The sequence below is a fragment of the Schistocerca piceifrons genome, chromosome 7, assembly GCF_021461385.2.
Source record: "Schistocerca piceifrons isolate TAMUIC-IGC-003096 chromosome 7, iqSchPice1.1, whole genome shotgun sequence".
Taxonomy (NCBI): Eukaryota; Metazoa; Arthropoda; class Insecta; order Orthoptera; family Acrididae; genus Schistocerca; species Schistocerca piceifrons.
Window position 1 is genome coordinate 78,202,470 of NC_060144.1, and position 72,089 is coordinate 78,274,558.

Sequence of the window (72,089 nt, forward strand, 5' to 3'; positions counted from 1 at the left end):
TCTTCAGCGATGAGAGTCGCTTCTGCCTTGGTGCCAATGATGGTCGTATGCGTGTTTGGCGCCGTGCAGGTGAGCGCCACAATCAGGACTGCATACGACCAAGGCACACAGGGCCAACACCCGGCATCATGGTGTGGGGAGCGATCTCCTACACTGGCCGCACACCACTGGTGATCGTCGAGGGGACACTGAATAGTGCACGGTACATCCAAACCGTCATCGAACCCATCGTTCTACCATTCCTAGACCGGCAAGGGAACTTGCTGTTCCAATACGACAATGCACGTCCGCATGTATCCCGTGCCACCCAACGTGCTCTAGAAGGTGTAAGTCAACTACCCTGGCCAGCAAGATCTCCGGATCTGCCCCCCCCCCCCCCCCCCCCCTGAGCGTGTTTGGGACTGGATGAAGCGTCGTCTCACGCGGTCTGCACGTCCAGCACGAATGCTGGTCCAACTGAGGCGCCAGGTGGAAATGGCATGGCAAGCCGTTCCACAGGACTACATCCAGTATCTCTACGATCGTCTCCATGGGAGAATAGCAGCCTGCATTGCTGCGAAAGGTGGATATACACTGTACTAGTGCCGACATTGTGCATGCTCTGTTGCCTGTGTCTATGTGCCTGTGGTTCTGTCAGTGTGATCATGTGATGTATCTGACCCCAGGAATGTGTCAATAAAGTTTCCCCTTCCTGGGACAATGAATTCACGGTGTTCTTATTTCAATTTCCAGGAGTGTATCTTTTCGTCGGAGGAAAACGCCTTATGGGGTACAATAACCTAACAGAGTTGAGTCACAACACTTCTATATCCCATCTCATTGACGATAAGATGGAATATCATGGCAGACCATAATCTTCCTGCTTCTGCAGCTTATTTTCCTTCTCTTTCTGCTATTCCTCCCACCAGTCAAATGAGCTCGCAGATATTATTCTGTCAGAGCACAAGCGTGCTCTCAAGCTTCGTAAAAGGCTTAACATACGACACCCGGCGCTCAAAGCTACTGTACAACGTTTGCTAATCTGACGTGGCCGAAAGGGAAACGGCGTTCTATAAAAGGAAATTAGGATAGGGTGTAACGTTCCGTAAACACAAACACAGTACTGAGAAATGGTCTCAACTTGTTCAAGGAGAACAATAAGCAGCTGAATCACGACGACTGCACAAGGATTCGAAGTTCACTTCTCAAGTAGTATTGACGAGATGTTACATCGTAGCAGACATATTACTTATCGAAGTCTTTACCCATTGTGAAATTGTCTGATGCCTACCATTTAGTAACAGTTTTTACCAACCGCACTACTGCTGCTCAAACGTACTAGTATTTTTCCTCTTTCACTTACTGATAACCTGCTATACCAACCGGAAATCGTTGTTGCACAAGAACCAAGTAGTAATCATAGTCCCACGGTAATAATCAGCGATAGCCGAGGTTTATCGCTTTGTCTCTTTCGCGATGAGTAATATTATGAAGTGGTTTACAGCATATATATAAGACACCGACCGCAAACGCTTTGTGGCGACACTGACCTCTCAAAATGCTGAAACCGGCACTGTTGGCAGCCGTGTTAGCTGTTGCTGCGGCACAGACAGCAGTCAACCAGTTTCCGGAAGGTTTCCTTCTAGGGGCCGCCACAGCTGCTTACCAGATCGAAGGAGGCTGGAATGAAGATGGTGAGTGTATCACAGACATCAATGAATTCTCTACCGTCAGGCTGCCAACATCGATGTACCGCTGCTATTAGCATAATATCTGCAAACAGTCTTTTCCATTTGGAACTTGATAATAGCTTAAAAGAGTAACCTGCATAGACCTTTCACTACACATATGCTCACTTCCAGTATTATAAACCTGCCAATTGCTAATATTTAAACAGGCTCAAAATGATGGGATGTAGTAATTCTGTGTAACTTTGAATGGCATACATTTTAGATTATCCTTTACAGTGGTTTGTTTTACGAATATCGATGGAGATAAAATATGCCAACAATTGATCACTTCATTTGTAACTGCACGACATGTTTTAGAGTACTGTATCTACATTATTATCGAGATTCTGTAAAAATTAATGGTCTATAAATCTTAATTGTGTGTAAAAGCTTTTGTGTTGATCTTGTAACAATGGAGGTATATAGCTAAGAGAAAATCGCAACAGTACGTAAATCCGAAAATTTATAGCAAAGTTGTTACTTGAATTTTGTGGATAACCTATACTTATTATAAAAATGGATTTATGTATTTATATGTGTGAATGCGTGTACATTGAGGTGACATAAGTCACAGGACAGCGATATAAACATATGCATATGGTGTCAGTATCGAGTACACAGCGTTTAGAAGAGCAGTGCATTGGCGCAGCTGTTATTTGTTCTCTCATCATTGATGTGAAAGGGTTTCCGAGAGATTATGGCCGCACGGTGGGGACTAACAGACTTCGAAAGCGGATTAGCAGTTACTGCTAGACACAAGGGACATTAAATTTCAGAAATCGTTAATAAATTCAATATTCCTCGATGCACAGTGCCAAGAGTGAGCCGTGACTATCATATTTTAGGTATTACTTTTCACAATGGACAATGCAGTGGCCGAAGAAGTTCACTTGACGACACAGAGTAGCGACATTTGCATAGAGTTGTCAGTGCTAACAGATAAACAAAACTGCGTGAAATAACCATAGAGCCACGAGGGATTAGCCGAGCGGTCTGAGGCGCTGCAGTCATGGACTGTGCGGCTGGTACCGACGGAGGTTCAAGTCCTCCCTCGGCCACGGGTGTGTGTGTTTGTCCTTAGGATAATTTAGGTTAAGTAGTGTGTAAGCTTAGGGACTGATGGCCTTAGTAGTTAAGTCCCATAAGATTTCACACACATTATTTCATTAAATAACCATAGAAATCAATGTGCGGCGTACGACGTACGTATCTGTTACAACAGTGCGGCGAAATTGGGCGTTAATGAACTGTGGCAGCAGACGCCCGACGCGAGTACCTTTGCTAATAACACGACACCGCCTGCAGCGCCTCTCTAGGGCTGGTGACCATATCAGATGGACCCTAGCCAATTGAAAAACAGTGGCCTCGTCAGATACGCCTCCATTTCAGTAGCGAGGACCTGATAGGGTTCGAGTGGTGCGCAGACCCCAGGAAGCCATGGACCCAAGTTGTCAACAAACCACTGTGCAAGCTGCTGGTGGCTCCATAACGGTGTGGGATGTGTTTACTGGAACGGTCGGGGAGCCTCTGAAACAACTGAACCGGTCTTTCACTGGAAATGCTTATGTTCGGCTACTTGGAAAGGATTTGCATCCATTCGTGCACTTCATGTCCACAAATGATGGTGGAATTTTTGTGGATGGCAATGTGCCATGTCTCAGGCCCATAATTGTTTGCGATTGGTCTGAAGAACATTGCGGATAATTCGAGTGAATGGTTTGGCCACGCAGATTGCCCGACAACAAACCCATCGAAAATTTATAGAACCTAATCGAGAGGTCCGTTTGTGCACAAAATCATACATCGGCAACACTTTCACAATTATGGACGGCTTTAGAGGCCACGTGGCTCAGTATTTCTGCAGGGAACTTCCATCGACTTGTTGAGCCTGTGCCACATGGAGTTGTTGCACTGCTCGGGGCAAAAGGAGGTCCAGCACGATATTAGGTCTCCCACGACGTTTGTCACCTCAGTTATGTACGTATGTTTGCCCTAAACCACTCGACCGATTTCAACCAAACTTGGTACACATATCACCTATTGTCAGAAGTTAATCTCTAAAAAGATAAGAGCCACCTGCCTATCAGATGGGAGGGGATGGGGGTCAAAAAGCAGTGTAGGCCACCGACGTGCGAATTCCATACTTCATTCATCCTGTATTTGAGATAGCGCTTAGCGACTTGCAGAAAACATTACACATAATGTCAAACCATTAAGAAACATTTCCTAGATATCAACCCCCAGAAAAATGACGAAAGGAAAAAGGTTTGACGCATGCAGCGTTAAGCATGACGTTTTCATTTAGTACTTCTTTACTAATAACTGCATTCGCGACAAATTTTCCAGACAGTATTCGCATATACCACTGAACGTACCAACCAATTTATGGCTTTGCATAACGCTTAGTTCAGGAAATATGACGTCATAAACACTGAGATGCGTGAAAAACTGCCGCATCGTGGATGACGTTTAACTTTATTACTTCTTTGTTACTAAATCTATTCGTAAAATATTTCGCAGCAGTATCCACATATTTCGCTGAATGTACCTACAAAGATATGTCATTCTTCGACACATAGTTCAGGAGATACGACACCATAAACATTGAGCTGCCTCAAAATGTCATTGCAATGCGAAATTAATTAGAGATAGGGGGGAAATATGTACACAAATACTTGTGAATGTGTTAAATATGCTCGAAATGTATTTGGCATGTAAGTACGGGATCAAAGTCACGTGTCTGTAGCTCATGTTAAATGCCTGGTACGACTTCAGCGAAATTTCGTGCACATATTAGTTCCGAACTGGAATAAAATGTGAGAACCACCAGAAGCCGACTGGGGTAGGTGTGATAACGTGAAGAAAGAAGAAGAGAGGGGGTGGACGAGCAAAGACGGGAGAAAAGGAGATGGGCATAGATAGGAAATGGTTTGCGGAGTATCTATGTAGATGCAGACGTAGATGGACAGAGTAACGGTGAAGTGGACAGAGAGCGAGGGGTGTAAGAAGTAGACAAAGAAAGAAAAGAGAAATAGGGGATAGGAAGAGATGGGCACTGAGAAGGAGAAGAAGGAAGTAGATAGCGATAGGGAGAGGAGGAAACGGACAGAGAAAGGGAAGAGGACTTGACTGACAAAAAGAGGGGAGAGTAGAGTACTGAGGAGATGAACAGCGAGAGGTGGAGGCAGTGGACAGGGAGAGAGGAAGGGATGGGCAGAGTGGGGGAGAACGAAGTGAATGAAAAGAGGGGAGGAGAAGTTTGATTATGAGGGGATAGGAGGAGATTGACAGACGGAGAAGAGCACATGAACAGAGGAACACGGACAGAGGGAGGGGTTAAGAGCCGATAGACACAGGGAAGTGTAGCAGGAGATGTCCGGAGGGGGGAACAGAAGGAGAGCGAGAGTGAGTGTAGTGTGGAAGAGGTGGACAGAGAGATGGAGTGTAGTGGGTGGAATAGAGAGGGATCATATAATACAAGACTGGCATAAACACACACCTGGGCAACACCGGATACTGAGCTTGCTGTAACGGCGACCGGAACAGTCGCGGGGTTGATGTGATGGAAAGCGCGGCGGGACCCGCGGAGCGGCCCGCGAACAACAACACAACGGGAGAGGACGGACACGACCAACGAAGGACAGAACGAACAACGACAAGTTCGAAACAACGGAGTGACAAGAAAACTTAACAACAACGTCCACTCGTACGCGGGACAGGAAAATAAATAAGCTGCCTAAGGCTAGGTGATATCTCCAGAGACGTACGCAAGGTTAGACTCGCTGACTGAGCTTTTCTTGGCGATAAAACAGGCGATAAAACAGGCGATAAAACGGTGACGTCAAGTGTAAAATGGCGGAAAAATGCGGAAAGCTAAAACAGAAAGCAAAAGGGGTTGGCAACGTTAATAAAAGACACAGGAATCAGACAAGTAACATAGTACACACACAATTAAAAAACACGGCGACAATCTGGTTTCTGTTCACAAGAGATAAAAAACACCCAGCGACAGTATGATGGCCGTTCGCAACACTTACCAAAAAACACAACACGGAACACTCACTGTAAAACACTCACTGTAGAACACTCACTGTAGAACACTGCACGAAAGTGGCGGCACAAAGATGACACTCCTGAGCCAAAGGCAGAAGGGGGAGGGGGGGGACCTGGAGGAAGGGGAAGAACAAGGAGGGAGGAAGGAAAAAAATGAAAAAGAGGGGGGGAACCAAGGAGGGAGAGGACTAAGAGGAAAGGAGGGGGAGTGAGGATCAGAGCTGATAGGAGGGATAAATGGAGGGAGAGAGGGTATCATCCTGGAGGGGGAGTTGATGGAAGCCACCTTGGGAAAGGAGATGTAGGGTGTGGAGGGGACATAACAATGAAGACATGGCAGGGGGCGGGTATGGGAGAGGAGAGGAGAAACCAGGGGGTGAGGGGGTTCAAGGCGGTGGGAGGTGTAGAGGATGTGGATATGTTCGAGGAATAGGAGCAGATGGGGGAAAGGAATGAGATCACAGAGGATCCGCGTGGGGGACGGGAGGCGTATACGGAAGGTGAGGCGGAGTGCATGACGCTCAAGGATCCGGAGGGGGGGGGCAGATATCCAGGCAGGACTGGCATAACGGAGGATGGGACGGATTAAGGATTTGTAGGTGTGGAGGATGGTAGAGGGGTGCAACCCCCATGTCCGGCCAGAGAGGAGGAGTCGGAGGCGGTTGTGGGCTTTGGATTGGATGGAGCGAAGATGAGGGATCCAGGTGAGGTGACGGTCAATGGTGAGGCCAAGGTAGGTGAGGGTGGGGGTGAGGTGGACAGGACGGGCGCAGACAGTAAGGGAGAAATCCAGGAGCCGGAAGGAGCGATGGTACGACCTACGATGATTGCCTGGGTCTTGGAAGGATTGATTTTCAGGAGCCACTGGTTACACCATGCAGCAAAAAGGTCAATGTGATCCTGGAGAAGGCGTTGGGACCGTTGGAGGGTAGGAGCGAGGGCGAGGAATGCGGTGTCATCAGCATATTGCAAGAGGTGTACTGGAGGGGGAGGGGGGGTTGGGGCATATCTGCCGTGTACAGGAGGTAGAGGAGAAGGGAGAGGACAGAGCCCTTGGGCACACCTGCAGAGGGGTAGAAGGTGTGGGAATTGGCATTATGGATGGTAATATAGGAGGGGCGGTGGGAGAGGAAGGAGGCCATCAGACGGATGTAGTTGATAGGAAGGGGGTAGGTTTGGAGTTTAAAGAGGAGACCGGGACTGGCTGAGCGAGAGGCAGGCGCTTAAGTACTCTATCGGGGGCGCCGCTATTGGCCGCTAGAACCACGTGTTCCACTGTGGCGCCCTCACACTAAAAGCCAGCCAATAGGCGCGCGCCGCCACAGCTTACGGTGCGATGGTGCAGAGACCTCTAGGGGTCTCCAACGTCCATGACGTCTAGCGGGGATTCAAATTCCACGACGCGCGGTACCAGACAGCTGTTAATAGAAATATCTTACAGTGGTCACGAATTGTTTTTCAGAGTCGTATACAAGTTACACGCTTCACTCTTCATACAGACGATATACTCTAGTATGCCATCTTATAAATATCCATTTACATGTGAGCAGCAGTCTGTGACATCATTGTACGAGCAATTAATATTTTTTAAACACGTTTTCGTAGATTAAGATTAATCTGGTACCTATCTGGGTCTGCTGAAATCTGTGCAGTGATTTGCCTTGAGATACACATGAAATCATTCCAAGAGTGTCCTTCCTGTCGTCCTTCTTGTTTTCCGAATGTGTCAGCGCAGTATGGCGGACGATACTTTCCTTGCAACTGACGGTAAGCGCCTTCCTCTCCAAATTGTGCAAACACTGAAGGTGTCTTACATTCTGTATTTCTATGTTCACTCCTGGCATCTATTTGTCAGGTAGTGTACTGATTTGTGAATAATCGACTGCAGAGTCGCAGCATCTGCTGACATGGATATGTTCTTTTTTTTTTTTTTTTTTTTTTTCACCATCGTTCGGCTACCAGTTTGTTCAAATGATTTTTACTCTGGTACATTAGCTTACAGGTCTATGCATGAGAGAAATATAATTCAGTGTGACAAAAAATTCCCAAAGATTTTATTTGAAAAACCCTCGTATGTACAATATAATAAGAAAATATTTTTCTTCTCAGTTTTAATGTAACACTGAGCAGCTGAGCTGGCTGCTGTGGCCGAGCGGATCTAGGCGCTTCAGTCCTGAATCGCGTTTCAGCTACGGTCGCAGGTTCGAATCCTACTTCGGGCATGGATGTGTGTGATGTAGTTAGGTTAGTTAGGTTTAAGTAGTTCTAAGTCTAGGGGACTGATGATCTCAGATGTTAAGTCCCATAGTGCTCAGAGCCATTTTAACCATTTTTGGGCAGCTGAACGTAGTACCCATTCTTGATTGTACAGAGTACTTGTGTAGCTGTAATCGCGTAGGATTTGTGCACTGTCGATGCGCTGGGAGAAACTGTGAAGTCATGCGCTTATCGATCGCTATCTCTGCTGCCAAAAATGTCGCTCAACTGAAAATAATCGCATCTAAAGTGAATACGAAGAATGCTCTGACGTGATGAACACTACACACACTCACGAATGGAACTGTGTTGTGGCCGGAGTCCAGACGCAGTTTTACTGCCGATACATGAATCATCAGAGCGACGACCTGCATCAGAGAGTGGGAATTAGCGACTTGGACAGTTGTAAATAGACTACCTCGTCGTTCCTTCTTTAACAATGTCTGCAGTTTTCAGTATAATTTGCGTACTTCAGCGTTCTCCCCCACGGGCATGAACTTTTTTTCTTTTTTTAAACGTTTGCCCCTCCTTTCTCAGATGCCATTGCTTGGTCGAGCAGTTATTTCATCTTTCATACTGCCAAATTGTATAGAATATTTCATATATTTCCCTGCTCTCATGCAGCTCTTGTACATTTAGGCTCTGCCTTACCACTGTAGCCAGTCACTTTCCCGCGGAGAAACGATAGTGAGGGTTACAGATTGGTAGCAGACGCTGGTTTCTTTTCATGGCCAACACAGGACATCGTCTCTGTGAAGCGACATTCAGACCAAGACTGCCTGTTTTGCCTGTGTATGGTTCCTGGTACATGCAGTTCTACATCTACATCGATACTCTGCAAATCACATGTAAGTACCTGGCAGAGGATTCATCGAACCACCTTCACAATTCTCTGTTATTGCAGGCTCGTATAGCGCGCCAAAAAAACGAACACGTATTTCTTTAAGTGCTAGATCTGATTTCCCTTATTTTATTATGGTGATCGTTTCTCCCTATGTAGGTCGGTGTCAACAAAATATTTTCGCATTCGGGGAGAAAGATGGTGTGCACAAGATTCTGCCACAACGATAAACGCCTTTGTTTTAATGATGTCCACCCCCAGTCCTGTATCATTTCAGAGACACCGCCCTCCCTATTTCGCGATAATAAAAAAACGTGCTGCCCTTCTTTGAACTCCCTCTGGACTGCACAAGATTCTGCCACAACGATAAACGCCTTTGTTTTAATGATGTCCACCCCCAGTCCTGTATCATTTCAGTGACACCGTCCTCCCTATTTAGCGATAATAAAAAACGTGCTGCCCTTCTTTGAACTCTTTCGATGTACCCCGTCGATCCAATCTGGTAAGGGTCCCACACGCGCAGCAGAAAAGGACGGACAAGCATCCGTTTGCTATGTGACACTATTTCGACAAGCCCATATTCAGCTGCTTAAAAATGCTATATCTGTGATTTCAAAATTCAGTACTGAACTTAAGAAGATTTGTAGCCTCACAGGTCATCGTGTAGCCTGTGTTGAAGAATCGTAACCACCTTGGCAGCTGATAATGACAATAAACCAATAGATCAGTTGTATGCGACTGTTCGCAGGGCAATTCATTACAGTATGGATTTATGTTTGATTGAAAGATGATTGAAACCGGTATTGAGAGCGTCCTGCTGATAATCTCTTGGTACTCGTAAAATAATTGTTTCATACTAGCTACTTCTCGGAAATGTCATGTATTATGTATAGCTCCTGTCATTCGATAGAAATATGAACCACTCTGCAACGATACCTGTTCGTGTATGCAGGCAAGGGAGAGAACATCTGGGACTACATGCTCCACGAACACCCGGAGTACGGCACGAATGGCGACAACGGTGACGTGGCCTGCGACTCGTACCACAAGTACCAGGAGGACGTGCAGATGCTGAAGGCTCTCAACGTGAGTAATAGCTGGCGTTACGCAGGTGTGGTACTCGGTGAATCTACACTGTTTTGATGCGTTTCAATTGCAGCAAAGAGACCCTATCTACACATTAATATATTTTCCCAGATTTCTAGCAATCTATACTGTCAACAGTATCTGATTCAACTGTTTTCGTCTTTTGTTGTACTCAGACAAAAATTAATGTAACACTGTTTCATCGACGTGTATTATAGCATTTTATAAACCATGGGTAACAGAAGAAATACTTCAGTTGATTGATGAAAGGAGGAAGTACAAACACGTTCCGGGAAAATCAGGAATACAGAAATACAAGTCGCTGAGGAATGAAATAAATAGGAAGTGCAGGGAAGCTAAGACGAAATGGCTGCGGGAAAAATGTGAAGACATCGAAAAAGATATTATTGTCGGAAGGACAGACTCAGCATACAGGAAAGTCAAAACAACCTTTGGTGACATTAAAAGCAACGGTGGTAACATTAAGAGTGCAACGGGAATTCCACTGTTAAATGCAGAGGAGAGAGCAGATAGGTGGAAAGAATACAATGAAAGCCTCTATGAGGGTGAAGATTTGTCTGATGTGATAGAAGAAGAAACAGGAGTCGATTTAGAAGAGATAGGGGATCCAGTATTAGAATCGGAATTTAAAAGAGCTTCGGAGGACTTACGGTCAAATAAGGCAGACGGGATAGATAACATTCCATCAGAATTTCTAAAATCATTGTGGGAAGTGGCAACAAACGACTATTCACGTTGCTGTGTAGAATATATGCGTCTGGCGATATACCATCTGACTTTCAGAAAAGCATCATCCACACAATTCCGAAGACGGCAAGAGCTGACAAGTGCGAGAATTATCGCACAATCAGCTTAACAGCTCAGGCATCGAAGCTGCTTACAAGAATAATATACAGAAGAATGGAAAAGAAAATTGAGAATGCGCTAGGTGACGATCAGTTTGGCTTTAGAAAAAGTAAAGGGACGAGAGAGGCAATTCTGACGTTACGGCTAATAACGGAAGCAAGGCTAAAGAAAAATCAAGACACTTTCATAGGATTTGTCGACCTGGAAAAAGCGTTCGACAATATAAAATGGTGCAAGCTGTTCGAGATTCTGAAAAAAGTAGGGGTAAGCTATAGGGAGAGACGGGTCATATACAATATGTACAACAACCAAGAGGGAATAATAAGAGTGGACGATCAAGAACGAAGTGCTCGTATTAAGAAGGGTGTAAGACAAGGCTGTAGCCTTTCGCCCCTACTCTTCAATCTGTACATCGAGGAAGCAATGATGGAAATAAAAGAAAGGTTCAGGAGTGGAGTTAAAATACAAGGTGAAAGGATATCAACGATACGATTCGCTGATGACATTGCTATCCTGAGTGAAAGTGAAGAAGAATTAAATGATCTGCTGAACGGAATGAACAGTCTAATGAGTGCACAGTATGGTTTGAGAGTAAATCGGAGAAAGACGAAGGTAATGAGAAGTAGTAGAAATGAGAACAGCGAGAAACTTAACATCAGGATTGATGGTCACGAAGTCAATGAAGTTAAGGATTTCTGCTACCTAGGCAGTAAAATAACCAATGGCGGACGGAGCAAAGAGGACATCAAAAGCAGACTCGCTATGGCAAAAAAGGCATTTCTGGCCAAGAGAAGTCTACTAATATCAAATACCGGCCTTAATTTGAGGAAGAAATTTCTGAGGATATACGTCTGGAGTACAGCATTGTATGGTAGTGAAACATGGACTGTGGGAAAACCGGAACAGAAGAGAATCGAAGCAATTGAGATGTGGTGTTATAGACGAATGTTGAAACTTAAGTGGACTGATAAGGTAAGGAATGAGGAGGTCCTACGCAGAATCGGAGAGGAAAGGAATATGTGGAAAACACTGATAAGGAGAAGGGTTAGGATGATTGATAGGACATCTGCTAAGACATAGGGGAATGACTTCCATGGTACTAGAGGGAGCTGTAGAGGGCCAAAACTGTAGAGGAAGACAGAGATTGGAATACAAGCAAATAATTGAGGACGTAGGTTGCAAGTGCTACTCTGAGATGAAGAGGTTAGCACAGGAAAGAAATTCGTGGCGGGCCGCATCAAACCAGTCATTAGACTGACGACAAAAAAAAAATTAAAAAAGCACTACTGGCCATTAAAATTGCTACACCAAGAGGAAATGCAGATGATAAACGAGTATCCATTGGACAAATATATTATACTAGAACTGACGCCTGGGCATTGAGTCAAACAGAGCTTGGATGGCGTGTACAGGTAAGCTGCCCATGCAGCTTCAACACGATACCACAGTTCATCAAGAGTAGTGACTGGCGTATTCTGACGAGCCAGTTGCTCGGCCACCATTGACCAGACGCTTTCAGTTGGTGTGAGAGTTGGAGAATGTGCTGGCCAGGGCAGCAGTCGAACATTTTCTGTATCCAGAAAGGCCCGTGCAGGACGTGAAACATGCCGACGTGCGTTATCCTGCTGAAATGTAGGGTTTCGCAGGGATCGAATGAAGGGTAGAGCCACGGGTCGTTAACACATCTGAAATGTAACGTCCACTGTTCAGAGTGCCGTCAATGCGAGGCATCACAACAACGTTTCACCAGGCAACGCCGGTCAACTGCTGTTTGTGTATGAGAAATCGGTTGGAAACTTTCCTCATGTCAGCACGTTGTGGGTGTCGCCACGCCACTGGCGCCAACCTTATGTGATTGCTCTGAAAAGCTAATCATTTGTATATCACAGCATCTTCTTCCTGTCGGTTAAACTTCGCGTCTGTAGCACGTCATCTTCGTGGTGTAGCAATTTTAATGGCCAGTAGTGTATTTTGTATCAGGTAGTGTAAGTAGGCCCACAAGTATCCTTTCCTCAATTCATTGTTTATACCCGGTTTAATTTTTTCTGGCGTTTCTTTTAAAACTTTGACACTTTCTGTTCATGGGTACGTCTCGCGTTGTCACCCAAAGTGTCGTGGCTTGAATGTATCCCCTTTACGTTTACCACATCTGCGAATGTAGGTTTATATCATTTCGATAGCTGTGCCTAAATGATGTAGATAATGCGGTAAATAAAGTATCATTAAACAAAGCTGGGTGGAAAATTAGTATGGGAGAGGCCTTTGTGCTTCGTAACAAAATCCTCCTGAGGAATCTCTTCCTGTCGAATAAGAAATTACAAAACGTACCTTCAGCTGAAATCTTACATTTACAAAAGTGTACCATCAATTCCTGTTCAATTGTATGTGTCATCTGTCGTTTGTAATTTAAACAATCCTAATGATATTCGTCTCACATTCTTACAGTGTTGTCTTCCACACGAACAGACTTACTAGTTTCATAAAGTATCTCATGTTATTCTCCTCATTTATGAACAGGCGGAAGTGTACCGCTTCTCCATCTCCTGGGCGCGCATCCTGCCCACTGGAGACCTTGACGTCATCAACCAGCCAGGCATCGACTACTACAACAACCTCATCGACGAGCTGCTAGCAAACGGCATCCAGCCCATGGTAAGAGTGACACATACATATACCTGTTCGTCATCATCAGTTCCGGCATAGATCCTCAGGAATATGTGAGAGTTAGGAGGGGAAAGAATACCTCGACCCAGTTGGTGGCTGGGCTCAGTGAATAGTTGTAGGACGAGCCGGCAGGCAGCAGCACGTTACGGTGTTCTGCAAGTAGCGCTATAGTCGGCCTCTTGCATAGAGACAATAATACTGGCTGCAGCCACGCCTGTGGGCCACTCGCTAGTCTGTTTACTTCGTCGTTGCCCCCGTACGTTGTTCTCTCAGCTTCCATTGGTAATTCACTGGTCATACATACAGGGGATAGCCAAAACGCTACAGTCTGGAACCGCGCGACCGCTACGGTTGCAGGTTCGAATCCTGCCTCGGGCATGATGTGTGTGATGTCCTTAGGTTAGTTAGGTTTAAGTACTTCTAAGGGACTGATGACCTCAGAAGTTAAGTCCCATAGTGCTCAGAGCCATTTGATAGCCAAAATAATGTGAACAGTGATAGTAATGAGATGGTTGTGTTTGACAGTCAACAATGCAGATAAGTCTTTGTCGCTCTGGACTGCTCGTGTTCGGTATGAACTTGGCATCAGTAAGGTTGTTTACGAGTAGTGCACACTTTGTATTTGCATTCAGAGGCCGAGGTCTACGTGCAATGGAAAACCTAACAGAGTTCCAAAGAGGGTAGATTGTCGGTGCCCGATTAGCTAGAGCATCAGTGACCAAGGAAGCCAACTTATTGAATGTTTCAAGAGTCATAACAGCCCACACAAAACATGGAAACACATCAGCGTGTAAATGTAATAGTGGGCGCAAATCAAAACTAACTGACGAGATCATCGTACGCTAACATGAATTGTGTCAAAACAACACGAAACTACGGCGACGAAAGTGACTGCAGAGCTCAATAACCACCTTCGACACCTCGTATCTATCGACACTGTGCGCCAAGAACTCCATAAAGCGAATATTCGTGTACAAGCTGCTAACCGAAACCATTAGTGACGACAACCAACGCAAAGAAGCGTAAAACATGGTGTCAGGAGCATAACTCCTGGACGGTTGATCAGTGGAAACACGTCATATGGTCCGACGCGACAACGTCGGGCCGGGATTACGTCTGGAGAACGCAAAAGAAGCCTACAATCCTGATTGCTTCATTCGAACAGTTGAGCATGGAGGTGGAAGTGTGATGGTGTGGGCAGCCATATCATCGTATTTTACTGCTCCCCCTATGATTCAAATGTTGCTCCCCAACAATGATACCATATTTCCGGACGATAATGTACCCATCCACACTGCCAGAACAGCATAATTGTGATATGACGAACATGCAACACAACTGCAGCGTCTTCCATGGCCAGCACAGTCCCCGGACTTGAACTTTATAGAACCTTTGTGGGTAGTATCAGAGCGCAGACTCCGGAGCAGATTTCCGTCTCCCTCGTCACAACAGCAGTTAGAAGAGGTTCTGATCGAAGAGTGGCATAACATTCCACTAGAGGCTATACGATCATTATATGCCAATACTCCAAGAAGAATCGCAGCTGTATTATGGGCAAATGAGGGCCCAACCCGTTATTAGTAAGCCATTCCGAAGTAAGTACAGGTGTTTACATTATTTTGCCTATCCTTTGTATCTAGCAAATTAAAACAATCTACCTCTTCTAGCAAATGTGAACTTACGTCTAGAGCAAGTATTTAGGTCTCGTTTTTACAATTCCCCAACATTTCCTGCACAACATCGTCTGGATGGTATGGTCTATCGATATTCGAGTAGTATGCTTTCACATATTCTGGGAACGATGCCTAAATGTTATTGGAAGGGAGAGGAAGAAGCCTTGTGAAAACCTGAGGCTAGCTAGTCATTGACTGATACTCAGATCACAAAATCTCTACTTAGGCTTCAATGCATCAACATACATATCACATAGTAGACCCGTTACAATTGTTTAGAGTCAAGAAAAAAAGAAAAATGTTACAGAAACTATCTTCGAAATCTGTCAATGTTCGGACTAAATGTAGCCAATTTACACATCAAAGAGGAGACTTGCTAGTATTGTTTACCGTCAATAAACAAAAATCTATTCAGACGGTAAAATATAGTTGACGAAATTTATCGCAGTTCTCATGTTGATCATATTCTTGTGTAGGTGTATGTTTACCACATTCGGTTCAACAATACATACTTCATATAATGGTGAGGGGTTCAATTTACTTATGTACGCTTTAGCAAGGTTTGGGTAGTTCCTGTTATGACGTTTAACCAAACAGCTCTAGTGTTAGGGGTAAAATCTTCACCTAGATAAATCTTGGCACTTGTGACTAATATGTGTGACGACATTTGACAGTGCTAGGAAATTTAGGAGCGCATTGCATTAAAAGTTGACGGTCTCTTGCGGACTGCCTTAATGTGTCCTCTGTTATGTGGCAGGCATATATGTAACTTTTATATACTCGCCTGATGTAAATTGGCTGCCGTAAGTCCGAACGTTGATACATTTGGAAGATCGTTTCTGTAACATTCGTTGACCTTTCCATGAATATATTGCTAGGCTGTTTGATGAATATCATTATCCAGTGCTGGCATACTATTCAGATATAGGTAGGACAACATCTGTATGATTTGGCTTCGAAAATATGTGTATTTGTCGTCTATCTATGCCTCGAAATTCTGACCGTTTAACGCCTTTTTGAAGGATCTTCTCCTATCAATTGAGCTATAAAATGTGCGTGGGACGCGCCGTGAAGATCTGGCCAAATGGTGATTTTTTTTTATCGAATGTTTGGAGCCATGGGTGTCGCCCAGATTAAAATTTCGGCCTGGGTCAAGTTAAACTGATTTATCGAAGCAAAATGTGCCTCACCTCGATCTTCGATAGTCGATGAGCACGTTGTTCGCGCTGTCCTCATCATGCTCATAGTTTAAAGTGAGTCTAAGATCACCTTTGTGAGTATTTCCTTTGACCCTCACCCTATAGAGACAGCATGCCGTCAGTGCAGACAGTAATCTTAGTAGTGGAGCTTCTAATACCATCACCTACAGACAAGCCGACAAAAGAGATCCCAGAGTAAGTAACTCTACCTGCTCTCAAGGAATATCATTAATCTTTATTCGAATACGTACATATCGTCCACATAATTTGATAAGTCAACGAATTTCCTACCAGGTGAGCACTGCCGAAAAGTAAAGTTAAAACCGCTATGGGAAAAGTGGTCAATTTTCAAATAATGCTCTATTGCAGTGTGGTTTGATTACTGGGAACAATCGGACAGAAGTATTTTTATAGAAGTACTATACTTGCAAACGAGTGGAAAGTATTGTTTTCACACAGTGTTTATATACATCTGAACGTGATATTAAAATATTTGTGTACGTATCACTGCGAAACTTCTGTATCGTTAGGTAACCTACCTGTGGTTCTTGTGTATCAATGCTTTTACCGATGGTAAGAAGCCGCAAAAATATCCTTAACTTGTTATTGTTGTTTCGATTTTCAGTCTGAAGCGTGGTTTGATGCAGCTCTCCACACTACTCCATCCTGTGCAAGGTTCTTCCTCTCCGAACAACTGCTGCAACCCACATACATTTGAATATCTGCTTGCTGTACTCCTCTCTTTGACTCTCTCTGAAATAGTTTTCTCATGCTCTCCCCTCCAATACTAAACTGACGATTTCGTGGTCTACTAGAATGTGCCCTGCCAACTGATCCCATCGTTTAGTTGCCATATACCACAAATTCCTTAGTTCTTCAATTCTATTCAGTATCTCTTCATTAGTTACCTGACTTAAGCCCCCCCCCCTCTCCCCATCCCCAAACCACAGCATTCTTCTGTATCACTATACATTTCATAATCTTCCATTCTCCTCTTGTATGAAATGCTTATCATCGATGTTTCAGTTTTGTACAAGGCTACACTCCAGCCTTCAGAAATGATTTGCTGAAACTGAAATTTATTTTTGATGTTAAAAAGTTTCTCTTCTTTAGAAACGTTTTCTTTTCCATTACCATTCTACATTTTATATGTTCTCTACTTCGGCCAACATCAGTCATTTTACTGCACATGCTGCAGAGCTCATATACTAGTTTTAGTGTTTCATTTCCTAATCAAATTCCCCAGCGCACCTGATTTAATTTGATTAAATTTCATTACCATTATTTTGCTTTTACTAATTTTCATCTTGTAGCCACGTTTGAAGACACTGTCCATTCCGTTCAACTGCTCTTCCAGTTCCTCTGCTGACTCTGACAGAATTACATCGTCAACGGTAAACCTCGAAGATTTTATTTATTCTCCCAGAACTATACTTTCTCCTCCTGATTTTTCTTTGGTATCCTTTACTTTTTGTTCAATATACTGAATGAATAACATCCAGGACAGGCGACAGCCCCTCCTTCTCCAACACTGATTCCCATTCATGTACTTTGACTCTTATAATTGCTATCTGGTTTCTGTGCAAGTTGTATATAACCTTCTGCTTTCTATATCTTAGCCCTGTTACTTTCAGAATTACGAACAAGAATTCTAGCCAACATTGTCAAAAGCTTTCTCTAAGTACACAAAATGTCTAGACATATTTCTGCTTTTCTTTAACCTATCTCCTAAGAAAAGTCGTAGGCTCTTTCGCGTTGAGTATTTCCCTGGCACCCAAACTGATCTTCCTTGAGGTGGCTTTTAACAGTTTTTCCGTTCTTATGTACATAACTTGTGTCAGTGTTTTGCCACGATGACTTATTAAACTGATAGTTCAGTAACATTCACATCTGACAACACCTGCTGTGTTGGGGCCTGGAATTATTAAATTCCAAAGAATGTAATCTGAACGTCATCGTACAATAATTAACAACAGTAAATACCTTTGGCCACACACGTGTGATTAACTATTAACAAATGTAAAATGTAACTGGTTATTTCCATTCGGGTATTTTCAAATAATACGTGAGTGTGTTTTCGCGTTTGGGCTATGTTATTCGGAACTCGCTCTGCTACCTAACTTTCAGGTAGCATCTGTTACAGTGTTGACAGTGAACGTTTTCAGTCTATGTGTTGTGGAAAGTGAGTGACTGGAATAAACTGTCTCGTCCTCTTGTTGCACAATAGTGAATATACAAGTGTACCACGCAAGCTTCATTTCGTAATGCACCATCTACTGGTATAGGCAACGTATCAGATATCGCAATAAAATCATTACCGATACTCCCAAACAATGCAAGAAGCGCTCATACACTTATAGCATACGATAAACATGGTACGCTTGACTTGGTCCAGAAATGAACAATATCGTCAGAAAGTTAAGCATAATCACGAAAAGAGGACATATTGCATTTTATTGTATTAGTTGAAAACAGTCTCGGTAAAACCGAGGTTAACGAAGGCAATGTTGGCCTGATGTATTCGACGATGCCCTTTAGCTACACTGTCTAATGGATCGTCCTAAGAAATATCAAATTAAGGTCTGCCTGAAGATGCCCAAATAAGGTAAAACGCGTAGTTGATAAATAAAAAAACAAGACTGTTTTCAGCTAGTACTATTTAACACTGGTTTGCTGATTCATACCATAGATGGATTGGAAGAATTTCTACATATTGCGTTATCAAGATGTCTGAAGGATTATTGAACAAGCTACAGTTTAATTACAAGATATGTGGCGTACAATAGTGCCCGAAACACGATGTTAGAAAAGATCTGAATGTTAAGATACGCATTTGTAAGGAAATGACACAAATGGGAAATCTCTTCCACGACAATAGAAGCTGTTAATAGGGGACCTGCTTACCCCTAGACACTGCACAGTGACGTGGCATGCTCTGTACGAGATGGTTCAAAAGTTACCTCGGTAGTCGATCCCATTCCCCAGCAAGAGCGGTGTGGGGGTCTGAAAGCGTCCTTGGTGGAGACTGATAGGATGCAGTCCGCCTGCCGAATGCATCCCAGGCATCTTCTATAGTATTCGGATCCAGGGATGTCGCTGGCCAGCAGCAACTCAGTGTGGGCGGGCATTAACGTCCATAAATAGGAAATCTGGACCTACTGTCAAAAGGCAAACATGTCGTAGCTGCACTTCATTTTTGTACCTCTGAACGTGTACAGCAGGGCTTCACAACATACGTGCTCGCGGAGCAAGCTGAGAGCAGCAAGGTGCGAGCACGGAGCAGCGCGAGCACGCTACCCCCACTACCACACCAGAGCGGAGAGTGGGGAGAGTCACGTGGGGCACACAACAGCTGCCGCCAGTCAATGTAAATCCGCGGCCACCTGCAGGGATATCACTCACGAATTACTACTGCGACAAATGAAACAAATAAAGGAGAATGTACACATGCCACATCATTTTATTAGCTTAGTGTATGCCTCTACATTCGCATTAATTTGTGAACTGTTACACAATAAAAGGTGTCACTGAAGTGTGGGATTCTCGGTTATCTTGTACTTTTTGCTCTTTACAATTGCGTCTATGTTCGGAGTAATTGTTCTTGTGCATTTTAGGCGCAGCGTGCAGTTTAAATTTCGATCAGACAATGCGTTTCTCAGGCGCGGCTTGTTACATTTCATTGCAGAGACCAGTTGTTCACAAACATACGTGGAACCGAACATTGATATTATTGTAGCCGCCAGTTTGTGCAAACGAGGAAATCTATCCTGAGGGAAGTGTCTGTAGAATTCCAAAATGTTTTTCTTGTTCTGAAATTTATCTCTGTATTCTCTGTCACACTGCAGGTCAATAATTTCTTGTTGCAGCTCAGGACGAAACTCTTAAATATTCGCTGAACATGGAGAGAACAGATCAAAATCACTGTCTAGTGCTGTCAGATCTTGAAAGCGCTGATCAACTAAACTACGTGAATAACGTTCACAGTCTTTGTGAACATCTTGCATGGATGATAATTTAGGAAAATGAGCTAGGTTTCCTGTTTCCAGCTGACTCACCCAAAGTGTCAATTTCATTTTAAAAGCTCGTATTCGATCTATGAAATGAGTGATTAGCAGATCTTTACCTTGTAGTAAAATGTTCAAAGCATTCAGATGGCTAGTTAAATCTGCTAAGAACGCGAGATCACATTCAAACGTGCGCGCGCATTTCCCCTCCCTCCCCTCCCTCCCTACTCCTCCACCTTGCACCTGCTCGCGAGCACGTGCCTGAGCAGACGCGAGTACTCGCGCTCAAAACCGGCCAGTTGTTAAGCCCTGGTGTACAGTATTCCTCCGACCACGAGCGAAGTTGTACATCTCAGTATGCCCATTCAACACGATGCCTCCCCACACCATGATGCCATCACCACCAAACCGTTCTCTTTTCACTATGTTCCTAAAGCTGTATCGCCTATCAGGTGGTCTCCAGACATACGTGCGACGAGACTCATATTGCAAACTGAAGCGGGAGTCATCTGCGAATAGCGCTGTCCTCCATCCATTCACGGTCCAATTTTGACGTTGCGACTCCACAATACACGGGCCCGTCTCTGTGTTGGAGTGAGCCAAATGCACACGACCGGACGTCTGGCAAACAGCCCTGCTGTTCTGAGCCTTCGGTACCGAGTTCGTCGGGAAACAGCAAGTCCTGAGGCAGCTACAAGCACTGCAGCCATTTGTGTTGCAAGTGTGCTCCAATTCTGCCGGGCAATTACGGCCAGATATCGGTCCTGCTGGAGGGTGGTTGTTCTTGCTCGACATTGCGCAAGCGTACAACGAATATCTCCTGCGTCTCGAAATCGTCGCCAAAGCCTCGAAATGACACTGTGCGGAATATCCAAGAATACTGAACTTCGGACTGCGTCTGCACTGCTTTCAGGCAGCCGAGTATTCTACCCTGTCAGCTTCACGAAGAGACTACACTCTCCTCACTGCGGCATGAGTGGTATCATGCACTGTCTGTGCCTAAATTTCGGTTACGTCGCTGTTCACAGCACGATGTATTCCTTACCTACACTGAACGATCAAGTAAACAAATACTAATATTTACTGCGATGTTGGATGATAGCTTACTTTTTTCTTTTCATTTTCGTGATTTCATGATTATACTTAACTTTGGGACACCAGCGTATGTGAGGCCAAAGGGCTTTTAGAATTTGGAAAAAAGTTGCAGCGGAGTGGAACTCCTGTTACTAGTGAAGAACAGATGTAGGTTCACCTCGACCATTGCGAATGGTGTTGATCTTTGCAATAGAGGCTAGCCTTTGTTTGTGTCATAGATCTGTGACACCACAACTTAAGTACATATAAACCAGATAAACGACCAAGGGCGCATCCTAGTTCTCAAACGCTCTACGAATGAAGTTCAGAGGCGTGCCACAGGGGACCGTTATGGCTTTTCAAAAATGGCTCTGAGCACTATGGGACTTAACATCTGTGGTCAACAGTCCCCTAGAACTTAGAACTACTTAAACCTAACTAACCTAAGGACATCACACACATCCATGCCCGAGGCAGGATTCGAACCTGCGACCGTAGCAGTCGCGCGGTTCCGGACTGAGCGCATTGCTTTTCACAATATATATAAATGACCTATTAGATAGTGTCGGAAGCTCCATACAGCTTTTCGCGGATGATGCTGTAGTATACAGAGAAGTTGCAGCATTAGAAAATTGCAGCGAAATGCAGGAAGATCTGCCGCAGATAGGCACTTGGAGCAGGGATTGGCAACTGACCCTTAACATAGACAAATGTAATGTATTGCGAATACATAGAAAGAAGGGTCCTTTATTGTATGATTATATGATAGCGGAACGAAGAATGGTAGCAATTACTTCTGTAAAATATCTGGTAGTATGCGTACGGAACGATTTGAAGTGGAATGATCATATAAAATTAATTGTAGGTAAGGTGGGTGCCAGGTTGAGATTCATTGGGAGAGTCCTTAGAAAATGTAGCCCATCAACAAAGGAGGTGGCTTACAAATAACTCGTTCGACGTATATTTGAGTATTGCTCATCAGTGTGGGATCCGTACCAGGTCGGATTGACAGAGGAGATAGAGAAGATCCAAAGAAGAGCGGCGCGTTTCGTCACAGGGTTATTTGGTAAGCGTGATAGCGTTACGGAGATGTTTAGCAAACTCAAGTGGCAGACTCTGCAAGAGAGGCGCTCTGCATCGCGGTGTAGCTTGCTGTCCAGGTTTCGATAGGGTGCGTTTCTGGATGAGGTATCGAATATATTGCTTCCCCCTACTTATACCTCCAGAGGGCATCACGAATATAAAATTAGAGAGATTCGAGCACGCACGGACGCTTTCAGACAGTCGTTCTTCCCGCGAACCATACACGACTGGAACAGAAAGGGAGGTAATGACAGTGGCACGTAGAGTGCTCTCTGCACACACCGATGGGTGGCTTGCGGAGTATAAATGTAGATGTAGATGTAGAAGCACAACACAGGCGTTTAAACGCAGCAATCCACTCAGTAGGATTGGATTGTTTGGGGGAAGAGATCAAACAGCGAGGTCATCGGTCTCATCGGATTAGGGAAGGATGGGGAAGGAAGTCGGCCGTGCCCAATCCACTCAGTCCATAGTAGATAATTATATGCGAATTCTATTTTCACGATAAGTTCTCAGTAATTCCGTAGAATTTTGTAGGCGAATATGTGGCAGGTAATGAAGTGAGGCAAATGCGAAGAGATGGCCCATTTTCGCGTCTCTGCAGCAGCCCACATGACTGATTTCTCTGGGAGCGTCCAGTTGAAGGGACTGTCTACACAGTGCTGGTGCAATACATTTTTTAGTCAATCCTAAAGGAGACAAAAATTACTATCATTTGAACAACAATAAGTCTTGAAACACGATTAATTTGGAAATTTCCATTGAATGTATTTTTCATGTCTGTCAATATAATATATGTAGAGAAAGAAACTGATTTCAGATTTAACAAGAACCTCTAAACATAAAACTGAGGAAGGTAGTCAGAATACGATATGGAGTGGGTTTCGAAATACAAATTTAATGATAAAGTGTATGCTGTACAGGTGACGATGTACCACTGGGACCTGCCGCAAGCACTGCAGTACATCGGTGGATGGCCAAACCCGCTCCTCGCCGACTACTTCGTGGAGTACGCCAGAGTGCTGTTTGAAAACTTTGGAGACAGAGTGAGTACCGACAGTTACACTGTTTCCTACGCGGTTCTCTGCCTGTTGTGACACACCTCTGACAGCCGTTGTTCTTCAGGTGAAGTGGTGGATCACATTCAACGAGCCGGAGGTCTTCACCGGTGGCTACGCTTCTTCTGGCGGTCAGGCGCCCTCGCAGAATGCGTCAGGCATCGGCGACTACCTGGCCTCCCACACTGTGATCAGGGCCCACGGACTCGTGTATCGACTCTACGACGAACAGTACAGGGCAACGCAGAACGGTGCGTTAAACGTCCCTAGTACTGAGTTTCCAATTGATCGGTATTATTTTAATATTATTATACATTTAGTAATTGTACATAAAGAACCCAACCATTTTCGTCACAAGTATACGGTATGCCACAGAGGACGGAGCAAATACACTACTAGCCATTAAAATTGCTACACCAAGAAGAAATGAAGATGATGAACGGGTATTCATTGGATTAATATATTATACTAGAACTGACATGTGATTACATTTTCACGCAATTTGGGTGCATAGATCCTGACAAATCAGTACCCAGAACAACCACCTCTGGCCGTAATAACGGCCTTGATACGTCTGGCCATTGAGTCAAACACAGCTTGGATGGCGTGTACAGGTACAGCTGTCCATGCATCCTCAACACGATACCACAGTTCATCAAGAGTAGTGACTGGCGTATTGTGACGAGCCAGTTGCTCGTCCACCATTGACCAGACGTTTTCAATTGGTGAAAGATCTGGAGAATGTGCTGACCAGGGCAGCAGTCGAACCATTTCTGTGTCCAGAAAGGCCCGTGCAGGACCTGCAAGATGCGGTCGTGCATTATCCTGCAGAAATGTAGGATTTCGCAGGCATCGAATGAAGGGTAGAGCCACGGGTCGTAACACATCTGAAATGTAGCGTTCACTGTTTAAAGTGCCGTCAATGCGAGCAAGAGGTGACCGAGACGTGTAACCAATGGCACCCCATACCATCACGGGTGATAAGCCAGTGTGGCGATGACGAATACACGCTTCCAACGTGCGTTCACCGGGATGTCGCCAAACACGGAAGCGACCGTCATGATGCTGTAAACAGAAGCTGGATTCATTCGAAAACATGACGTTTTGCCATTCGTGCACCCAGGTTCATCGTTGAGTACACCATCGCAGGCGCTCCTGTCTGTAATGCAGCGTCAAGGGTAATCTCAGCCATGGTCTCCGAGCTGATAGTCCATGCTGCTACAAATGTCGTCGAACTGTTAGTGCAGATAGTTGTTGTCTTGCAAACGTCCCCATCTGTTGACTCAGGGATCGAGACGTGGCTGCACGATCCGTTACAGCCATGTCGATAAGATGCCTGTCATCTCGACTGCTAGCGATACGGGGCCACTGGGATCCAGCACGGCGTTCCGTATTACCCTCTTGAACCCACAGATTCCATATTCTAACAGTCATTGGATCTTGACCAACACGAGGAGCGATGTCGCGATACGATATGCCGCAATCGCGATAGTCTACAATCTGACCTTTATCGAAGTCGGAAACGTGATGGTACGCATTTCTCCTCCTTATACGAGTCATCACAACAACGTTTCACCAGACAACGCCGGTGAACTGCAGTTTGTGTATGAGAAATCGGTTGGAAACTTCCCTCATGTCAGCACGTTGTAGGTGTCGCCACCGGCGGCAACCTTGTGTGAATGCTCTGAAAAGCTAATCAATTGCATATCACAGCATCATCTTCATGTCGGTTAAATTTTACGTCTGTAGCACGTCATCTTCGTTGTGTAGCAATTTTAATGGCCAGTAGTGTATATCTTCCATATGCATAAATTAATAAGAAAATTTACATCTCTGATAAACCTACCACTTACCTCATCTTTTCTACAATCATATGCAGGGTAGAGAAAAATTGTGTCACGAAATTTTAACCCTGGATAGAGGATGGCAGTAGGAACCAAAATTACTAATGTTGTGTAGGTCCACACCGCAAAATTTGTAAACTACGGAAACTTGGCGCCACGCGCTTCAATTGGCCCCGAGATTGCCCTGTTGTCGGTTGCACTGGACAACGCTCGAGAACAGTGTCTTCAAACGCAGCATCCCGTCGTGTTCGAGGTCTTCCAACATCACCATGATACCCCGCCAACGAGCCTGTGTAGCCAAGTCGCCGATGAATTTCTGTAAACGTTTGTGGGTGTGGGTGGCGTCTTGCTGGGTACCGTTCCTCATACAACCGTCGAGCTTCATGCACATTTCCCTCGGCAAGTTCGTAAACAAAAACCGTATCTCGTTGTCCTTGAAACAAGTACTGTGCCGCCATGCTTACTGTATGACTAAATCGCAGGTGACGTGTGTACGCTCTGAAGCGACGCTTATGTGTGAATGCCTCTGACGTGAGGTGGAGACAAACAGCAGGACCTATAAGATACTTGTGCGTCTCACATTGGGGCAGTGACGGCACGATTGACGTTTGTATGTGTGAACCGACAACCATAGCGCTGCCCATCAACCGACGAACGGCAACAGGACAATCCCACGGCCAATCGGAGCTCGTGGTGGCAAGTTTACGTAGTTTGAAAATGGTGCGTTGTCGACCTACACAAGATCAGTAATTTTGATTCCTACTGGCATCAGTTATCCAGGGTTAAAATTTCGTGACACAGTTTTTCTCTACCCTGTATATTCGGACACCACTGCATTCAGACCACTCTGTACACTTCACTCTTCTCCGATAAATATTTAGGTACCCTACCGCACTGAAAAAGTCCAAATACGGAGAACCACCAAAGGAAATTTTCTTTGCAAGAATCATCAGAAAGTGATAGTTAACACAGTCCACAAATCCCTAACAAAAACGAAGATCTGTTTCGCTGTGAATAATTCATTTTTTCTTCGATCATACGAAAACTATACGGTATTATCATGTTTTACGTCTCTTTCTTCCCCTAGACTATAGTTTAGTTTCAGTTACTGTTTACTTGTGAGGAGATCATGAAGTGTTTGGAAGACGTAAGGAAAAAACATATTTCCAAAAGATCTAATATGCTGGCGTTCATCCCTCTCATCCTCTGTATCATACTCTCAAGGACGTAAAAAAGTTTAGAAAAACTAGTTTACCTTGTTTTATGGGGCTCTGGAAACCCCTGTCTTTCCAATAGCGCTTATAAACTACATGTTTTCTCAGAAAGTATTTGAGTTAGGAAGTTGAAATTTTTGTAGGTTATTTATTAGTGTTGGCTACTGTGTAAAACAGGCATTTTTAAAAATTTGAATTCACTTGTTAGAGATTAATTTTTTCTATTGTAATGAATATTCACTACTTTTCGTGCCATTTTTTTGTTGAAATTCAACAATATAGAGGTTTTTGGGAAAAGGCTGTGTTAAGTGACTCAGATGGGACTGCGTAACATTTCCCGATAATTTGAAGCAAATTGTTCGGTAGATCCTGAGAAAACACTTAATTTTTATGAAAAAATAAAACTATTGGGAATCGGGCGACAAAGTTTGGAATACTTTTATAGTGCATTCCAGGTCCATAGGATGGATTATTTTCTGCAGCCTCCACCTCCAGCTTAATCTTTGTCCTCCTCCTGTTTACCCTGGCTTGTATTTATAGGCTCCTTAAAACCCTGTTAGCAGCCCGAAGTCGTTGCTTGTCTAAAGCAAGCATCGTTCATTCCCATATTTCGAAATACTTTGCACCTTACAACGCTGCCGCCATTGACAGTAGCAACAGCATCATAAGCACCACAGTGAAGTGTCTCTGTTCCAACAAACAAGGTCTTGACCATGTGACACTATTTACACTTTAATTGGGGTTTTGCGTTTTTCCGTGACCACACTTTTTCCACAGTTTAGGTGCTGTTCAGTCTCTGAAAATAGGTTTTATCACTTCTACTACAGCATGAGGCATACTATGTTTATGAGTGTACACTTCACCAGTTAACAATCCCTTTTTGTACTTGCACCAACTGTTTTCCCCTTTGAGACACAAGTAATGACGGGGATTTTCATCGGTTGAAAAAGTATGAAAAAAAAGAGCCCAAACAGCCTTGTTTATTTCATCGACACCGTGTGTGTTTTGCCTAATAGCCATCTCATAATCGTTGTGTATTTTGCCAAGTACCTTCCCTTCCCATCCAACCCTTTACCATCACCGAGTTTTTGTTTTTTGTACGACGCTTTGTCGCCGAAGTCTTGATCTCATTCGTTTCTGTACATGTCCAGTACACTCACATTTCTACACACGAAGGTACTTCACATATCGCACCATATCACACGCAACAGAACGTTGAAATATACTAGCAACACCAGCCACTTCCATTCCTCCACTACTGCCACTATAGTTAGCTGTGCAATTATTTTCATGTTTACCTTTATTTTTTTGTGGGTACCTACAATATTTAGATATTACTGCTATATCTACAACTTCCTCTTAATACATACTGGTGGCAGATACTACATTATGAAGAGATGTGTGTCCCATTTATGCCAGGTACTATCGAAATCTGCAGTCAAGTCTGTATAAATGTATTTTAGTTCGTAAACTTGGTTGGGGGATTTGGAAGATACATAGTGCCACAAAAAATTGCACCTGCAGTAGCACCCTTACCAATTGTACGCAAGGCAAAACAAACCTAATGTTGTGTTCATGGATTTTGCTGTCATTATCTTCATTTGGAGGTACTGCAACACTGTTCAAAAGGTGGTCATGTATGAACTTTTACCACACTTCACTTCCATGTCACCAGCAAGTCCTACGTGATTTTTACAAGGAGTTCCAGACCGACTTCACTACACTGACTATGTCTCACGCAGTTTGCAAAACTTCCATTGAGAGCTGAGATCAAATATTTGATCCACTGGTTTCGCTTATAAAAGATTCATACTGAACCAAATTTCCTCTGCGAAGTACTTTCTTACTCACTTTCATTGCAGTGGGCAGGTGTACCAGCAAAGTTAGGTTCACACACTTGGTTATCATCTTTACTGTTTACAGAAATAGCATCTACCTTTGGATTTCCAACATTTCTCATTTTCTTAAAAGCCTTGATAGGATTTCTAGGCACTTTACGTACAACCATGGTTATTCTTCAATAAAACAGAGATTCAATGAACAGAATTCACTATGAATATTTGCAGGACTACAAAAGAGTAAATAAACATTAAGCACACAACACTCGAGCGAGCGATATATATCGAACTATCACAGGTTGGTCGCAACACTTATTTTGTAACACTGATTCTCTCTCACATCACTAAAATGTGCGTGATGAGTGTGTAAATTCATGAGCACAACATTTGCCAGCAGTTTAACAGTACCACAATGGGTCACGCCCATGCGGAATATATTTCTAAAATACTTTTAAAAAAGCTGCAGTGTTCTGAACTGAATAAATTAATATCTGTTGAAAGGGAAAGTCTCTACAGTTTTAAAATGCATAAAAATAAAAATTGAACATTTTGTGATTTTGAACCTTTCCAGTGCCCCTTATGACAAATATTTAATTCTAGTTTATACCAACTAAAGTTCATAATATAATTACTGGACCGTTGTAGACAAGCATCACAAAGAATAACTGTTTACGATGCTTCCTTAAATTAATCGCAGTATTGTACTGGACCTGTCCCAGCATCAGGCATTACGTCGCATGTGTGTTGTAGGACATAGATAATAAGACATACAGTATTCTGTTCTGCTAAAAAATTCATCAGTGGAATATGAGATGTTGATCAACACTGTATCCCTTATGCACCTACTAGATTTTATTGTATCTCAGTTACAATTTGTATGGTGTCTGACAAATTCTTGATATTTTGTATTCTTGAATAACTGACACTTTTCTCTCCCAAAGAGAGTGACTTTAGGAACGAATAAATAAATGTGTGTGTGTGTGTGTGTGTGTGTGTGTGTGTGTGTGTGTGTGTGTGTCCCTCGCTTCTGTAACTATTGTCTTCCTAACAGTCATTTGATGACGCGATTTTCAAAGTGACTGCACATTTCACAAAACATGAAATACTGCATATACAGCAACAAGATTTTTTGATTGATTGCCATTTATTAACAAGAGAGTACAGCATTTAAATTTTTCACGTATTTCCAGAACATATTTATGTAACTTTGCAGTACAGAAACTTCAAATGCGGTGAGTACATAACTCCATGCTAGCAAAAACAATAATAAAAGCAATTCATTTACAAGGCTCTCATGTAATGTTGAAAAACAATATAAGTAATATGTTGACAAGAGTGCAATTCTCTTCCAGTAACGTCACCTTCCAGTTTGATTGGAGTGTAGAATATATTAACTACAACTGTCATCGCCACAATTGTGTATTCAGTAGGTTGCTAGTGAATATCAATGTCCTCTTTTCTTTTGCCTCGAACAGGTTTCCACGTTAAATCATTTTTCCATTTATTTAGCAGGAGTGATCTTTCCTGTCTGACAGTACAATGCTTTTAGAAGTTACTGATAACTGATAACTAGCTATTTCATCAGCTTTCATCCCTCACTAATTTATGGTAGTAAACTAACCCTCTTTCTCTTCTTGTGATATTAGAGGCATTTGCCAGTATGCTTCAGTAGATGATCATGGAGTTATTGGCTACGACGAAGAAACAATGCACACTAAACTCCTGTGTAACTAAATAATGCCTAACATTACTAGTGTATTTTATTAATTTTCCGAATGAAAATCTGTTACAGGCAGCGTAGGAATCACGCTGAATATTTCGGGAAGAGAGCCAGCTTCAAATTCGACTGAAGACTTGGAAGCTGCAGAGAGAAGGCTTCAGTTCGATGTAAGTACTGTAACTGCCACATAGTTCAGTTCATGTCATTCAGTTGCTGTGATGCTGGAGTGAATACTAGAGGAAGGTACTGGTACGGTTTAGACCTTGTGGGAGGAAGTATAAATCCCTGTCTCCAGTGTACATGCATTATTTGTGAAAAACTGAGCTATACATCCTTCAAAGTTCTTATAGTCGTTGAGGATTAGAGTCTACAGTTATGCAAAGATTTTATTTACTGGTTACTTTTAATGGATTACATTGTTTTCACTCTGAACCTAGAAACCTATAAGTGAATCATATTAATGTCCAGATGAGCAATACGTGAAAGAACATTTTTTACGCACACGGACGACCGTTTATTATTGAGAAATAATTTTGCTAATTGATATTAGTCGCGTGAATTTCGAGAGGTATCGGTCACATTATTTGTTGCTTACAAGACTAAATGCAGTACTAAGAGGGATCACTACATTGGTACATTGTCCTATTGTACACAAGCATTACAGGTATGTTTTCCTACTTCTCTTCATTTCCCCACCTTTAGAGCAAGCTGCAGGCACTCAGCTTTTAGACACTTTCCCATACACTGCAGTGTCATTAGCAAACAGTTGCAGAATGCTCTCACCCAATCCCTGATTTAGTTAATGTATTTAAAGGACGAGAGCAGTCCTGTCACATTTCCCAAGGGCACTCCTGGCAATTCCTTTGTCTCTGATCAACACTCATCGTCTAGGGCAACGCACTGGGGTGTATGACTTAAACAGTCTTGGAGCCACTCACTTATCTAGGAGCCGATGCAATACACTCGGACCTTCGTTAAACAGTCTACAATATGGCACTGTGTCTATGTCTGATATCTCTAGATATATTTAAAATCCAGTTTGCATACTTTTCGATTATACAGTCACCAGTTTTCTGGTCAAAATGTCGCCGCGAACATCGATAAACTGATTATGAGGGAAAAGTACTGATTATTTTTATCTGTTGTTGATTAGGCTGGACTCTACGCACACCCTATCTTCAGCCAAGATGGGGATTACCCGACCATAGTGCGTCAGAGGGTAGATGCCAACAGTGCAGCTGAGGGACGACCCCGCTCACGGTTGCCAACTTTCACTGAGGAAGAGATAGCATACCTCAGAGGTAAGCTTATGTCGTCCTACCGCCTTTACATTCATCAGTGCAGAGTACATGCCATGATATTTCCAACATAATGCCAGATTTAACAAGTTTAAAATAATCTTTTATTTGTACATTTTGTCTTCTTGTTCAAATTGTTGTTCCTTGCTTCTTCTTCACGTACTTCAACAGCAGTGCCAAAATAACCAGCTGCTTTCACTTCCAGAGCATGCACTCTTCCAATTAGTCTATATTTGTATGCTAAATTCGAACGCCCCCTTTCTTCATTCTTGTTCATGAGACATGTGCTTCGTTTAAGTTTCTTAAAATGTCACTCACCGACCACACTAGGATATGATTTCTAGTTTTCTGTTCTCTAACGATCCAAGTATGGGGTAAAATACTCCTAAATAATACCTCAAATGTAAAATACATTTCGATCTGCTAACTTGTAAGCCATATTGTAATGTGTCACTACTGGCACGACCACTGTCATTCAGAGACTTAATTCATGTGATGCTATGTGTCTGCCTGTACACGCTTCACGTTGTAGCAAACATAACTTGAATGCTCCTAAGGTGATTTGCCACATCTGCACTGCTGTCCTACCTTATATACTACCTGTCTCTGTATTTGTTGTTGCTATCTGTACTTGCCCATGTCAGTCCATGGGTCAAGGAGGGACACATCCTCATCCAAGGGTTACCTAAATCACCCTAATTGAAGATAGATATATCATCGGAAAAGACATTTCCATCCCTATCCCTTTGCTCCATTTCCAATCAACTAATTATTGATGGGATAAACATTAATCTGCATTTCGAGGTGTGAGACTTATCAATGGAAGAAAACTCACCCCCTCCCCCACCCTAGAATTTGGTTGGAAAATATAGGAAAGTGGGGTAAAAAAATGAAAATGCCGTGTGACTAGGGCCTCCCGTTCGCCTGGTGCAAGTCTTTCTAGTTGACGCCACTTCGGCTACTTGGGTGTCGATGGGGATGAAATGATGATGATAAGGAGAACATAACACCCAGTCCCTGAGCGGAGAAAATCTGCCGCCCACGCCGGGGATCGAACCCAAGTCATTAGGTATGACATTCCATCACGCTGACCACTCAGCTACCAGCTGCGGACGGAAAGTGGGGTAAGCGCAAATAGTTCCCGATTACATGCCGGCACATTATCACACGGTAATTTTCAAACTTTTTCATTGTCTTATGGAATATTACGAGTAATATTCAGAAAAATTGTGATTTACGAGCAGTATATACCCCTGTTAGTCCAAACGGGATCAGTAAAATGGAGGAAAGTTAAGATGGTGATTTTAATACTTCAGGTCTTCTACATAGTCTCAAGTGGGTACAACGCAAAAACCGTCCATACAGCGACGTGAAGTTATTAGTAAAGTTCTTCTTTAGGATGTTTTCCAACTCGAAGGTCACACTGGCTGGAATGGCCGTTATGTTGTCAGAGCGGTGACGGTTCGTGAGACGTTTTCCACTTTGTCATTCTGTGGTAGATTCGTATTTGTAACACCATTTCTCATCACATGTGATGAGCCTTTTTTTCCAGAAATTTGTTTCCGAATTTTGCATTTCAACAATGTAGCGGCAGACGTCAAGGCATCGTTGTTTTTGTTCAGGAGTAAGATGTGTGGGACAGATTTCACGCGCACTTTTCTTAAGTTGCTCTGTTGTGCTTTGTAAGTCAAGAACACTCACACACAATCGCTGCATGTTCACTACTTAACACTGCCTGTTAAAAACGCACTAGTGGACTGTTTAACGTTGTTAGTTCAAGCATCCACTACTATGCGGACTTTGCTTGTGCGTCAGTCTCGGAACTTTTGCTACGGACATGGTAGAAGGCCACAAGAAAATGTTATACGGATTGGTGACAGCCAAATGTGAATTTATAAGACCAGTTGAGCTACAGTAGTTATACACTGATGAGCGAAGATATGATCACCGCCGACCGCGAGATCGAATGCCGCCTGGTGCGCTGTGGGTACGTGATATGGTAAGGAAAAAATACAAAACAGTAGGGACGAATAACTACAGCGGTGATATGGTCTACAAAATTCTCTGTCGTAAGTGACTGTGGCAAAGAGCAGAAAGCTATGGCCTGGTGCCTAGAACGAGGATCTCGTAAACAGCAAAACTCGTCGACAGTTTGCGATCTGGAATCTGTGGAAAGTGGTTGGAGTATGGTGAAACCAGTAATAGACGAGAGAGGTCTGGACGTGCCTGCCTCGTCACAGAATGTAGAAGACGAAGGGCTTGCCTCCTCTATAAAGCAGAATAGGTGTTGGGCTGTGGCAGCTTTGGTGGCAAAGTACATTGCTGTTTCAGACAGTAGTGTTTTGGAATACACTCTGCAGCACACATTGTTCAGTTTGGGCTTCCACAGGAGATGACACTTCCGTGTTCCCATTTTGAAGCGTCGACATAGTCAGTTACGATGGCACTGAGCGAGGGCTCATCGAGACTGGATCGTGGATAAACAGAAATGTCTCCCTTTGCTCTGAAGAATCAAGTTTATCGTTACACCAGGTCGATGATCGTGTCTGGATACGTCACTGTCCAGATGAAAAGCCACTCGAAACGTGAACTGCGCTACAGATGCAGGCTGCTGGGGACAGTCTTATTATACGAGGTGCATTCAAGTTCTAAGGCCTCCGATTTTTTTTCTAATTAACTACTCACCCGAAATCGATGAAACTGGAGTTACTTCTCAACGTAATCGCCCTGCAGACGTACCCATTTTTCACAACGCTGACGCCATGATTCCATGGCAGTGGCGAAGGCTTCTTTAGGAGTCTGTTTTGACCACTGGAAAATCGCTGAGGCAATAGCAGCATGGCTGGTGAATGTGCGGCCACGGAGAGTGTCTTTCATTGTTGGAAAAAGCCAAAAGTCACTAGCAGCCAGGTCAGGTGAGTAGAGAGCATGATGAATCACTTCAAAGTTGTTATCACGAAGAAACTGTTGCGTAACGTTAGCTCGATGTGAGGGTGCGTTGTCTTGGTGAAACAGCACACGCACAGCCCTTCCCGGACGTTGTTGTTGCAGTACAGGAAGGAATTTGTTCTTCAAAACATTTTCGTAGGATGCACCTGTTACCGTAGTGCCCTTTGGAACGCAATGGGTAAGGATTACGCCCTCGCTGTCCCAGAACATGGACACCATCATTTTTTCAGCACTGGCGGTTACCCGAAATTTTTTTGGTGGCGGTGAATCTGTGTGCTTCCATTGAGCTGACTGGTGCTTTGTTTCTGGATTGAAAAATGGCATCCACGTCTCATCCATTGTCACAACCGACGAAAAGAAAGTCCCATTCATGCTGTCGTTGCACGTCAACATTGCTTGGCAACATGCCACACGGGCAGCCACGTGGTCGTCCGTCAGCATTCGTGGCACCCACCTGAATGACACTTTTCGCATTTTCAGGTCGTCATGCAGGATTGTGTACACAGAACCCACAGAAATGCCAACTCTGGAGGCGATCTGTTCAACAGTCATTCGGCGATCCCCCAAAACAATTCTCTCCACTTTCTCGATCATGTCGTCAGACCGGCTTGTGCGAGCCCGAGGTTGTTTCGGTTTGTTGTCACACGATGTTCTGCCTTCATTAAACTGTCGCACCCACGAACGCACTTTCGACACATCCATAACTCCATCACCACATGTCTCCTTCAGCTTTCGATGAATTTCAGTTGGTTTCACACCACGCAAATTCAGAAAACGAATGATTGCACGCTGTTCAAGTAAGGAAAATGTCGCCATTTTAAGTATTTAAAACAGTTCTCATTCTCGCCGCTGGCGGTAAAATTCCATCTGCCATACGGTGCTGCCATCTCTGGGATGTATTGACAATGAACGCGGCCTCATTTTAAAACAATGCGCATGTTTCTATCTCTTTCCAGTCCGGAGAAAAAAAATCGGAGGCCTTAGAACTTGAATGCACCTCGAGCTATCGAGGACATTTACCGGGGCTTCCGTGGGACATGTGATAGTAATTGGAGGCAGCATAACAGTTGTGTACTGCGTGAACGTTATTACAGACTACACACATCCTTGCATGCGTGATGTTTTTCCTGAAAGCGACAAAATCTCCAGCAGGATATCTGCCATTTCATTAGGTCATAATCGTGCTACTGTGGTTTAAGGAGCATGACAGAGAACTTGCGTTTATGTCTTGTCCACCAACCCAACTGAAATGAACCAGATATGACAAATACTGTTGGCCCATAACTTGTATGTATTGCGTATGTTATGCGTAGACAGCTGTGCTACATGGCTACCAACTTACCGATCAGCATTATACTGACCAAAAACATGGCTGACCTGCCTCCCAGCTGAACAAGTGGCACTGAATGTCTGACACATTCGTTGGAACACGGTCGCCTCCATCCTCTTTACGACGATCGTCAGGCACCGCAAGAACCACACAATCGCCTGTGATTCTGATACCACTGATCCAGATTCGATTTCAGGTTTTCTCTTGCTTACATTCTTCACTCGACGTGGTTCTGCGGTTGTTTTTTTAATTCTGTTTCGTAGTGAGTGCCTGGAGGACAAATTCATCGTGTAGAGACGATTGCTTACTGTGTGAAACGGCTTAGCAATTCCATTCCTTTCCAAAAGGATAGAGCACACCTCGGAGTGTGTAAGTTCTGGTAGTGGCCATGAACTGGTGCTGTTCCAAGGACGACAAGAAATAGGTATATAATTAAGTTCATTGTCAAGCGTATCACTACATCGGAGAAGCTAAATGTACGAAGGACGTCGCAGTGGTGTTCGCCAGCTTGATGGTCAGCTTCCCACACAGACCATTCTTCCTGCCGCTGGTGACGATGCGCCGGTAGTATATCCTTGAAATGACCGTATTAGGTCTACTGGTAGATTGAACAGCGTATCCAATCTTCTTCAAATGGGTGTTTCATAAAATCTGTCCGAATTTTGGCGTAAAAAGCGAATTGCCAACGATAATCCGAAAGACGACAGAGTTACGAAGTTTACCAGTTATTGAATGGTTGCCTTACTTTCAAAGAAATACACATATTTAAATTAAGCATTGAAGGGAAATACATTGGAAAATCACATTTCGTAATAAAATTCAGCACAGTGCTCTAGTAGAAAGCTTTTTGCACTATTGTGATGATTTTGAGACGTGATTTTTTTTGCAATGCTATTTAAGACAGTCCAAATGCGTTTCCAATCCACTATAATAAAGTTTATTTAGGTCCCACCAAAATAAGTTAAAAGCACTGTCGTGTAATAATGAATATTAAGATATCAAATATCTTTACATGTAAAAGGTTTTTGCTAATAGTGGTCCTCGTACATATTTTTGATCAACAGTCAGAATTATTACATGTTACTACATGTTACTTTAAGATTATGCACATATGCGGACTGAGGCGACGAATGAAAATTTATACCAAGGCCAGGATTCGAACCTGGGTATTCTGCTTACAAGGCAGATGCGCTAACCACTACGTCATCCTCACACAGTGCCTTTGCATAACTGCATGGACTACCCTAGCACGATTTCCTCCACAATCAAAGTTCCCATTCACGCCTTTCTCGCCTCAGCTCTCTTCTCGTTCCCCTTAAACTCAAAAATCATTGCAGAGGCTCTCCAGCTGTACTGGAAATGCACCCCAACAGTTAGCCTTCTGCCGCCGAGCAGTGTGTCAGCAGTGCGCAGGTAGCAGCATTACTGCATTTACTAGGCACTATTTAAATTTTGTGTCGAATTGTTTGTGCTCTCTGTAGATTAGTTTAGACGTTCTTTGCACAACAGCATTTAGCATGGATAGGGACTGCGACTGCTGTGTTCGGATGCAGGCTGAGTTGGCATCCCTTCACTCCCAGCTTCCGGCAGTGTTGGCTTCGGTCACACAGCTTGAGGCTGTTGCCAATGGGCATTACTGTGGGGGTCCGGATGGGGGTTTGTCGGGGACGGCCAGCTCGTCCCACACATCCCCCGATCGGACTACGGCTGTGGCTGCCCGGGATACTGCCCACATTGAGGCTGATCCCTCACCTGTGGTAGAGTGGTAGGTCGTCTCGAGGTGTGGCAGGGGGCGAAAGACATTCCAGAGGGCTGAACGGAAGGCCTCTCCAGTTTGTCTGACGAACCGGTTTCAGGCTCTGTCTCAGGCTGATACTGATCTTCGGCCGGACATGGCTGTTTGTCCTGTTCCAGAGGTTGCCTCTCAGTCTGCAAGATCCGGGCGGTCGCAGAGGGTGGGCTTACTGGTAGTTGGGAGCTCCAACGTCAGGCGCGTAATGGGGCCCCTTAGGGATATGGCAGCAAGAGAGGGGAAGAAAACCAATGTGAACTCCGTGTGCATACCGGGGGGAGTCATTCCAGATGTGGAAAGGGTCCTTCCGGATGACATGAAGGGTACAGGGTGCACCCATCTGCAGGTGGTCGCTCATGTCGGCACCAATGATGTGTGTCGCTATGGATCGGAGGAAATCTTCTCTGGCTTCCGGCGGCTATCTGATTTGGTGAAGACTGCTAGTCTCGCTAGCGGGATGAAAGCAGAGCTCACCATCTGCAGCATCGTCGACAGGACTGACTGCGGACCTTTGGTACAGAGCCGAGTGGAGGGTCTGAATCAGAGGCTGAGACGGTTCTGCGACCGTGTGGGCTGCAGATTCCTCGATTTGCGCCATAGGGTGGTGGGGTTTCGGGTTCTGCTGGATAGGTCAGGAGTCCACCACACGCAACAAGCGGCTACACGTGTAGCAGTGGTTGTGTGGCGTGGACTGGGCGGTTTTTTTTAGGTTAGATGGCCTCGGGCAAGTACAGAAAGGGCAACAGCCTCAAAGGGTGTGGGGCAAAGTTAGGACATGCGGGTGCCAAGCAGCAATCGGTATTGTAATTGTAAACTGTCGAAGCTGCATTGGTAAAGTACCGGAACTTCAAGCGCTGATAGAAAGCACCGAAGCTGAAATCGTTATAGGTACGGAAAGCTGGCTGAAGCCAAAGATAAATTCTGCCGAAATTTTTACAAAGGCACAGACGGTGTTTAGAAACGATAGATTGCATGCAATCGGTGGTGGCGTGTTCGTCGCTGTTAGTAGTAGCTTATCCTGTAGTGAAATAGAAGTGGATAGTTCCTGTGAATTATTATGGATGGAGGTTACACTTAACAACCGGGCTAGGTTAATAATTGGCTCCCGACCTCCCGACTCAGCAGCATTAGTGGCAAAACAACTGAGAGAAAATCTGGAATAAATTTCACGTAAATTTCCTCAGTATGTTATAGTCTTAGTTGGAGAGTTTTTAGCAAACAAAACACAGCATGTTGTTCTCAATGGAGAGACGTCTACAGACGTTGAAGTAACCTCTGGCGTGCCGCAGGGGAGTGTTATGGAACCATTGCTTTTCAAAATATATATAAATTACGTAGTAGATAGTGTCGGAAGTTCCATGCGGCTTGTCGCGGATGAGGCTGTAGTATACAGAGAAGTTGCAGCATTAGAAAATTGCAGCAAAATGCAGGAAGATCTGCAGCGGATAGGCACTTGGTGCAGGGAGTGGCAAGTGACCCTTAACATAGACAAATGTAATGTATTGCGAATGCATAGAAAGAAGGATCCTTTATTGTATGATTATATGATAGCAGAACAAACACTAGTAGCAGTTACTTATGTAAAATATCTGGGAGTATGCGTACGGAACGATTTGAAGTGGAATGATCATATAAAATTAATTGTTAGTAAGGCGGGTGCCAGGTTGAGATTCATTGGGAGACTCCTTAGAAAATGTAGTCCATCGACAAAGGAGGTGCCTTACAAATCACTCGTTCGACGTATACTTGAGTATTGCTCATCAGTTGGGATCCATACTAGGTCGGGTTGACAGAGGAGATAGAGAAGATCGAAAGAAGAGCGGCGCGTTTCGTCACAGGGTTATCTGGTAAGCGTGATAGCGTTACGGAGATGTTTAATAAACTCAAGTGGCAGACTCTGCAAGAGAGGCGCTCTGCACCGCGGTGTAGCTTGCTCGCCAGGTTTCGAGAGGGTGCGTTTCTGAATGAGGTATCGAATATATTGCTTCCCCCTACTTATACCTCCCGAGGAGATCACGAATGTAAAATTAGAGAGATTAGAGCGCGCACGGACGCTTTCAGACAGTCGTTCTTCCCGCGAACCATACGGGACTGGAACAGGAAAGGGAGGTAATGACAGTGGCACGTAAAGTGCCCTCCGCCAAACACCGTTGGGTGGCTTGCGGAGTATAAATGTAGATGTAGCTTGCACAGTATCTTGTTGACAACAGGGGTCCATTGCTTCGTGGAATCTGCGCCACACTGAAACCTTACCATCAACTCTTACCAACTGAAATCGGGACTTATCACACCAGGACACAGTTTTCCAGTCGTCTATGATCCAACCGATATGATCAAGACCCCAGGAGAGGCGCTGCAGACCATATCGTGCTGTTAGCAAAGACACTCGCGTCGATCGTCTGACGCCATGGCCTATAAACGCCAAATTTCGCCGACTGTCCTAACGTATACGTTCTTCGTACGTCTCACATTGGTTTCTATGGTTTTTTCACGCAGCGTTGCTTATCTTTTAGCACTGATAACACTACGCAAACGCCTCTGCTCTCGGTCGGAAAATGAAGACCGTTGGCCAGTATGCTGACCGTGGTGAGAGGTAGGGCCTGAAATTTGTTATTCTCCACACTCTCTTGCCACTGTGGATCTCAGAATAATGAATTCCCTGACGATTTAGGAAACTGAATGCCCTATGCGTCTAGCTCCAACTACCATCCCGCATTAAAGATTTGTTAATTCCTGCCGTGCTTCCACAATCACGTCGAAAACCTTTTTACATGAATCAATTGAGTACAAAAAGTAGCGCCGCCATTGAGCTACACTTTTATACGTTGTGTACGGGACGCTACTGCCATCTGTATATGTGCGTTCCGCTATCGCACGACGTTACCACGTCAGTAAAGTTTCATTTGAATTGTACCTATGTGTTTTTTATGCGGCTTCATTCCACGGTTTTGAAACTATTTGTTATTTACAAGCATTACCTGCAATGTTTTAGGCTCTGTAATTATCCGTAGATTAATTCGTTATACTTTTTGCGTAATTATTTCTTCCGTAATGTATACATCTGACAGCAACAAACCTCTGTTACAGGTTCGTCTGACTTTTTCGGAGTTAACCATTATTTCACAACCATTGTGACGTCAGGTGAATCTGGAGTATCTCCATCCAAGAAAAGAGATTCCGGCGTCGTCAGCGTCAACGTTGGGGTACGTTACCTGTGGAAGTCTGACACTAAGTATTCTACTAAATGTGCGACGATAAATAATTTAAAGTGGTATTTAGATCAGTTGAAGTACTTTATACACGACAGCAATTACTGTGTAGATGCTGCTTGTCATCAATATGCATTGATGACATGTCACACAATTCAGTATGGTAGCTATAGGGCACACATTTCTTATTTACTGGTATAGTCAAGTACGAAGGACCTCACCAAGTAGAGAGGATAGGTAAAATAATGTGAATACCTGTACTTGGGAATGGTTTATCAACAAGAGGTTGGACTCCCTTTTGCCCATAATGCAGCTGCGATTCTTATTGGAATACTGGCGTACAGTGATTGTATAGCCTCTAGTGGAATGTTATGCCACTCTTCGATCAGAACCTCTTCTAACTTCTGTAGTAACGAGGGAGGCGGAAATCTGCTCCGGAGTCTGCGCTCCGACACTGCCTACAAGGATTCGATAATGTTCAACTCCGAGAACTGTACTGGCCAAAGAAGACACTGCAGTTGAGTTGCATGCTCCTCATACCACGATTGTAGTCCTGGCTGTGCGAATTGGTGCATTATCGTCCTGAAATATGGCATCATTTGAGTCATAGGGTGCTCCTGATCACCTGTAATATTCACATAATAGTTCGCTGTAACACGGCCTTTGAGAGTAATGATGGGAGCTGTAGAATACGATGATATGGCTGCCCGCACCGTCACACTTCCACCTCCCTGCTTAACCGATGGAATCAAGCAATCAGGATTTTAGGCGTCCTTTGGCGTTCTCCAGACGTAAGCCCGGTCCGACGTTGACTCGTCGGACCATGTGATGTTTTTTCCATTGATCAACCGTCCAGGATTTATGCTCCTGACACCATGTTATAGGCTTCTTTGCTTTGGTTGTTGTCACTAATGCTTTGGGTATAGCAGGCCGTCCATGAATATTCGCTTTATGGACTCGATAGATACGGGGCCTCGAAGATGGCTATGGAGCTCTGCGGTCACTTTAGCCGCCGTTGTTGTTTTGACACAATTCGTGTTAGCGTACGACTGTCTCTCATTTAGTTTTGATTTGCGCCCACTATTACATTTACACGATGATGTCTTTCCATATTTTGTGTAGGCTGTCATGACTGTCGATAAAGTCTCGGTCCGGCACACAGTTTTGATCTGCCAGGAAGTTTCATTCAATAAGTTGGCTTCCTTGGTTACTGATGCTCTACGTAATCGGGCTCCCACAATCTGCCCTTTTTGGAACTCTCTTAGGTCTTTCATCGCACGTCGACCTCGGCCTCTGAACGCAAATACGAAGTGTGCACTACGAGTAAACAACCTGCACTGATGCCTACTCCGTAATGAACACGTGCAGTCCAGCGCGACACATGCCTTACCTGTGTTGCTGGCCGTCAAACACAGCCATCCCATTACTACAACTGTTCACATTATTTCGCCTATCCCCTGTAAGTCGCACTTTATTGTGGTAGGCCAAGTAACTTTTACTGAATGCTGAACTACACTTAAAGGTGACACAGATACATGACACTTTTCATCAATACAGTCACCGATTTTGTGTAAACAAGTGTCGGAACGTCCTACCAATCATTCAGTTCCTCGACGAAAGGATCCACTCCTTGGTAACAAAGCCATTCGAGAAAAGCTGTGTGAATGTTAGAAATTCTTTTCCCCCCTAGGTGTTCTTTCATCTAGCCGAAAAGGTCGTATGATGCAGGGTTTGTACCCCCCCCCCCCCCCCCCCCCCCCGATGAGCGACATCCACATCCCTGCGTCCTTGGTTTAATCGTTGGCACCATTTCACGCTACATTGCATACGGGTTATATACAGCAAGAACATTGATAGACCCGGATAGGTATCCAACCCGGTGCAACAAGTCCAAATAACCAAAGGAAGGACTGAGCTGGTTTTTGTTCATTTGCGCGTAGTTGATGGGTAGGTAACGCAAACTTTATTTAACAGCCGGCCGTGGAGGCCAAGCGGTTATAGGCGCTTCAGTCCGGAACAGCGCGACGGCTGCGGTCGCAGGTTCGAATCCTACCTCGGGCATGGATGTGTGTCATGTCCTTAGGTTAGTTAGGTTTAAGTAGTTCTAAGTTCCAGGGGACTGATGACCTCAGATATTAAGTCCCATAGTGCTCAGAACAATTTTTATTTAACATTAAGATAGCCTTGACAGTACCAGCAAGTGATCTTTAACGATTTATAAGTTATTTTAACAACACTGGTAACAACCTAGCCAGATAAAATTTTTCCCACACAGCCTGAAGGGTCAAATGGCTCTGAGCACTATGGGACTCAACATCTGAGGTCATCAGTCTCCTAGAACTTAGAACTACTTAAATCTAACTAACCTAAGGAGATCACACACATCCATGCCCGAGGCAGGGCCGGCCGCGGTGGCCGTGCGGTTCTAGGCACTGCAGTCCGGAACGGCGGGACTGCTACGGTCGCAGGTTCGAATCCTGCCTCGGGCATGGATGTGTGTGATGTCCTTAGTTTAGTTAGATTTAAGTAGTTCTAAGTTCTAGGGGACTGATGACCTAAGATGTTAAGTCCCATAGTGCTCAGAGCCATTTTGAACCCGAGGCAGGATTCGAACCTGTGACCGTAGCAGACTGAAGTGCCTAGAAAAGCTCAGCCACACCGGCCGGCGACAGACTGAAGGGAAGTATATCAAAGTAAACGTCAGAAGGGCTGATTTTAACGAACAACAAACAACAACCAATAACGCCTGAAAGGGTTATTAAAGAAATGCGATTAAAAATTCAATAATTAACTGGTACTTGAAAAATTAACGGGCCTGAAGTACTATCTTAACCATACGATATTTAACAACAAGGCAGTTGACTGAATAATTAACAAGACATTTAGGCACTTTAAACAGAAGGAAAAGGTTTAACAAACGAATCACAGTAGCAGGTGGACTTCAGAATTTCCTCAGATTATAATTACTATCGGCAATAAAATAACTGAAGATTTGGTTCTCAAGTCCAAATTGGAGGGATATGCTTCACATTTCGCTCATACATGACATGGCCGGTGCACTACATCCGGCTCGCGAACCACCAGTTTAAAGTGGGAGTGTCCACAAGTCTACAACAGACTAAAACATTCAATTACCGACCGGTACTAACAATTAAATACAATAATAACAGAAATGAGAACCTAAACCGATGTTGGCCCCACATTAATGAGCTGGCACCGCAAGGAAACATTTTGTTACTGAATACAGTTCGCGACCCCAGCCGACAATTAAACAAACACACGTGAGATACTAACACGCCAGACCAACCGTACACAAGAAACACTCTCCCCGTGAAGTTTTTAGCGTAACAGAGCATAAAATATCTTAATATAGGAAAGGGCGGATTGAGGCGACACAGAGATCAGATCAAGATGTACAAACAGGCAATTCAAGTTGCGTAACGACTAACTAGAACAGCTGGCGATAGCGGAAGAATCTTGAGTAGGTGCCACACACTTCCGCATTAGTCTGTACAAGCTTAATTATGCTCACCGTAGCAGTAAACTGCTGATTTCAATGCTGATCTAGCAAAACCGGAATGGATAGCCTCTAACGTATCTCGCCTGTGCGTCTCACAGAAACACCGAGGCCGTCATTCCATAATTCCTTACGGGTTGCAACTAGCACGTTGTACTGTGCCAACAGCCCGTACTGAAACCTTCACAAGTAGCGACGTACGGCGTACTCGTTCCTCTCCAGCAAGGCCGGGCGTGTTTTCTTCCTCACACAGGCCACTACTTCGCGCTAAAGTACACGCCGTGCAACCTACACGCTATCAAGTGCCAAGCCTATGCAGAACTCACTGCTTCACCGTTCGCATTGACAGCCGAGACGCGGCTCTCTGCTCCACATCCCTCCTATGACTCTCCCCCTACGGTCCCTAACCTCTCTGCCAAAGATCGGTAGCTGTAAATAGGAAAGATAAACTAGCCGATCGCTGATGGCTATCAGCAATCCGGCTCAAACATCTACGTGCAATTTAGATGTTCCCGCAACAGAAATAGTCCGCTGCTTGGCTGAGTGGTACCATTCTTGCCTCCGATGCAAGCGGACCAGGGTTCAATTCCCGTTCGGGTTGGAAACTTTCTCCGCTGGTGAACTGGGTGTTGTCTTCATCATCATTTCATCCTCATTACCGGCTTGCGAGTCGGCCAATGTGGCGTCGAATGAAATAAAAGGTGCACTTGGCGGTCAAACGTCACCAAATAGGGGCCTCGGGGGCAACGATGCCATACGCTGGTTTTCATTTTTTACACCTCTGAAGTACGTTTCTAGTTGTTGCACCATTTCGATCCGTACCGCAGCAAAATTATCTGCAGGAAACCCGGAGCGTGTACCTTGTACTGACATTTCGCACTCTAATTTTGCAATGCTCTTAGCGTGATACGAACTTCCCTTCTGAAGTTCTCAGGTACATTTCCATCGCAAGTTGTGTGTAGTATTCAAAATTCAACCTTTTTATGTAGGGTAGGAAGTGTTCCAGTGTTAGCGGATAACCTCATGTGCTGAGAGCTAGTTCTGGCTCAGTGCGTAATGGAAAACAACATACACAAAAATTCCACGAATGGAATGTCGAAATAAGTAGCAATTGGCGTTGTCTGCGTTTTTTCTTGATGAACCTGTTCTGCAGGCAGACGACTGTCGGCGGAGTATGTCGTATGGACTAGTTGCATTGTTGTGAAGCGGAAACGACATTATTCGCATCTTCTGACAACACTAAGACTGGTTCGTGTGTGACAGAAACCTGATTATTGGCAAGAGAAAAGAACACTTGGTGAGAGTGGGCCTTTTAAATACAGAGTCACCAACTTACTCCTCAGAGTATGAAAATATTTTTTGACGCCCATGTATATATTGCGGTATTGTCCCTCATGTAGTGAATACTGACAAAATTAGCGGTGAGTTGTCTATTGTAGAATGCTTCTTGTATTGACATCTCGTGCACATATTTAAAGCAGAAACAGCACTTCTCCAGGAGAAGTGTCTGTCTGTAGGCCAGGGATATACAGTAGAATGGTTCAAATGGCTCTGAGCACTATGGGACTCAACTGCTGAGGTCATTAGTCCCCTAGAACTTAGAACTAGTTAAACCTAACTAACCTAAGGACATCACAAACATCCATGCCCGAGGCAGGATTCGAACCTGCGACCGTAGCGGTCTTGCGGTTCCAGACTGCAGCGCCTTTAACCGCACGGCCACTTCGGCCGGCATACAGTAGACGTCTTCTTTCTACATAAAACTATAGCTATTCCCTTTATAATCGCGACAATATGAATAACTCACGTAGTGTCCAAAAGTGCAATAAACGATTCAATTGATGTATGTGTTTAGAACAGAACTGGACCCAGTACACTGCCCTGAAAGACACCTGTGTTTATCTCTTCCTTGGATTGCAATGGTTTCACTAAAAATTTGTCATCAGGAGACATATGAACTTTCTCTGCATTTTGCATTCAGTTTTCCAAGACGGGAAGGGAAAGAGAGATTTCACACTGTATCCTCTATAGTGTTTTCTAGAGTTCTTAAACCAGTTTGTAGCCATGTCTCACTTGTCCTGAGCATTCATATCTGATCTTCTAAGATAACTTTGCTTCCGTGCTCTTATATTCAATCCTACGTTACATATGTATAGTCATTTTTTCCTGTTCCAGCAATTTCCTTGGGCATTCCGCAACTTACTGAACTGGATTGCCAATGAATACCCAGGTTATCCTATCATTGTGACCGAAAACGGCTTGGCAAATGGTGGAGGTATCAATGACACAGATAGAATGAATTACCTTACGGTGAGTTCCGATTATTGCTTTCAAATATTGATAACATTAGGTGCTTATCTCCATAAAGCCAGATCTTTAAATTTGTTAAATATTGATTGCAGTCTTACTTGACGGCGCTTCTGCAAGCTGTCAACATCGATGGCGTTCCAGTAATTGGCTACACTGCCTGGAGTCTCATGGACAACCTAGAATGGAACAGTGGTTTCACGTGAGTCCTTGTGCATGTTCTTGCTCCATTTTGTCTATTGCTGTTGAAGAGAAAGAAATCTGAAGCAATTTAATCATCATGAGGATCTCTTCAGAGGCAATAGGAAATGATGAAATGAAAATTAGCTTGATTGAAACCATGAGCCAAATAATTATTTCAGTTCTTAAGGAGGCGTTGTATTTCACTCTTGTTGGCCATACAAATTCTTTTGAGTGGAAAAAATGCTTAATTCGACCTACGCCGAATAATAATAACCGAAAATCACCATACTTTTACTGGCTGATCAGAATATTGTCAATGTTGACAAACACTTCATATCATGCTCAGGAACAGACACTGGAATTTCTTAATATTTATCAGTGGGATACAAGTCAATCAGGCTTCCAAAAACGTGTTACGACAACAAGTACATTAATTAAAGTGACTGAGTATCTTAACCCATGGACTGACGGAACATTGCTTACTATCAGCTAAGTATTTGAGGCGTATAGTCTCGTTACGTTAGGTTCGAAAATTAAACGGTTGAATTTCTCAGATAGTGCAATTATGGCGTACAACAGACTGCTGAGAAAGAAACAACGAACCAGTTATTTAAGGATTGAAAACGTTGTCATGGTAAAAAGTCCTCTGAGGGGTACTTTCGAGGTTAACAGGCGGTTCCACTTTTCTTCCTGACAGTTCCTCAACTATGTTATGTTATTGTAAATGTACCTTAATCCTGACTGCATACAACTGCAGCAGAGTGCTAACACTAAAACAACTACTTCTTCTGTATCACCTGCGAGCAACATCAAGATTGGTTCAAAACTTGGATCTCAAACTACACCCAACTCCATCTAGAATTTATGCTTGCATAAGATGTGTTTGTAACAGTCGATTCTTTGGTAACGTTGTCCTTGTGCTTAGTGCGACGCAACCAGCAAGGCAATGTGATTTTTTTACTAGTTCTGTTTTCTTTATCGGTTTCGTAGAAACTCATCTCCTCAATATCTCTTCAGAAATTTCAAACACGCAGCCTCATTCCAAATGTGAAGCGCAAGTACTTATTCGTCCAGCATCTTGGCTGAATCAAAGTATAGCTCTAAATATTCCTTTATATCAGTCATACGTCTTCTGAAAAATTCTGACCACAAGCCTGATTCTAATACATCTCCTGGGTTCGTTATTGCAGCTCCTTTATTTAAACACCTCTTGTGCAACAACTTGTAGTTAACAATATTTTAGCTTTCCCGCCTATACCGTTTTGCTTCTTTTCTCCGCCATCTCGTCTAATGTTAATCTTCATTTTGGTAGTGACAGTTCCCTGTTGTTGCTCCATCTTTCTAGAACCAAATAACAATGAGCGAAGAGTGAGATCTTGCAAACTGTAGCTAGGTTCTGTGAGAGAACATATTTCCTTTCATTCATTGACGTTGCTGACTCCATCATAAACAGGTGTTTCACTATAGCATGCGAGCGAAACAGAGAACCTGGAACATAAGTCAACTGCTCTAATATACAGTTCTTAGGCAAACTGCGACTGCCCAGTAACCTCGAAGCTGTGCAGACCATTGTCTAGCAGACTTCAATGGATTTCTTTCTGATGTGGAGATAAGTTAAGGGCTCTGTCATGTTGTGCAGTGACTAGCCCTGGTCGACATTATGGTGGCTTAGTGGCACAGGGTGAACACCAGATACATCGGCACAGTGAAAACTATAAGGTTAAGGTCAATTTCGAATACACTGTGGAAACATAATGAGTTTTACACGACTGAACGTTCAAAGAAAAAGGCACTGAAATACAAAAATAGAATCTAAGACAAAGAAAAGAACATCGCACCACGATGGAATAATCGGACGGAAATCAGTAGGTATAATGTTGATGTACAGACAAACAAATGCTAAACATTTCATAAAAATTGTATGATTTATTTATGAGAACGAGCTTCATGAACTCAAGAAGCCAACAACACTTTGGTGCACTTCTGGATCTTATACAAGCAGTTATTCAGCTTGGAATCGATTGGCAGTGTTGTTGGATGTCCTCCTGATGGATATGGTGCCAAATTCTAACAATTGGCGCGTTACGCCATCAAAATCCAGAGGCGGTTGGAGAGCCCTCTCCGTAATGCTTCAACCGCTCTCCATTGGAGAGAAATGTGGCGTTTTCGCTGGCCAGTGTAGGGTTTCGCAAACACAAAGACAAGAAGAAGAAACTCTCGCCACGTGCGGGTAGGCATTATCTTGCTGAAATGAAAGCCCAGGATCGTTTGCCATGAACGGCAACAAGACTCGGCGCTGAATATCATCGACGTACCGCTGTGCTGTGAGGGTGCCGCCGATGATTACCAAAGAAGTCCTCCTACGAAACCAAATGGCAACGCAGACCATTACTCTCGGTTGTCAGGTCGTGTGGCAGGCTACAGTCAGACTGGTAACTCAGCGCTGTACGAGGCGTCTCCTGACAAGCCTTCGGCGTGGAATCTCATTGAGAGGAGCAGAATAACTTTAATTGATGGGTATCACTTAGAAGTGAGCTCCGCTGACCAGCGAAAACATGTCTCGAGGCGCCTTTCACAGTGGTGGGATACCAACTTGACTGTCGGCCTCTATACGCCCCGACAACCAGGAGTTCCGAGGGCTCTTCATTTAAAGCAGGCCCCTTTGATTGTAAACGGTGACCGTCTTGACACAGCAGTGCGTCCACGATATTGTACTTCAACTGTATAGGATTAATGTATCCCCTACATCTCAGATACAGGCAGCATTAACCCCATTTCGTTCATTGGTAAGGTACTATTCAATACTGGAGAGTTTTCGCAATATTGAAACAAGCTTAGATGCGAAACAGAAATGGAATGGGGCGTGAGCAGGAGTTTGTATTGTGGAAGAAGGTGTCCTGCGGTAGTCCATGCAGCGGTGACAGTTGCAGTGCCAGTGTGGTGTAATGGCCATTAAAATTGCTACACCAAGAAGAAATGCAGATGATAAACGGGTAATCATTGGACAAAAATATTATACTAGAACTGACATGTGATTACATTTTCACGCAATTTGGGTGCATAGATCCTGACAAATCAGTACCCAGAACAACCACCTCTGGCCGTAATAGCGGCCTTGATACGCATGGGCATTGAGTCAAACAGAGCTTGGATGGCGTGTACAGGTACAGCTGCCCATGCAGCTTCAACACGGTACCACAGTTCATCAAGAGTAGTGACTGGCGTATTGTGACGAGCCAGTTGCTCGTCCACCATTGATCAGACGTTTTCAATTGGTGAGAGATCTGGAGAATGTGCTGGACAGGGCAGCAGTCGAATATTTTCTATATCCAGAAAGGCCCGTACAGGACCTGCAACATGCGGTCGTGCATTATCCTGCTGAAATGTAGGGTCTCGCAGGGATCGAATGAAGGGTAGAGCCGCGGGTCGTAACACATCTGAAATGTAACGTCCACTGTTCAAAGTGCCGCCAATGCGAACAAGAGATGACCGAGACGTGTAACCAATGGCACCCCATACCATCGCGCCGGGTCATACGCCAGTATGGCGATGACGAATACACTCTTCCAATGTGCGTTCACCGGGATATCACCAAACACGGATGCGACCATCATGATGCTGTAAACAGAACCTGGATTCATCCGAAAAAATGACGTTTTGCCATTCGTGCACCCAGGTTCATCGTTGAGTACACCATCGCAGGCGCTCCTGTCTGTGATGCAGCGTCAAGGGTAACCGCAGCCATGGTCTCCGAGCTGGTAGTCCATGCTGCTGCAAACGTCGTCGAACTGTTCGTGCAGATGGTTGTTGTCTTACAAATGTCCCCATTTGTTGACTCAGAGATCGAGACGTGGCTGCACGATCCGTTACAGCCATGCGGATAAGATGCCTGTCATCTCGACTCGTAGTGATACGAGGCCTTTGGGATCCAGCAGCAATGTCGCGATACAATAAACCGCAATCACGACCTTTATCAAGGTCGGAAACGTGATGGTACGCATTTCTCTTCCTTACACGAGGCATCACAACAACGTTTCACCAGGCAACGCCGGTCGACTGCTGTTTGTTTCTCATGTCAGCATGTTGTAGGTATCGCCACCTGCGCCAACCTTGTGTGAATGCTCTGTCGGTTAAATTTCGCGTCTGTAGCACGTCATCTTCGTGGTGTAGCAATTTTAATGACCAGTAGTGTACTTTGGTTACAATACACTAAAGTCTTAGGGCCAGAACCTCATCTGTGGCACCTATCTTGTGTTTTCATACTTAAAGTACCGGTCGATTTTCGCACAAAGAGCTCTTTTACACCGAAAAGCGGCACCCGGACGAAAATACTAACTTGATTCATGTGAAAAGTTTCCGATGTGATTATAGCCGCTTGACTGGAATTAACAAACTTTCAACGTGGAATGACAGTTGGAGCTAGAGCATCGTACATTCCATTCCGGAATTCACCATTTAAGATCCACAGCGTCAAGAGCGTGCCGAGAAAATCAAAATCAGGAGTTACCGCTCAGTACCGCACCACGGACAACTCAGTGGTCGTCGACCTTCACTCAGAGACCAACAGCAGCGGAATGTGAGTAGAGATGTCAGTGCTAACAGACAAGAAACACTGCGTGAAATAACCAAAAATGGCTCTGAGCACTATGGGACAACATCTGAGGTCATCAGTCCTCTAGACTTAGAACTAATTAAAACTAACTAACCTAAGGACATCACGCACATCCATGCCCGAGGCAGTATTCGAACCTGTGCCCGTAGCAGCAGCACGGTTCCGGACTGAAGCGCCCAGAACTGCTCGTCCACAGCGGCCGGAGAGAAATAACCACAGATGTCAAAGTGGGACGTACGACGAACGTGTACGTTAGGACAGTGCGGTGACATTTGGTCGCGGCAGCAGACGACCGACGCGACTGCCTTTGCTAACAGCGCGACGTCGCCTGCAGTGCCTCTCCTAGGGTCGTGACCACATCGGTTGGGCCCCAGACGACTGGAAAAACATGTCCTGGTCGGATGGGTCCCGAATCAGTTGGTAAGAGCTGATGGTTGGTTCCGAGTGTCGCACAGACATCAAGAAGCCAAGGAGCCAAGTTGTCAACAAGGCAGTGTGCGAGTTCGTAATCGCTCCATAACGGTGAGGGCTGCGTTTACATGCAATGGACAGAGTCCTCTGTTCCAGCTGAACCGATCATTGACTGTAAAGGGCTATGTTCGGATACCTGTAGACCATCTGCAACTATTCATTGACTTCATGTTTCCAAACGGAGACGTCATGTCACTGAGGCACAAGTGTTCGCGACTGGGAAATTCGAGAGAGATCGCCCGATATGAATCCCATCAAACATTTATTAGACATAGTGGAGAACTCAGTTTGTGCACAAAAGCCTGCTCGGGCAACACTTTCGCAAATATAGGTGGCTATTGAGTCAGCTTAGCTCAGTATTTCTGCAGGGGATTTCCAACGACGTGATATCCAAAAATATTAAGATGCGTGAAAAAATACCTTTTCTTAAAACGGAGTGCAGTTTACAAAGAGAATACTCATCCAGTATTTCAGATCACTGGACAGCGGAAGGGGGGCAGGGGGTTTGTGGTTATGTCTATTTGGTATTCCTCCTCCGCCTCTCCGTCTCTAATGACATCGATATCGACGGGACGTTGTATCCCAAGCTTCCTTCCCCTGTTTTTCGTTCACTCTCGTAATGCGCATATCAAGGCTGTAGTCAGAGTTTATTATTTCATATTGGACTATCATTGCTAGCCTCAAACGCTTGTTAATCCCTAATTAATTTAACAATCATGTGCCAGCGCTGAAGAGTATGGCATCGCGCTTTCTCCACAATTGATTGTCCATTACAACAGGGATACTTTCCAGTCTCTCTTTCCTCAGAACTACTAATTCAGCACTGCACGCAGGGTGAGCTTTTCTGCCTGTATACTTTTCCGTGTTAGAAGCTCGGTCCAGCGCACACAATTATCCTGTCACGCGGCCTGCCCTTCCTGAAAGCTTGTCGGTCAGGTCCAGAAACAGCCTGTATGTGCTAATGGAGGTCAGGCGCATGAAAGTGTATGAAATAGCACGAAAGTATTTGCTGGGGAAATACCATGGCACGTTTTATATGAGTAATTGCTGTGAGACAGCTTGGTTCAAGATGGCAACAACTCTTCTTGAATGATAAAAACGGAAGTCTGAGCAATTTTTGGACTATTGTAAGAACAAACTAATTTAGTCTGCTGCTTTGTACTGTCAATCCGGGTCCGTCAATTTCCGTATGAAACGAGAAACCGATGAAACAACGTGGAAAAAAATAGGTCCATGCAGCGAAGAAGCAAACGTCGGTCTCATCAACCAGCAGTGGCATGTGCATTGTTTTTCGGGATGCAAAATGATTTCTTCTTGCTGCGGAGAAGGAAAAATGTAATTGCAGAAATTTAGGCATGTGTTACGGTCCAATAAGATAAAAATAAGTAATGTGAGAGGAAGCCTGGCTTTGATATCAAAAAGTTTTAGTTAGGACAAGGCAGTGGCCATCTCCACAAAAGATTCTTTGATGATTGGAAAATTCAGAGATTATAAGTTCAAATTATAGGATCATTCATCCTATGCGCCAGATTTGCATCCTTTGAGGATCAATTACTGCCACATCTACATACATGTTTTGTGGGTGCACAACGATTTGTATTCAACGAAAACCATCTGGCGGCATAAAGGGGTACTAGAATCTCCTTATTTAAATACTTCAGTGAAGTGCGTTGGCCCTAGTATGAGACTACATGTAAAACGACTAGCCTTTTCCTTTTTTTAGCCAAGAAAAGCATTTTGTCGCTGTCAGACATAGGGCGCCATCTTCTTGTATGCCCCTAGGCCTGCCCAGTACTTTGACTTAAACAGCAATTAACACTTGTGGCCGCCAATGAAGCAGACAGTACGTTTGAGATTTTGTTTCCCATCATCACCCACGAAACTAATTACTGAACTTGTGTAGAATCTTATCTCTCTGTGCGGGCCACTTCAAATCTGAGTTAAAACTCGGTCTTTCTATGAAGATCAGCATCTTCGTCATCAGGACGTGACTGACTGTCGCGAGCAATGTGTCGTTAAAGCTTGTCGTGAGTCGGGTACCGCTGCTTCGAATTCTAACTTCACCTGGAGGGTGGGATTCATGTGCGTAAATGAGGGAGGTAGCACCTGGCCCCACCCTTCGCCAACTGCCAGGTTTGAGGGGTGTTGATTGGTTTTATTTCCTTGAAGATGCTTCGTCTCAAGTGCTCGTTTAGCAGACACTGCTGTCATTGTAAAATCCGCCTCTGTATGTTGATGCGCATCAGAATTTCTACCGCTTCTTTTGTTACGAAATCCCAGTTGGTCGATGCGTTAGAGATGATCTTCGTAGTCACAAAGTTGAACGTACGCACTTCCGTAAATCTGTGTTCTGCAATGGCTGAGTTTTCGTTTTCTGTACTGGATGTGCTGGCTGTGTCCAATGCAGGCTCGTAGACGAAGTGGAATACCTGTCCTACGTAATTTGCGTCACTTCCACATGTCACATTGTGCATACCAGCTACTTTCACGTACAGGCTATCTTTGACAGGACGTATAAAGGTCTTAATTCTCCACAGAGATTGTAATACTAGTCTAATACTGTATTTACCTAATATACACCTGATTTTATCGATTTGCAGCATCTGTGCATGCTAATCCCGCTGTGGCACAACTTGAATAAAAGAAGGCGTTCTTAACGTCGATGAATTGTCAGTTTGGCTCTAGATCTAAGTGTAGGGAGGAACATTTGCAGATGGATGAGTCCATTAAGGAGGTTCAACCAGATGTGTGCTGCAGTAGTTATTCAGAGATTAAGAGGCTTGCGCAGGATAGAGTAGCTTGGAGAGCTGCATCAAATTATTTTTGGATTAAAGACCACAACAGTAATAACAGTCCTGCTCTTCAGGCGACGTCGCTTCGCCATCGGAAGTCAGAATTTCAGGCAACAACATCCGATGAATGGCAAGCCTGAACGCCACTATTATGGAGGCTGGATTTGCTCCCAGCAAACGTCTCCTGACGAAGGAATTTGTGATTACCTTCGAAAGCTCGAGTTTAACTTCGGTTTGACATGGTCCATACACCGACAAGACCTTATACAAGGATGTTGCCTTCTTAAATTGTTGTAATCACTGCACACAGGCTACACATTTCTCTGTAAACAATTCACACATTTCCTTCAATCGGTTCCGCAACAAATCGTAAATGTGACCCTGACTACAAGAACTTGAAAACCGTTATCTTCGATTTCCCTGTATCACACGTTCCTGTTGATTTATGTACTGTGTGTACATACCTTACAGTGAAGATTGCAGAAGCGACAGTAGATCTAATATACATGCATGTCAAAGACTTACTGTTTGTCACTGTTTGCAGCGTAAAATACGGACTATACGAGGTGGATTTCGACAGCCCTAACAGAACCAGGACGCCGAAGGAGTCTGTATCTCTCATATCGCAGATCTACGGGAGCAGGGAAGTGCCTGAGGAATACTTCCGCTATATTGTTCTCTGAATTTGTTACTACGACTTGCGTTGTTCTCTGCTATATATTGTATGTCTGTAATGAAGAAATAAAGCAATTCGGCTCAGTCTCTTAATCAATGAAGTTATTTTCTTGAGTGTTAATGAATGCATTATGCAAAAGCACTATGCTTTGTTATTCAGGTTTTTATATCCTTTTTGTACTTTGTATAGCAAACCAGAACGAGAAACACGTGTCACATCAATCCACGAAGACATATCGATGTTTAAAGACGAGACTCAGCAGCTTATATGTTACAGAGCCGACAGTGTTTTTAATTCCAGTTACTTTATCTTGTAGGTGATTCTTGAATCTATACTAAATCACTTCTACGGAAATTAGATATGGCTCATTTCATTTGGCATGGACCTGCTTTTAATTATTTAGTCATCGAAATTCAGAAGTAGTGCCACGTCCTAAATTACAAAAATGGCTCTGAGCACTATAGGACTTAACTGCTGAAGTCATCAGTCCCCTAGAACTTCGAACTACTTAAACCTAACTAACCTAAGGACATCACACACATCCATGCCCGAGGCAGGATTAGAATCTGGGACCGTAGCGGTCGCGCGGTTCCAGACTGTAGCGCCTAGAACCGCTCAGCCACTCCGGCCGGCCCTAAATTACAACCAGGTAGGAAAGATGAGGAAAAAATAAAGAAACGAGTTGGCAAGGAGAGACTACCTGGCAACCAGTAAGTTAAGATCAGCTTCTCATGGAAGCTAAGGCTGCTTCGAACGCCACAGTGACGTGTACCGAGAGGGAGAGTGAAGGACACGTATCTGCGATTACAGGGTTCTTATCTCGCTATTCTCTGAGTGGAAAATAATGAGGGCTGCCTGTAGACCTCCAACTAATGCTGGCCTGCAAGCTGTACGTGCTACAGAGTATGGAACTCGGCGAGGATGATTAAGGAATCGGGGTAGAAATCTGCAGAAGTGCCCTCTGCCGTACAACTTCAGAAGGCTGCTCTGGCACTAATGCTCGACACAACTGCTCATTAATGTCCCCTCTGCAGCTCTGGAAGACATCTCGGTAGCAAAGACCTGCACATAGGTAGTGGAAAATGACAAAGTCCAGCTACCGGCGCCCTTCGACATGCAGACGGCGTCCACTGGTGTCTGTGCTGCCCTACTCTACCTTGGGTACTGAGGAACCCCCATTCATATGGCTCGTGTGCTTGCTTCCCGAATTTTTCGATCCACTGGTACGCACACAGTGCTCTTCCATTACCATATCTGATTACGTCTTGCAGCTCTGTCCTGCTGCCGGCTTTGGCCTTTGCCTAGTCACGCAGTCAAGGGTGTACTCTCCGCTGTTTCTCGCCAGTCGCCGCGAAGCCATTTTGCCTATCTCGTCCAAACACAGCGACAATGTCTTTGGGATCCCTTTGCCGGCCACAGTGAAACAATTCCTGACTTTTTCATTAAAGTCTATGGCGCACGGAAGTGAGGTTTGCAATGACATTCTACCAATTTTCTCCACCAGCGTCCTCTGCAAGGACCAACAATTTAACCCAGCTTTTCAATGTCAGTGGAGTGTTGCTTCTTCATATGATTACATCGATAATAACGATGTATTCATGTGAAGTACAAGAAATGGAAGTCCTATACTGAACTGGGGCCGAATTAAAAAGAATTTAGGTCTGTCACTGACCCGTACATACACGAAGATTACGTGAGACAGACATGAGATGATCCTAGATGGCGGTAGTGACTCTAAACGGCCTGCAGAAAAGAAGAGGTTCCTTTAACGGGATCAGAGCAGGGTATCGGGGGTTCAGTAAAATTTGCCGGACAAGCACAGTTCGTGTTGCCGTTGTAAGAGGTATGCGCGGTATGCGCTGCCTGCAATAGGCAAAGCATAGGAGAGTCTCTGACCAGAGAGCAGTATGTAGTTAGTTGTTGCTTGTCGCTAGTCGACAGTAGTCTTCAGTAGTCTGCATGAATCGGCAGTAGTCGGCAGGAGTCTGCGCGTGTCTGCGCGTGTCGGCAGTCTGCTCTGGTCGGGACTCTGGAGGATGAGTATTATTGTAGAAGGTAAAGAAGCAGCCTTGCGCATATCTAATAATGTATGTTAACTGTCATTCAATTTCTTTTAAAAAATGCCCCCAATAATAATTTTTATAATATAAACTAATTTAAAAGCATTCATTTCAATTTAAAGATTTTACCCAATGCATGATTATTCCTTTCACGAATCACAAAGCATAGCACGGAGCTGTGCCGAAAATTTTTTAGGTAAGAGCAGATATATCCGCAGTTTTTATTGAGGTAAGAATTTTTGCTTTTCTTATTCAGAGTACAGGGCCGTGGCGCAGCGCTGCTGTCGTCATAAAATTTACCGGGTTACTGAATTTTTATTGTTTTGGTTTAGGAATTTTTCGGTCTCGAACTTAACATTAAATGAGAAAAGAATTTTGTGGTTACATTAAATGTGAATGCATTTCTGCACGGAGACTATAAATGGGAACTAATTATGTTCAGAGGTTACAATATATAAAATTCATTTAATTATTTTTTTGTGGGGAGGTTACACTTGGTTCATTTTAATATTATTTTTTGTGGGGAGGTTACACCGTAAGACGGCAGTCAGTCTCCTAAAACCGTTTGTGCTGAAGAGCGCTGTTACTGGCTAATTTATCCATGCGTATATATTGAATTTGTAACTAAAACTATACAAGCTTAAAATCTTATTCACATTGAGTTTCGCTGGAGTTCATTCATTTGTGATATTTACCGCTTAAAGCAGTAAAGCCGTAAGATGTAAAGTCAGCTACACTGGTAATAGCGCAATAGTGTGTTACTGAGATGCGATACTATAATAATTTACATAGACATACTTTCTCACTTGCTGGCTTCATAAGGCAATACACAGTGATATGTAAATGTAGATAAATAGCGATATAATTGATTACAAAAGAGGAAAGAAAGCAGGTACAGAACTACTAATTACTATGATTGCATTCCAATGTTATGAAAAAAAAACAAAATTATCATCAATATTTTAATAAAACTTAAGGGCATTATCCAGTCTATAATGCAGCTTTCTCTAGATATTTTTATTATGAGGTAATGTTATATGAGGCATATATTGGTATTTGTACATTTACTATAATAAATCATGTAAAGGTAACTTTGTTATATGTCAAACTCTCGGTCTATAATTGTGGGACGCATACGAACGTGCTGTTTACCGCACAGCATGGGATCATAACCCGTTCTCTGTGGGTGCGACAAAAAGAACTTATGCAAAATCGTTCTATGGACGACAGTGCAGGATATTTATCACAGAAACTAACATTTAAACAGTGCTATTTTCTGAAATATAATTTTTCGCAGCAGACATTCAACTTTCTTCCACCGTTTCGTGGCTGTAACTCCACAACTGAATGTTTCCGACCTTTGGTTATGAGGAAAACTTTGTTCTTATGCTAAGAACAACACACACACGCACACACACACACACACACACACACACACACACACACACAGACACACACACACACACACACACACACACACACACACACATATGCCAGAGGGAGGAATCGAACCTCCAGGGGCCGCGCAATCCGTCACATGGCGCCTGTAACAGTGCGGCCGCTCCGCGCGGCCTGCGTGTTTCTTAAAAGGTAAAATACATGCTGTCGGACAGTTGTCTCCAACTACATTGCTCTAAATTATATAATATGGGATACATTCGTTCAACTAAACATTTTGTTAAAAATAATTTGGCGACCATCAGTACACCGCAAAATAATTATTCTTCTTAACGAAACGTCGTTTCATGCTGAACGTAATCATAGTGTTACCAGTAGTACACGCTGTCGACGTATTTGACACTGCAGTGCAATTTCATGCACTCGTGAATGAAAGAAATAATTATCTAACAAGGTTTTTTAACCACTGAAATCGCAAAGAACTGTGAAAATATGTGATTACAGTGTATTATATGGTAGAGAATGCACTGGCGTTTCGACGACACATGTAGTCTGGCGTAATTTGGGATTCGTCATAGGCTGCATATTTGAGTGCTCCCCAAAGAAAGAAATCGAGAGGAGGCAAATCTGGAGACCTCGAAGACCATTTCACAACCGATTTTCATCCTATCCAACATCCAAGAAAGTTCTCATTTAGTATTTGCGCTGCAGCACGGAACGAGTGAGCTGGACAACCGTCATGTTGCCACCACATACACTGTCGAATATCCAGTGTTACCTCTACAAAAAGAACCGGCAGAATCTTCGTCAGAAACTGTGAGTACGAATTTCTATTTAGAATGCCTGAGATGAAGTAAGGTCCCACTATGTAATTTCATTAGATGCGGCAACATACGTTTACTCTCCACGGCCGTTGATATTGCACCTGACGAAGCTAGTGTGGCTTTTCGGCTGCCCAGTAGTGCAGGTTATGCAAATTTACATTTGTGTGGTAAGTAAACGTTGCTTCATAGGTAAATAGCACAAATTGGAGAAACGCAGGGTTGTATCTCAATTGCTGAAGGACAAACCGACAAAATTCGGTATGACGTTCCAAATCACGGTGGTTGAGTGGATGTTATAGTGACAGATGATAGGGATGGAAATTCTGTCGGTGCAGGATGCGAATAACATTCGTCTGGCTGAATCCACATTCCTTGGCAGTATGTCTCGTACCACTGTGCGGATTCATTAACGTCGTAGCCAGAACAACTTCTTCATGTTCTCTGTCAGTTGCAGTATTCTTCTTTGTCCTCCATTTGACGTCCAAGCAGCCTGCCCGCACTAGCGTTTAATAATTCGTGTAATTGCCTGTCGCGCCTGACAATGGCGACCAGGTTAGACACTCCTATACTGTTTTCACGGCATTTCTTTTACGTTTACCATATAAAAGTAGTATGCCCAACTTCTCCTCACTGGTTTACAAGTCTGCACGCAGCGAATGTCGAAGAAGAAATGAGCGGCCTGCAGTGCAGACAAGAGAATAGGCAAATGTGTTAACATTCTGACACAGCATAGCGCCTGAACTGTGCTTGGCTGTGTTTGTACCGCCAATGCCGATTCCGGCCATCGTGTTCTCAAATTCCAGGACAATTCTCGATTTTTTCTTTTTTACGACAGGTTTCAACGTCAACATTAACGAACTCAATATCACTATAACTGTCTTCTCAAAATCTATCGAATGCGGTTATAAAACGTATCGGTTCCATTCATAAGAAAAAAAAATGAAAAAGAAAAGAAAAAGTTCTTGCTCTGCCAACACTAAAAACATTAATCGGACATAAAATGCGTGCCCTTCCACCCTCAAACACTGGCCGAAAACCGTTCTTTCGACATCTGTAACCGTTCATGAAATAAAATGGATATTACGTCTGTCTAAGACGCGGCAGTCATAGACTGTGAGGGTGGTCCCGGCGGAGGTTCGAGTCCTCCCTCGGGCATGGGTGTGTGTGTTTGTCCTTAGGATAATTTAGGCTGTCTCTGAGCACTATGGGACTTAACATCTATGGTCATCAGTCCCCTAGAACTTAGAACTACTTAAACCTAACTAACCTAAGGACAGCACACAACACCCAGCCATCACGAGGCAGAGAAAATCCCTGACCCCGCCGGGAATCGAACCCGGGAACCCGGGCGTGGGAAGCGAGAACGCTACCGCACGACCACGAGATGAGGGCTGATAATTTAGGTTAAGTAGTGTGTAAGTTTAGGGACTGATGACCTTAGCGGTTAAGTCCCATAACATTTCACACACATTTGAACTTTTGTATTACGTCTTACGTGACTCGCCGATTATGCTTACTTCGTGAGGTCGTAGATGTGGACAACCAATGGCAGGAAATTGGTGATGTTAGGATACTATAAGCTTCTCAAACTGAGCGGGAGTGAGATGTAGTACTTCCCACCACAAGAGCCGCCACCATACGACCCACCAACTACGAGGCCACAGGAAATATGCTTCTGTCTCTCTGCATTTGTTACGTCTTCCTTTGCAGCTAAGTGGTTCTTTAGTGGATACAGGAGTGAGGACCTATGTCGTTCATGAACAGAGAATTCAGATATTAATTTATCCTATGGCTCATATCAAATAGTAAAAATAATACATAACTTTGTTGCTGTAGTGGCAGCATCATTTCCTAAAAGTAAATCTGAACGTAGAAATATATACAGATATCAAGCATTTATAAATCTGTCACTCTTCGCTATAACGTGTATTCGGAAGATGTCGAGTCCTGGTCACTATGAAAGTGTGTAAATGTTATTCAACCGACAGACAAACAATATGGGCTCTGTGCATGACTGACCGAACTTCACGCACACCTGCCGCTGGAGCTCCGGAGAGGGGATGCTTGCAGCTCATTGGCAGTGGCGTAATCGTTCGCGGCAGGCAGCGCGCCCGTGCACCGCGGCGGCTGCAGGAAACACGGCTGCGGAACTGGCGGCAAGCGTATTGGGAAGTGCGGCCGGCAGGTTTGCGGCCCATACCTCTCTGTTATCGTTGTTCAGACAAGCTTGTGAACACATGGAGGTGGCTTCAGACGAGGCGCATTCAGCGCCATAGCTACCAGTCGCTGCAATCAACGCCCACCAGACGCCGCTGAAAGAAGGTACCGAGCTGGCAAGTGATGGAACACAAACCGCACCAGTCCAGTTAGTGACTGGGAGGTATTTGTGTAAGAATAGGTGTAGCGATATGGGTGAGTATTTCGCCCATAGAAACTAAAATGCATACGAAAGAAAGAAGTTTAAAGAGTGCAGGAAACGTAAGATTTGTGTGAACTGACATTGACGGGTCTCTTACCAACACTATACCATTGTACTTTAAAGTAAAGAAATTGTACTAGAATTTGAAATAGATGTCTCATTACGACGCTACCACATCAAATCACGTACATGCGAGAAGCGGCATGGTCTACGCCACTTCAGATAAGTGCTAGATGAGTAATCGCTTAATGCGTCTGATTTTGACATCGTAATTTAGTATATCATAATTCCTCAAAGGTAAACTGCAACAGACACAGCCACTTGAATGACTAAGCGACACATATTCCACAGTTCACTTTGTCGATTCAACAGAAGTGCAATGTCAAATCACAAAATGATGTCTAATATTCTCGACAGTGAATCTGAAGCTAAATTCTTCGTCCAAAGGTAAGTTTTTTACTTTGTATTTGCCTGTAGGATAAATATTCTGAAAGAATTATCTAGGTTTCTCCAGAGTAAAATGAAGCAATTGTGCAATTATTTCTGAATTTTTTGTTTAGAAGCTAGCTACTTATCATGCATGAACACACAACCACTGCACTGAAAATCTGAACATATCGTAGTGACTGGCAATAGGAAATAACGTGCAGTTCAATCAGGTAACCGATGCTGAATCGTAATATTACTCTGACTTGTTGCTGAAAACACTTTTGCAGTTCTTACTTTACTTTTTTTTTACATTATCGTTCTGGGGCAATGTAGCGCCTCTTAAATGAGGCAGCCGCTGAGGCAACTCCTATGTCTGCAATAGCAAGATGTCTGTCAATACATGGAGGTGTTTAACGACCAGTAGACTACTTCATAATGAGTACAAAGTTAATAGGCAGTCATACATAATGAGTACAAAGTTAATAGGCAGTCAGATAATAGCTTTCTTGTAGAGAACGTTTTCACCGTCACCTGAAGTGTTTTAAAAGAATTTGGTAAGGTCTAACACAAATATTAATATAATGTCTTAACAATTGTCTTACGTCACATGGCAGTTCCTGTTTGAATAAGGTGATGATTTTAACGCAGGTACGTTCCGAGTCATACTCTAACCCTTTATTTGGCAATGTTGATGTTAAGCAACATCTAAATTGCCCATTGTTTCCCGTAACTTGTTTCAAATTTCGTTCGTGCTTGCAAGCAACATTTAAGCTCTCATGTACAGCAATATTCTATTGGCTCTGGTGTGAAGTTTGGGATAGAGTGCATGTTTTGCTGACATCTTTCAAGATTATGTGAGCATCATTGATCAGTGTAGCGGTTTTACTCAGTTTTGAGGCACCGTTTATAACTGTGCAAAGAAAACCACACTTGAACGAAAATATGAAGTGTTGAAGGTGAGTTACTATACAAATGTTTTAGCAAATACTTACCTTGACTTTGCAAATGGACTTACCTTCCCGGGGAAGAGGAGGCCTAGCTTTGAGTGTTGGATGGACAACAAGGCCAGAAGAAGAAGTTAACAGCATCTCCTGTGAATGGTATAAGATATGACAATTTTGGTCACTGATCAGAGCATGGGCCAAAAGCAAAGATGCAGACTTCGCCCTCGGGGGTAGGTGACTATAAAATGCGGAAAATGTGAAACTGTTCTGTGCTTTGTAGCAAAAAGGAATTGCTTTAAGACATTTCACATGCAATAATATAAAATGGAACCATTTTCATCCACAGGAACAACGCTCTAGTACTTTTGTGGTCGATAACAAAGGTAACACACTGTACATTGAAATAACGTATATGTGAAATTGTTCACAAGTCCGTAAATATCTAAGTTAAGTATCTTAATATTTTTTCTTCACAATGTTTCTGTGTGTGCCAAGTAAGAAGTTAAAGAGTAACAAAGTTACGTTTGGCTTAATCAAATAAACACTGGGACCATAAAAATCACTGAAAGTTACGATTGGAGAACAACATAGTAATGGTCCGAGTCGTGGGCTTTGGGGCAGACAGAAACGTAATGATTAAAAGCCTATTAAATGATGTGGTAACAGAAGAGCATGTGGGTTCATCGAAAAAGGAACGATGTACTGCAATGTGCCAATGAGTAGAGATATCTAATAAGGGCTATACGGTAACTAGGCATCGGTCTTGCCACATTGGATACACCGGTTCCCTTGAGATCACAGAAGTTAAGCGCTGTCGGGCGTAGTCGGCACTTGGATGGGTGACCATCCAGGCCGCCATGCACTGTTGCCATTTTTCGGGATGCACTCAGCCTCGTGATGCCAATTGAGGAGCTACTCGACCGAATAGTAGCGACTTCGGTCAAGAATACCATCATAACGGCCGGGAGAGTGGTGTGCTGACCCCACGCCCCTCCTCTCCGCATCCTCTACTGAGGATGACATGGCGGTTGGATGGTCCCGGTAGGCAACTCGTAGCCTGAAGACGGAGTGCTATACGGATACTAAGAGATAAATGGATGGGCATATATTCCGACAATAATCGTTGTTGGAAGCTGTAGCTGAAAGAATGACCCAAGGAACGAATTGCACAGAGCAGACATAGATTTCAGGGTGTCAGTCACATAGTTGTGGGAGTAAATGGATGCAGCACCTCTTTAGTTACGTGTATATGCAATAAATTAAAGCGTAGATAACACAAACTAAATTAAGGAAAAAATGTGCTTTTTTTCATCATGACATATCATAGCATAACTTCTGATAAAACTGAAAGGTTGCTATGTAAACCGAACTTAAATGTTAGCCTTAGAAAAGAAAATACTTTGGGACAGTGGGTTAGACGTAACATCGATGGCGAAAGAGAACGTAATTACACATCACTGTTTATGAAATTGTTGTATCGGCGAGTAGCCAGATACTGGTGCACACATCAGAAAAACCCACACTGGAATTGAGCAACAATGTGGACCAAACACTGGACCTGACACAACAAGAGCAGGTCAATAGCAACATATGCAACAACGAGGTGTAACGAATTTCGACACAATGCTGTCAATAGGTCAAGTGCCACCCACAATTCAAATAGAGACTAAAGAGGAACGCAAATATCAACTGAAACCGTCTCCAAATAGTCAGTATTATGGTGGGGATAGTGTGCATCAGACGAACTACGCTAATGACTGAGTGGCCCATTTTTTTCTTTATTGTAATTTCATTACACGGCCCGATATGGGCAGTGGAGGACTGTTAGTGGCACACTCTGCCTCTCTTCAGCCAATACAAATAAAAAAAATGAAATGAAACACATAATAGGCGATAATGAAGGGGGGCATAAGAACAGAATAACGGTAAATAGTGTGGGTTAAAATAGACAATGGAACGGACAGATTCATTGTAGGAGAGTTAGTGAAATTTACATGAAGATAAAAACACAGTTGGCGATTTGCAGAGCATGTAAAGTACACTGAAGACACACACACAAGTTAACATGTTGGTCACAGTATTAAAACACACCAAAATGACGAAACTATAAACCACTGCATGAGATGCACACAGGACGAAGTATAAAGACTACTGGGAGGAACCTGCCGAGGGAAGGGAGGCCTGAGAGGAGGGAAGAGAGGGGAGAGGATGGGATAGCGAAAGAGTGGGGCTGGAGGGGGTGGAATGAGAAGAAATGGGGTCAGGGGGTGCACTGAGGGGTAGGATATGGGTGGAGAGGGAGAGGGAGAGGAGAGGCAAGTCAGGAGGGAGTGCAGAGGCGCAGAAGTGGTGCTCTGGAAAGGGAGTGGGCAGAGGAGGGAGGAAAAAGCAGCTCAGGGGGAGGGAAGAGGTGGGGAGTGGGAGCCCTGAGGAGGGTGAGGGGGAAGGCGGGGTTACAGTTGGTAGAAGGGTTAGATATCAGGGCGTAGCTCATCATCCAGGAGGGGTAGGCCCTGGAAGGTATGTTGGGAAATGAGGTGAACAGCATGGAGAGAGGGCAGGACACAATGGTAAAGGCCTGGCAGTGGGCTGGAGGTAGAGAGGTAGACACCAGGGGGCAGAGGACTGCGAATACCTTAACATGATAATTCGATAGATAGTACTACTATATGTCAGCACAACACCTGTTCAGCGAGTTTGAAACTATTGTAGAAAAGTAAAATGTACCGTGAAGAGTACCAACAGGTTGATTCATACTACCAAAGGTCTACATCGCTAGCGCTAGTCGGCTGTTTAGTTTTGGAGAATGTCTTATGCTCTTTCTGGGGACAGAATAACGATGACATGTATTCCTTCCCTTTCAACGTATCAAGTGCTGTCTGATCTATCTAATACAGAATCGCGACACTGCATAGAGGTGGATCAACACAGCAAAATTCAGTGTTGAATTGCGAGATGCTACAATATGAGCAAAACACAGAATGTTTAAGCGGAAATTATGAATGAACTGATAGGTTCCTATCAAATACCATGTTGTTCTTAAAGTGGGCAGGGCTCACTCTGTTCGTTCACGACTCTAGTGTGGCGATTCGTCTACATCAATATCATACATTCTGTCACACCAAGGCGTATCTACAGCGAAAATCAGTGCGTCTCAGCAACATGAGAAATTATCATGTTATTTATTCCAGAGCAAAAGTGCTGGTAGAGGTAGGGAATCATCATAACAAGTATAATAAAGTTTCTTAATTATTTTTTAATTTTTTAAAGCTTGCAATTTTTTATACTTGCATTTGTATAATGGAAAGAGTTTTTAATCTCAAATTTTAATTACTGACAGGTCACCAGATGATGGACTGCGCCCGAAACATGTTGTGAGTGTGTAAATATAAAATCTTCAAAAACAGCAACGAGATTTCTTTAGCAATCAACAAGCATCTTTAGAGTCTTGTTATAATATTTGTCATGATGGTAGCCTACCTCTAGCAGGACTCTCAGTCTGCAATATTTTTTCAAACCTAGTTGGGTGAGGAAGGAGGTTAATGTACTCTATAAAATGAGCAGGTGCATTATGACCAGTCAGTTCATAATTAAATTCAACAAACCTTGTTCATGCATACATTAAGATCTTCATACATACTAGTTGTTTAAGTGCACAAATAGTAAGAAGGAAAAGTCAGTTATTCTGGTTAACAAGCGAGGTTAAGTAGGCTCACAAATTCAAATCAGAATTCTGTCCAGAGGATACGATAACGTGTCCTCAAATTTGTACCGACAATTTTCCCTCACTAAGTTGTGCAGTACACATTGACATCACCAACAACTTTAATCACTCCAATATGCATACCGTCAATACATCCCACGCAATATCTCCTACTTCCACTGTCACCACATGGAGCGTATCCTCCAATCCATCCCCATTACCTACCATACCCTGTCCTATTGCAGCAGTTACACATGCATCTCTCTATGTACCCAGCTTCCTCTACCTTATCTCTTTCAACCAAGACTGACCACACACCTCCACCACTGCCACCCATGTCACAGCCCACCGAGTAACAGTTGCAGCACATGACTCCACAAGCATCACCTCATCAAGCATCACTGCTGAAGGACCTGCACAACTCCCAGGTAACCATCAACAACTCCATATCCTGCCACCCCATCCCATAATTTTCCCTTCAGCAAAAATCAAGAAACTCCAAAACGACGAAACACTGACTCTCCTATCCCACACCTCAAAAAACATAAACTGAACCTAACGACACTCAGCATATGGACACAAATCCTCATCCCCCAGCTTCTCCCCCTACCATCCACACATTCATCCTCTCCAACCCTGAGCCAAAGTTACTTTAAGCCAAATCCCTCACCCTCAAAATACAAAATGGTTCAAATGGCTCTGAGCACTATGGGACTCAACTGCTGAGGTCATTAGTCCCCTAGAACTTAGAACTAGTTAAACCAAACTAACCTAAGGACATCACAAACATCCATGCTCGAGGCAGGATTCGAACCTGCGACCGTAGCGGTCTTGCGGTTCCAGACTGTAGCGCCTTTAACCACACGGCCACTTCGGCCGGCCCTCAAAATACAAAAATAATTAACAAGTCTCCACATACAACAAATCATTCCAAGAAAAGATTCTACATTACTAAAGTCCATGAACCTCAACTTTCTTATTGCCCTCCTCTCCTAAATTCCTCGTATTACTCTTGGCCCCAAAGCTTCCCTAACACCTCTCACTGCCACACCCAGGGCCAAACAACTCTGACCTCTCTGCCACCCACCTCACCACATTCATCCCAAAGGTTGACCTTGAGATCATAGATGGGGAAGTTGCAGCTGAAGTGAACATCCATCTAGATTTAGAAGTCTGAAAAGCTATTCAGTTCAGTAATGACCTTGACCCAGTTTGACTCATAAGTGTGTTCTCTGAACCTACAGCCATCACAGACCTCCTTAAAGAGGGAGCCTGGATAATACCACCACTATCAAAGAGTCGAACCTTTGAAATCCCATCCTTAGTCCTATCTATGCCAAAACTGTCTCCATTACAATGACCACATTACTGCAAATTGTAAAACTCACCTACTTCTCTACTTCTCCATACTGCAAAGCTTTCCTTTTCTTAAAGAGTGCCATAACCTGGCATCCCCTCCTACCTACAACACCTGAACATCTCACAACCTACCAAATCTGTGCTCACTGACCCACTGTGATATATTGATACTCCCACTCACCCTAGTAATTTTCTGTCCAGCTCCCACTGCTGAAGATCGTAACAGATTCATTTCAGTCGTCCTCCAAACATCCATCTGTATGCATACACATAGCAACAAATCTCCTTTGCTGCCCACCCCATCTCCCATCTCGACACGTAAGCTACCCACTCCTGCAACCAGATTCACTTCATCTTCATCCATCTCACTACCTTTGTCTGAACCTCATCACCCACACAAACCCAGGTAATCCCTCATAACGGTATGACAGCGCTGCCAAATCTGCACTACAAAATCCGATTCCTCTCCACCAACAAACTTCTTAACAAGACGCATACAAAGAAGGAGGCTCATGTAATCATTTATGGAGTGACTAAATTTCAGCAGTAGAGGCATGCAAGGGAATTCTACTTGGTCACTGACCACAAACCGCTGCAGTCATTTTTCAAGAAGCCGGCCGGATTGGCCGAGCGGTTCTAGGCGCTACAGTCTGGGACGGCGTGACCGCTACGGTCGCAGGTTCGAATCCTGCCTCGCTCATGGATGTGAGTGATGTCCTTAGGTTAGTTAGGTTTAACTAGTTCTAAGTTCTAGGGGACTAATGACCTCAGCAGTTGAGTCCCACGGGGACTGATGACCTCTGAAATTAAGTCCCATAGTGCTCAGAGCCATTTGAACCATTTTTTGAAGTTTTGAACACAACCAAGCCTGTTCCATATTGGACTACACAAAAATTGCAACGACAGGCTCTTATTCTCTCGCATTATCAGTACGAGATAATTTACAGGCCCACATTCGTGTATGCCAATACATACAGGCTCTCGCATCTTTCCGTGGACCGAATACAGACGTTGACACATTGGAAGCATTATGATGTCACATGGATGTACAGGAGTTAAATGTTCTTGACCAATTTCCACTAAATCACGGGAAGATCGCCCAGGCAACGCCAGCGGTCCCAGATTCGAGGACTTCTTTGTGCTACATCTGCACGGTTTGGCTTTGCTCAGTGAAACAGAGCATTAGCCCGGCGATTCGCCGATACTTTGCACATCGGTATCCCCTGCCAGTGGTTCAAGGTGTTTCCAGAATGAGATTTTCACTCTGCAGCGGAGTGTGCGCTGATATGAAACTTCCTGGCAGATTAAAACTGTGTGCCCGACCGAGACTCGAACTCGGGACCTTTGCCTTTCGCGGGCAAGTGCTCTACCATCTGAGCTACCGAAGCACGACTCACGCCCGGTACTCACAGCTTTACTTCTGCCAGTATCTCGTCTCCCACCTTCCAAACTTTGCAGAAGTTCAAGGTGTTATTTTGCTGTGCACTGAATCAGAGCAAACGCGTGTGAAGATCCCAAAGGCTCACCAGAGACGTGTAGTCAGCTTGCTCCACCAGGGCTACTGCAGCGTGGTCCGCATGAAACAGTTTGCTCGCAGATACTACACCTGGTTCGGCATGGGTGCCCAAATGGAACAGATAGCGACGCAGTGCCGTGCTTGTTTTGAATACCAGGCAGCCCCTCCTCAAAGTTTCTTGAGAAGCACCTTGGCAGCACGTTCATTTGGACTTTGCTGGACCGTACTGCAACATTCGTTGGCTGATTGTCGTCAGCATGTATAGCAGGCTTTCCTTTGCCATGTCCATAAATTCAAAATCTACACGTTGCACTTCCCTGTTTTAACAGTCCATATTTGGCATTGAAATTCTTTCTAGTGACTGACGAGAGACCTCTTTTTTTGTCGGCAGCATTTGAGGACTTCTTGCACCCAGCGGCGTGCGCCCTTTCACCCTCTATCAAAAAGCAGATGGACACTCTACGGACCCACAACATGCAGGAACAAGCTTTGCTGCTGATGTGTTGCTGCTAACAGTCCCACAACAGCCTTTCACCAGTGGTGTTACTCCGTGGATGGCGCCTCTGCACACTGATTTAGCTACTGCACCACCCATGACGGCTGATGCCTGGTCCTCCCACTCAGGCAATTTATAGAACTAGCCAACAATTCTTTTTCAGATTGTGCGGCGGACACAAGCCCTGGAAGCGTGGCAGAATTGTAAAATCATTAGGTAGATCCATGTTATTTATACAGATTCCAGGAGGTTTGCAGCCCCAGGAAGTTTGCATGGCGGCGCTGGAACAAACTTCGTCCTCGTAATTGCGTGATCCTGCCGCAGAGTCTCTGTTTACAGATCTTAGCCTGCCCAGATGATGCAGCCCGCACTCCAGCTGGCGACCAGTGGTGCCCACTACCAGGCCCCAAACCCACGGAGCTGCACCCAACGCCTCAGCCAGCACCACGTGGACAACAGACGCCTTCCAGGGGTGATCCACACCACGCCGTGGCCCACCAAAGGGCCGTCATCCAACATGATAACACCGTTGCAGGTCAACACCACGATGATTGCACGCTACTGTCGGATGCTGGAGTGCGTCCTCCGCCTCGTTTTTCGGCTGGCATCCCGGGGCGGTCACAAGGCGAATGTCGGGCCACGAGTGGGGGCTCAGCAACAGCTACAGACTCGGCTCCCGTTCCTTGATTCCATGCTGCATCCACACCCCCACCTCCCACCCTCGTAGCAGTTGCCGACAGTACACGATGGCAGTAAGGAGGATTGGGAGCAAGGAGTGTTGTGTCCTCGCCAATGGATGTAGCCGGAGCTGGCACTCTGAGACACTTTCCGACGGGCTCCACGGGTGGTGTTTTTAAGTCCGCCGCCAGCCACAAACGCGGTCCAATCAGCAAACCACGCACCGCCACCAATGAGGCGGATCTCGGCGTTCTGATACACGGCGGCGACAGGCAACAGGGTCGTGTTCGGCGTTGGAATACCACAGTTCTAGTACAGAGTTCCAGGGTTACTGTTCATAGCTACAGTTGGTCGTGAAGACCAGCTTACGGGATTTACTCTACAGGTGAAGTTGCCTATAGCTGTCGCGTAAGGTCAAGTGTTTGCCACAGTAATTGACTGTATGGTACCCAGGACGGAGATAGTCTTGTATTCAGTAACGAACGCCTTGACAGTCCACTGCTCAGCTGAATCTGTCTGCAAAGGACATCCAACCAGTTGCTGTACAAGTTAAATATATATTTGGGTGTCACTAATTTCTTTGCACTGTCACAGTTCCTCCATCCACCTCAGAGCACCTAAACCCGATACAACGTGTGCGAGCCATCCTACCCAGACGACCTGTACACTTCACTAAGGAATGTAATAGCGAATAAACGTGGCTGCGGTGACAGACTGCTGTCTGTTGTAGCCCGAGTTCTAGGTTGTTTGCAATTTGCAGTAGCTTGTGAGTTTGCAAAGTCAACAGATGCGACAGCGAAATATGTGTCTGTGGTGGCAGAATTGTCTGAATCGGAGCCCGTGGTCCAGGTGAGTTTGGAATGCAAGAGATTGATAGGCAGCTGGCGAATCCAACGTATTTGTTAGAGAAAACTGTGTCTCGCGTGACATACTGATCTGTCTCG

The 72,089-nt window shown here is 44.2% G+C and overlaps 1 protein-coding gene across 1 annotated transcript; it reads left to right on the plus strand.

The window, feature by feature from the left end:
- The first annotated feature begins 1,537 nt into the window (after positions 1–1,537).
- LOC124805440 (myrosinase 1-like) lies at positions 1,538–55,333 on the plus strand. Its single transcript, XM_047266001.1, has 11 exons — positions 1,538–1,673; positions 9,812–9,945; positions 13,330–13,464; positions 23,433–23,555; positions 23,635–23,818; positions 30,256–30,350; positions 31,337–31,484; positions 40,640–40,755; positions 46,454–46,588; positions 46,681–46,787; positions 55,188–55,333. The coding sequence occupies exons 1-11, from the start codon at positions 1,538–1,540 to the stop codon at positions 55,324–55,326; spliced, it is 1,452 nt and encodes a 483-aa protein (XP_047121957.1). The 3' UTR covers positions 55,327–55,333.
- The last annotated feature ends 16,756 nt before the right edge of the window (positions 55,334–72,089 follow it).

Bases quoted from the DNA above. Each gene is read 5' to 3' on its own strand.
- LOC124805440 (XM_047266001.1), top strand. From the start codon at position 1,538: ATGCTGAAACCGGCACTGTTGGCAGCCGTGTTAGCTGTTGCTGCGGCA. The intron at 1,674-9,811 runs GTGAGTGTATCA...TCGTGTATGCAG, and splicing joins AGGAGGCTGGAATGAAGATG to GCAAGGGAGAGAACATCTGG. The intron at 23,819-30,255 runs GTGCGTTAAACG...AATCTGTTACAG, and splicing joins GTACAGGGCAACGCAGAACG to GCAGCGTAGGAATCACGCTG.